The sequence below is a fragment of the Numida meleagris genome, chromosome 5 (genome assembly GCF_002078875.1).
Source record: "Numida meleagris isolate 19003 breed g44 Domestic line chromosome 5, NumMel1.0, whole genome shotgun sequence".
Taxonomy (NCBI): Eukaryota; Metazoa; Chordata; class Aves; order Galliformes; family Numididae; genus Numida; species Numida meleagris.
The window spans coordinates 22,985,433-23,057,521 of NC_034413.1; the positions used below are offsets into that span (position 1 = coordinate 22,985,433).

At 37.1% G+C, this 72,089-nt stretch overlaps 1 long non-coding RNA gene across 2 annotated transcripts; it reads left to right on the forward strand.

Moving 5' to 3' along the window:
• Positions 5,420–50,478, forward strand: LOC110400546. 2 transcript variants are annotated; one of them, XR_002439930.1, is made up of 3 exons: positions 5,420–5,548; positions 15,832–15,969; positions 50,308–50,478. It is a non-coding gene; the product is annotated as an uncharacterized LOC110400546 (long non-coding RNA). The 2 variants fall into 2 exon arrangements; XR_002439928.1 differs by lacking the exon at positions 50,308–50,478 and adding an exon at positions 30,648–31,537.

Below are 72,089 nucleotides of genomic sequence, written 5' to 3' on the forward strand. Positions count from 1 at the left end.
TGCATTACTTCAGTCCAAACTTTGTCTGTTACTTACAGTAATGTAAGTATTGTAGCTTTAATCTGCTAGTAGCATCCTCCCCCCCTCCCAGGAACACTTCACTTCCTCCTGTGGTGGAAGTGTGGTGGGATCTAAGCAGTAATTAGCAGTGCCACGTGTGCTTGCAGAGGTGATGTGAGGAGAAAACCATGAGACAGCTCTGATAGTTGTGCAAAGAAATCCTTGTTTTTCAGTACAAATGCAGGTTGTCCTTTTAACTTAGGGTGGGCTGTCTAGAACCTATTTGAAAGTCAAATTTCACTTAGAACAAATTATTATTTTTTTAATTATGACATCTTAAATAAAGTTTTAAAAAGATTTCTAAGCATCTTTATGCCAGTCTGTAATAAAACAAGTTACAAGAAGAGTGACAAAACCTCCTCTAGTGCTGATTATTAGGACAATGTACTGATAAAGCTGCTTGCTTAGGAGTTCCCCAAACTACTGAATTCCAGAAACAAAGAAACTTGATTTATGCATTGTTTTTTTTAAGCATTTTCTTTGTTGCTGACAACTGTTAGAGATGGTCCACTGAGCCCTAGTATTCTGAGATGGGTGGTCTGATCCACTGTACAGTTATTCTGTTTCCATGCTTAGCAGAGATAATATTATCCTCACCAAAATCCACAAGGATAAAATCAAATATATATTTTTTTATTTATAACATATCTAGAAAGGTAGAATTGGATATCTTACAGCAAGACTACTGGAAATCTCCGAAATAGAATATTCTCAAAAGCACATATGGCATATGTGGAGAAATAAATCTCCAAGGTATTGAAGTTTTCTTTGGTTTATTCTCTCCTGCAGAAGATATCCAATTTTCTTTTCCACAAGCCTTGCCATTTAGCTGTTGCATGAGACCCATGCTGAGGTTTGTAGACAGAACGGTTCTCTCGGCAGTTGCCAGGAAAATGGCATATTTGCACAGAGGGGGATAAAGGATTTGAAAAGAGCAGGGGTTGTGGTGGAATAGGATCTAAACTGGATAAGATAATGTTAGAAAATCTGAGACGAAGAGGTAGAAATGAAGATTTAAAAACAATAGTTACAGACTTGCCTATTCTCCTTGTTCTCTGATTAGAAGATTTTTTATTTTTCTGTAGTTTGTGTGTGTGTGTGTGTGTGTGTGTGTGTGTGTGTGTAGCACAAACTGATTAAGGTCAAATACATTTTATGTCTGCAGAACAGAGGGTTTCCCAGCCTATTCTTGGATGATGTCAGCTTACCTGATGTTAATAGTGGAGTACTGAAAGCTCAAAGTATGTAGTCTTTGAATTCACACTTTCAAAAAAACATCAGAATCAATGTAAATTTACCATGGCTCTTTTCTTTGAACACTTGTTATTTGTTTTTAATAAGTCCCTGAGTATCGTAAAAGAAATAAAACATGAAAAAGCCAGAGTGGTGGAGATACATGTGAATTCCTGTTTGTGCATGTGTGGGTTATGGTAGAGATGTTTGGTAGATCTTGATAACTTTGTTGAGATTTAAAAAGAAAAACCATAAACTGCAGAGCTCCCTAGAAGCTGTTCAGAATACTTCACAGCAAAACAAATAAGAGCATATAAACATATTCCTATTATAGCTTTTCCCTTTGTCTGGATAAAAATTATCATTTTGTGATGGTTGCTGTTCTATTATATGTTTTAGCAAAGCATTTTAGCTGTTTTATCAATTCTATCTCTTCTACAGGGATGTGTGTTCCTTGCCTGTGCTTTCATAGTGCACTTAGTCTCCCCATTTGTGCACTCTGAATTAAAAAAAATTCAGGATTTTACAAAAAATAGAGGTTTGCAACTGAGGTGGAACGAATATTAAATTGCACTGCACAGCAGCTTCCCTTGCCAAAGCCCTGTGATGTGTTTTCAGGTTACAAGTGATGATATGATAACCCTGTGTGTCTCTGCCGCTCCCAGAGAATAGCTTTTGTATTCACAGAATCACGGGATGCCTTAGGTTGGAAGGGACCTTTGACAGTCATCTCATCCATCCAACCCCCCTCCTCAGGCAGAGCCACCTATCTCCAAGGTTGTGTTACTTGTTCCAGGGCTCAGATGGTTAATGAAGATATTAAACAGGGTCAGACCCACTGTTGACCTGTGGGATACACTGATAGCTACTGGGCTCCAACTAGACTTTTTGCCAGTGATCATCCCCCCTATAAGCCTAGCTATCCAGCCAAATTTCAGTCCACCTCACTGTACTAAACTTTTAAAGTGACTATGGTATACATCTGTTAAGGCACTACAACTGGAATGTTTTCTTTAAACAAATGAATAATTAAATTACTGAATAGTCCATATGTAACTGTTTCCAGCAAATTTTTGATGTTGCCAAATGTTTCTACTTCTAACAGGAAAAATCAGTTTCAGTCAGGATTTTTCAGAGATAAAGTATGGAGTGATCCCCATGTTCTGTTTGTGAACTACACCTTGGGTTAAATTCAGCGTTCTAATTCAATTGTCTGGAATTATCATCATTTCATTGAGAAAACCTGCACTGATGTGCTGTGTTTCCTATACATTCTTCACTTCTTTTCTGGGAATATTTTTCTACTAGAGAAGATGGAAGAGTGATCGACAAAATCTCTAGGAAATCAAAGCAACTCTTCTCCCTCATTTCCCTACATCTGTCGTACAAAATATAATAGCTCTGATTTCCCACAGTTCCCTCTCTCCGTATTTACTGTCTTAAAACCTGAAGGAGGAGAAATAATCTCCATGATATACAGTGATTTCTTTTGTAGGGAATGGTCAGATACGCTGGTGGGAACTAAAAGAGAGTAGAATCTGATAGTACTGTGCCATCCATCATGTTCTTGCCCAAGTCATTAGGCTTCTCTGAGTGCATAAGGCCTGGATTACATAGCTGTAAAACACAATACTTTGTTATGTAGTTCAGGATTCATGTGCTACTTGTTCATAAAGAATCATTGCTGACTTGACAGAAGTCAATGATTTCTGTTCAGTTACATGTGCATTTCTAGTAGTTGCACAGATGTCATTCACTCAAGCAGCAGCATAATTTGCATTCTCAGAGCACAGTCCAAGGACTAAATGAATGTGTGAGACTGAAATCCTTTCTGCTAGAAATTGTTATTCCTAGCCAAGGTTAGACCTACAGCTGAGATAAAAAAGAAAGATCTCTTTGGTACTAATGCAGTGAGAAGGTATCTAATTAATGGGCTGCTGATGAAAATCATATCTCATTGTTAATATCAAATCATCTGTATTTCTTTGATACAGATCATTTCAGAAATTCCCTCTGCGCTACTTTCTGCATTGTGTCTTGTGGTAAATCACAGAAAGAAGCCAGCAGTGAAGATGCAGTGGACACCCTCAGAGTCTGCCAAATTTTGGCTTTGGTTATGTTAATGAGTATTTTTCTGGTGTACAAATGAAGCGATTATTATGGTAAAAGATGAGGAGAAAATAGTTATGGTATCTATTTTTTATCACAGCACCTTAAGAATAAATCTTTTGAACTCCTTGTCCACTGAACTGAGATTATGTGAGTGCTGAAGCTCAGAAAGAGGATTTGCCAAAACCTCAGCTGGTATACATTGATACTGTTCTCTTCAAGCCAGTGAAGTAGAATTTATTTATATCAGTCAACCATCTGGCCTTGTGTTTTAGGCATTGGATTTGATTTTTGAGGATCTGGAATTCAACCAGTCTTTGCATTACTTTTAATTTTATACTGATGGAATTCAAATACTTCGTTCTCCCTTCAAGGTCGCCTCTCAATTTCCTCACTCAACTCCTTTTCCTCTCCCTTTTCATTCCAAAAGCTACTTTTTGGGGAGGTACAGTTGGCGTCTTCTCCCTTCAGTTCTGCTAGAAAGCTGATTGTCGGGGACACTCTGCACAAAATTACTATGCATACAGTGCACAGCATGCAGCACCCCATTAGACGTGGTGGAGAATCATCCCCGAGGGATTCAGTGGCAACCTGGCAGTCAGCATTACGCTATCTCTCTGCTTTGTTTCTTGATGCTTAGCTTGATTAGATGTGGTGAATGTTACTGAACAATATCTGTTCCTGGTGTAGCAGCTGCACTTGCGAGAGAAAAACTGTTCCCCTTGCAGTGCATGATCTAAAGATGCACATGGGCATTTAGGGGGCATCCTGGCTCTCTCTGAAGAGGGAAAAATAACAGAAGAATGCCAAACTGTGGTCTGTTCTGCTCAGTTCTGTTTAGAAATGGCAACTACCTCCAAGATAATGAAACCGATTAAACTGTGTGTGTACTTTATTTGTTCATTTTACAAAGATAGAAATGTCATGGTTCTAGATCCTCCTTTGAATAGAATTATCTGAGACTCACTGGAAGCTCAGTGAGTTGAGCAGCAGAGAAATGTGACAGGAATTACATTCTTGGGAGTTTGGGCAAGAAGCCTTAATGTACATTTATAAAAGAAATGTGATCATTTTGTTTTTTTTTCTCCTTTCCACTGACACGAGATTAAGACCTCCAGAAATTTCTCGTGGTAAAACTTGGAAGAGTTTTCCTAGGCACTGAGGGGTACATACTTTAAAGATAGGAAATGTGAGATATATAGGTTTGTTTCCTCATTTTCCTTTTTTCAGTCTATTTCCCATAACACCAGTGAGTGCCCCATCATTCAGATGACATATCTTTCTTCTCTGACTAGTCCAAAAATTCCATCCTGAACCTAAGAAACTAGCTGACAGACTGAAATGGAAAATTGTTTCTCATAACTACTGATCAAGCTTAAGTTCGTACAGTATTGTATGGAACTGGAGAATATTGAGAACTTTGATTTCTAGACCAGCTTGGTTGCATGTGTGTTTGAGTAGACAAATTCAAATTTTCCAGTAAAAACTTTGAGAAGTGCTTCCTCTTTCTGTATTAAATCTTCAGTTACTTTAACCAAGAAATGACCAGAAGAATGGAAATACTAAAAGAACTCTTCCAACTTGTGGAAACTTTTAATTGGCTTTGGTTTTAAGTCTGGGAATAAGCCCTAACTTACTTTTGATTTTCTCCAAATACACATGCTTAACCTAATTATACATAAATTTCTTTTCAAAGACTGTTTTCCTTGATCTTTTCTCTGAAGTGTGTCTTTAACTGCTCATGCTCTTATTATATGGCATTAATTCCAAATCGTTGTGCTTACAGCTAAATTTTCTGTCTTTAAAACACACCATTCACCTGTTTTTCCTTAGTATGAGCTCAAATTACCTATTTTCTTTCTTTGCGTACGTGCTGCCATTTAGAAATGCAATATTTGGTTGCTTGCTGCTTTCATTTTAAATCCAAATCCTGACTGAAAATGAATTTATTTGTAATGCAGCAGAGGGAACACCTGCTCTTGACATGTGAGAATGTTCTGATGACATAACCAGCTACCAATAATAGAAGCTGCTCTTTGGGCCTTCATTGTGAGCTATGTGATGCTTCCACCACACTGCCAAGTCAAACATTGTAATTCCACTCACTGAGAACTATTCCTCAGAGAGGGAGCAAGTGAGCAAGACTGTGAGTACTGAATGACTTCTGAATATCCTTCTGTAATACAGCTGACTTCAGTGGTGGGTGTTTTTTTCTGTATTGTTGCTCAGACCCAAGACTAACAGGAAGAATTCTAATATGTTATTTTGGCAGTTGTTGTTTAAAAGAAAGCATTTTACATTTTGGTGTAGCATTTAGGAAGGGTTAGGTTAGCAAAAATTAAGGGAAAGCATTTACAAAGGAAATGGTTTCAGCTCTGTGTGGGCATTGCTTTATTTTAATTCAACATTTAGACTCAGTAGCAGTGAGACTGTTGATTCGCATAGGAACCACCACTGCAATTAATATCCCTCTAAAAGCCTCTGTGCCAAACTGACTCTTGCAGGGCCTGCAGTCATTTTGCAGTCTGGACTGTGAGATAACAGGTGTGCGGAGTATTACATTTCTCTAGGAGACAATGCTTTGCTGTCCTGGAATCTGCATTCAGACACCCTGGTGCACCAGTTCGTTATCTCTTGCTAACCTGATGCTGTCAGTGTCTGTGCCGTCTCTACATTTATGCCCTGTCTGTTGATAGTCCACAGTAAAGCTGTGAAGAACATCTTTGATTTTTCTTTTTTGCTCTTTTTTTTCCTCTTTGGGGTTATTTTTGTATCAGTTTGGACTATTTGGATTTTTGAAGATCTTCATTAAGATTAAACATAGTTTCTCTCCTTGGATAACAACGGCAAAGGTAATCTTCCAAGCTGCCATAAAGTCTTGTCAGACATTGGTTGTCTGAGTTACATTTGGGCTACAAGGTGTGTAAATTGCAATAGAATTTGTCCTGCTGTTTGGTATATCAGTGTTCTGGCAGATCTTCCTTTTTTTTCATAAAAAGAACAGAGTTACTATGTCACTTTCTGCAGGAATGATTTTCTCACCTAGGTGTAAAGTTACACAACTAACTTCATTTCCGTTTTTTTTTTGGAAAGTTTATGACATCCTGCACAGTATTGATGCACATACCAGGTGACAGATATGGAAAGTTTCTGCACTCCACAGCAGGGGAAGTTAAGAGCAAGGAGTTTACAAACTTACAGAGATGGATGGAGGTTGAGAAGATGATTCTTAGAGAAGATCCCTACCTGCTTTTTCTTATTTCTGCTATTTGCAAATTTGCTAATTTTAAGTAATTTGCTATTCTGAATTGCGCAGTGATGTTCCAAGTGAGTATAAGCCTCTGGACTGTATATAAATGATGTTCTCCTTATGTCTTTGCTATTTGTTGTTACTATCACTGTGTTACCATGGCAATATTTTTGTGCACTGACTGGTAAAGTGTGGCTAACAAAGAGCTGGGAGACTATGATCAATTTACTACGCTTTTGACACAGTGAGGTGAATTTAAAACAATTTTTCCCTCTGAAAAGAAGAAAGGTGATGGGTTTATGTGAGGTTGTGAAGAAGTCAGCTGCTGCCCCAAAACACAAATTTGCTTTCCTCAGGGAATGAATACAAGTGTGAGCCTCAAACGTTTGCCCCTCGCGGTCAGTTCCAAACAATTAGATGTTTTTCATACTGAGATAAATATATGCAAATTAAAACTGAATCAAAAATAAATTTGACTCACCTGATGGCTCTTGTTTGGTTTTGCCACCACTCATCTAGCTGTACACATTGTTATTCTCTAAAGTACGCTTTTGCCTACTCTGACAAACACTAAAAAGCAGTAAAAAAGTATTTAAGAGATCCCAATACCTTTTTTTTTTTTTTCCAGCAAAGAAAACTGCTGATCAAAAGGCTTAATGTTTCTGTTTTATATCCAGCAGTGGATTTCAGGTGGTACCTCTGTGTTTTCTCTTCATCGTCTCCTTCTATATGGGAAGCTTTGGTTCGTGTTTAGTAATTCACCTTTTTTTTTTTTTTTTTCAAGCTAGCATTCTTCTAAACACAGTAACAGTAGAAAGTAAAGTTAACATGTTTTGGAAAGGTAGAGTTCAATTCCACCTGTCATTGCAACTCATATCACAGAAATACCTGTCATGGGACCCTACTCTGCCAAGCTACCATAGGAAGCTCTAGGAAATACAAGCAAAACAGAATAATGTTCTCCAGGAACAAACAGCATCCCTGTGCCATGGCTTGTTTCCATGGAGGAATCATGCAAAGCTTAAATGATCAGTGCTATATGATCCCTAATGATTGATAATTTAATAATTCACAGAAATGACTTTTGAGAAAAGAATGTCACTTTTTAAAACACTTTCAGAAAGTTTTGAAACCATCATCCTTAATGATGATGTTCTTTTTGGAGGGGGATTCCAATTAGTTTCAGAAGCTTTCAATGTAAAACAGTGTTAATTCTGAAAACAATAATTATTTTTAGGATATACCATTTGTTTTTAAAAGGACCAGAGTACACATGCTTCTGACAGCAATGAATGGTAACTGTGAATGCTCAGCCCCAAGGAATTAAGAAATAACTAGATTTGGTGGCATCTAAATTTTGTGAATGACAGTCTATCTACCTTGGGTTTTTTTTTTTTTTTTTTTTTTTTTTTTGCTTTTGAGTGAAGGACCCTCTCACCAAAGCTGGTAAGCACAGCAACCTATGTATACCATCTTTGATTTTGTTCTAAAAGGGAAAGGATGAAAGATTAGCTTGCTACTTCTTTTGGTGAATTTTCAGCAATGTGAGTGAATACAGTGCCTCATATTGTAGCCTGTTGAGGTTAAGATTCAATTTATGAGTGCTTTCAGGTTCAGCTATTTATGATGGAGCCTGGTCAAGGTCAAGGTGGGAAACAATGTTTGAAGCTCCTTTACTAGTCTTATGATGATGCCAGCTTATCTTAAGTAGAGAAACTAGCACATAGCCCATTAAGGACAGCAGCGATACCTGATTTGTTAGTTACGTTTAGAAGCTGTGCTTAACAAGATCTGTGGACTCATTCAATTTGTAACAAAATAAGTTCAGCTTCCAATTACCCAGCACACTGTTTGTTTTTATTTAACTACATCATTTTTCATTGTGCTGCAGGGTATATTTTGCAAGTTATGTCACTTCTAGTTACTCTCTTGAGTCTGACTGATGTTAAAGCACTGACCTGAGATGGAAAGTCAAATACTGAAAAGCAAAATAACATTTGGTTCATCACTGCTAGTCTCGAAAAATATATCTGCAACTGTTCCATTAGTTCTGAGCCCAGAGGGCTTCAGTGAGATGTGGGATTATGCTGTATATTAGGCAGAACTACAGAAAGCTTAATGAATAGTTTTCCTGTTTGGTTGATTTTGTCATAGCTCTGCTAGAGTTCTTTTGAAAATCTGAATCTTTGCTTTGTAAGTGCCTAATGTCAATAAGTACCTTGCAGAGGAATATAAAGAGAACTTGAACTCTTTCCGTGTTTATTTCTTCCCCTGGAAGCATGCTCTTTTGAAAAACGAAGGGAAGATGAAGTACATGAGTAACTGCAGCAAAGCATGCACCTAGTCATGCATAAGGGTTGCCAGTGTGCTTGTTACTTGACCAGTAGGACAAGAAGAGAGATGCTTCTTCCTGCCTTTTGTCCTCATTCCTTTATTACAAAGCAACAATACTCCTAGGAGCCTAAATTTTTACCTACTTTAGAATAAGAGCTGAAAATATCCTAATTGACTGGAAATGTGAAGACAGCCAAAAGCAGACTTTGGCTGCTGCAGAGATCAGAAAGGAAATTTCACTTACTGTGTAAAAGCTTGAAGTGTTTGATGTGTTATAGGGTGTTTGGCCACTGCAGGAGACAAACTTCTGGACCTGACAGGCAAAAGAAAGGACAGTGAGACAGCTGCTGTGTTTGCATGATGTAGTGGGTTGCTGTGTAAGAAGGATTCATTTGTTTATGGAGAATACAGTAGTTCATAATTTCCTCACATCTCTGACTCATGTTGAATTCATAAAGCAGCAGATGTAGGTTAAACAGCTTAGTAACGGGGATCCTCACCAATTAGTCATAACTTTTCAAAATGGAAGCTCAGGGAGCCACCAAATGTAAATGAAAATCACAAAGAAAGAAAAATCTCACTGAATAATATTGTAAAGTCATTGTGAAATAGGAACATCCTAGAGATGGAAGATGCTGTGAGGCGTGGCATGACTGGGTAAGCCACCGTGGCAGAGACTGGAGATGCAAACCTGTATGTTTTCAATTTTGGGGGTTGGGGCTGTGTGGTTTACAAGGGGAAAGGGAGATCAAAGAAGAGTATGTCAGGTTGCCCCAGAGGGACTTTTAAATTATAGCAGGGACTGGAGTGATTTGTGAGATGCTTTTAATTTCCTGTGCTACCAGTAGAAGAGAGTTTTAGAATTCTGTTTGCCAGAATTGCCAAAGAGGTAGCTAATAGCTATTTCATGAAAAAAGAGAAGCTGGATGAGTGGCTAATTTTCAGAAGGTTTTTTTGAGCTGACGCACAAAACCATTTTGGTTGAGCTTTGTGAAAATATGTTTCAAGTGTATGTGCAAAGTGCTTCAGAATTCATCAGGATGAAAGAATATCTATGTAAATGCAAGATAATAATTAATGTGCTTCATGCATTTAATTTCTGAGAATATGCACAATTCCTAACAAATGACTTTGTTCAGTTCTTCATGCAACAATTTCTTTTGGATTTCTCCTACAGACTTAAGAAAACAGGCAGTTCCTTTTTTTTTTTTTTTTTGAGAGTTATATGTAAATGAAATCTGTTTTCATTCAACTCTAAATATATATTTCATATATTTTAAGTGTGTATTTTATATATAGATATATAAAGAATTTGAAGCTATCATACCCTATGCAAAAAACTACACTTGCTATAACCTGTTACAACCATTTGGCTTTAAAAATAGTAAATACAGCAGTATAAGTATTTTATAAAAGTTTTTTTGAATCATTTTGTTGAAGTGTTAAACTAGGTGTTGATGTGACTCCCCCCCATGTGAATATTTTCATTCTCTTTTTTGAGTTTCAGTTTTTTTAATTTGTTCCTTTGTTTTTGGTAGTTAATGACTAGTTCATTGAAAATTTTAAAAACAGTTGGGAGAACAAAAACAAACAAAAATTTTCCATCTTCCAATCTATATTTAGGAACTAGATGTGCAAAAATGAGATATACCGTTTCTAAAGTCCTTGAAGAATGGAAATAATAAGTTTAAATCATTTAATGCATAAAAGAACTTATTTTATAAACTAATTTTCAGTACCAATGCACTTGATACTTTGTATTTCTTAAGAACAAGGGATACTTAAAATAATTTTGTATAATATAATTTCAAAATTCTAATTTTAAGCAGTTTCCAATTCCCATGCTACTCTTATTGATATGCATCAACTGCAGTTGGTATGTATCAAAAGCCATTACCTAACACTGAGAAGTGAACTTTGTAAGTATTTTCTAACAGGAAAGCTAAGAATTAGAAATGAAATAAATAGAGTAGTCACATATAACTGCAAAGATAAATGTATACATAGGACTGCTTCAGTGCTGCGTAAAATACTTAATTTTATAAAAAAGGATGTAAACTTTCTTGGGACAAATGATTAATACATACAAGTGGAAATCAAATTGTAATCGGTTGTTTTGACTAAAGATTTTCCTGTGAATTTAATTACAATTAAAAATCAGTGAATGATGTAGTTTCTATTTCAGTCACTGCAGTAAATAAACGTCAAGGGCTGATTTGGTTTCTCAAAGGAAAATTGTCAACATTGTGTGGCTGGTATTGGAGTAAATATGTAGGGGAAAGCACTTACGCTTGTCAAATTTCAATATAAATTATTCTGTAGAACAGCAGATACACTATTATTGACAAGAATTTACTACCTTTAAAAATTGCATTTTGAAAGTAAGATCATTAAGAAATCATCCTCAGTCTTGGAAATTTACAGCTTGCAGTGTTTATTTAAATACTGTGCAAGAAAAAAGTCAGCTCTCTCGGCCTACCGTCAAGAAAACACAATCTATTGCTCTGAAGAGAATAGCTGCTAGGAGAATCAATGCAAATGTAGTTTCTTTTCTCAGTAGAAAGCTCCCAGACAGGGTTCAGCCTAAGTTCAAAGATTTTGTTGTGTTGAAATACAACATGGTTACACTATGCTACACTTGGAAGTAATAGATTCATTACCTTGGGTGGAAAATGTGTAACTTCTTGGCTGGCAGGTGTATGAACATGATGGCTGGGCTGTTTTTAACCAGCTTTCCTGAGTTTTGCGTTTCCTCATTCAAGACTGAACTTGAGCAGTCTTGGTTATGGCATCTCCACTTGTACCTTCATTGTTATGTCTCTTCTAGAAAGACAGGTATATTGAAATGTACCTCGATTAGAATATAAGACCTTTATTTATTCTGATCTAGTTAGATTCTCTTTGATACAGGAAGACTTTTTTCTCACAACATAATCTACAGCAAAGATGATGAGCAGTGATGCCATATTTTGGCCAGCGATATCAGAATCAAAGACAGGCAGATGTATAATCAGAGATCCTGATTCAATCCATAAATAAGCCAGCATTAAATATATTTTAGGTTTGTTTTCTGTAGAAAGAAGGTTTATTATCTAATCTGAAAAATGCATAAGTATTGCTAAGGTAAATATTGTCCTACAAATCTCGTAACTTGAGAGCTGGAGAGAGACCCTGGAGGTGCTCTGAGTGAAGGCAGAGCTGCAGGTTGGGGTCAGGAAACCTACTCCAGGGAAACCTAGTGAGGAGAGAGAGCTTGTAAAGTGCACCAGGTATAGGTGGATTAGCTGAAGCTTATACCTCTGCAAGCCTGTGAGTCCATCAAGATGTAGCTGAATGTACGACAGCATTTTTCATTAGCTTTAATGCTCAATCAACTATTCCTCTGGCAACTAAAATAAATATTCAGGAAGGTGATTGATGAGGCAGCATGGGAAGGTGGCAGAGCAAGCTTTGGAAATTCCTGCTCCAGGAGGACTGTTGCATCACCTCTCTAGGAGACTATTTTCCTGTTTGCATCAGTCTTTGAAGGGCTCATCAAAACTGGCTCAAAAATGTGAAGAACTTGATGTATAATTTTAATTTTTCACAAAATTTTGCATGAAGGGACAACTTACTTTCTGGCTAGCATATTTCATTTTATAATTAGTGATGAGGCAAAAACACTGATCTGATTTCTGTTACGAACAAGGAATATGATGCTCGCAGGTTCCAAAGGAGCCTGGGTGAAGAAGTGTTTTGTCCTTTATTGGTGCATTAATAGTCAGATAAAGAAAACCTCCCGAGAGGTATTGTGAATTCTTCCTCATGGCAAAAATCCCTGAATAAAAGGAAGCTGGTAACAGACCATTGGTCTGAAAATGCATAAGCTCTGCTGGATTCCAATCTCCGTGCCTTTAAATAAGGTTCTGTACAGTTTGATGGCAAAGTCATGTTCAGGGCTCTGCATGCAGAGATGCTGGCTGTTGGGTTGGGCTGCATCACATGCCCCTTGCAGCTGTTTTTGCTCCCTTGGTGCAGCAGGATGTGGCACCCTGTTACCTGCAGCATAACACACCTGTAGGAACGTATGCTATGTTGAGACAATTAAAAATGAATGTATAAAAGTATTAAATTTAAAGGAATGAATGGAACTATTGAGTAAATTTGAGTCTAAAAATTGCCAAAAATAAATAAACTTTTCAAGATTAATTATTTTGTAATTAGTTTGTTATTATGGGAAAAAAATGCCATGAAAGCAATTGGGCTGAATTAAAAATGATAACAGAGTTAGGCTGGAGTGAAAATGATCGTTAGAGGTAAAGCATGCCTTGTTATCATTTGTTTCAGTAGAGACAGTCTTCATATAAATTTCAAGAATTTTCTGAGAAAATTGATTGGTGTTTGAACATTTTGATATAAAGTGCTCCTCACAATTTTTGTAAATAAGAGGTATAAACACTTTGTTTAGGGAAGTTAAAATTAAACATTAAAAAAATTAAATATTATTTAACATACTTAAGTATTTTATTTTAGAAATTAATAGCATTAACAAGCAAAGAAAAATTAAGATCTATTTTGAAATGTATGGACCCTTACAGATTCAAGTTAGTGAAGTAAAATAAATGTAAGCATAAATGGAAGGAAGTGGCATAGTGCACGCTGACATTGCATGCTATCCAAATGGAAGGAGTGTTTTTTTGACATAAACAACAACAACATAATTATTAATAATTACCTTGCATTTTAGAGCAGGCCTAATGGATTATAATGGAGTGATTAAAAGGTATCTCTGAGACTGTTGAGAGAGGCACTGAAGACCATGGGTTTGTGCATTTTGACTAGTTTCGTGCTCTGGATAGCAGTGTCAAGATATCAGTGAAACACTCATAACTCCTCTGGACCTGCGGTAGTTGTGTTATTGGATGTTTTGTTCTACATTTGTACTAGAACAAGATAATTAATGTGAAAATGTAATTGTGTGTGTGTTAGCAAAATGAAAATTACTGTTTAGTCTAACGGAAGTGATGGCATTTTTATTCAATTTTCTACAGTGGCTGCTGCACCTGTTTTTAGTTATTTGTTGAGAAATGCTAATCGCGCCTTTTGGTAATTATTTGCCCTGTATTTGGTTTCAGGATTGTAGTGGATGAATAAATTGATACTTTTACAAATAAGGTTATCTAAACTTGTCCATAGATCAGGTGTCTACAATGTAAGCTCTATTTTTAAAAGCCATCTTTTCTGTTTCTTTGTGGCCATATATATTTTTTTGTTATGTATATCATATACACTGGATTAAAAAATCCCCAAAGTAACGGTTCTTCCAAAGCAGCTTAGTAAAAAAACAGATTTCTTACTAGCTTTTTTCTTTGCAGTAGTGTTTGAAAGTTAACTCTGAAATAGTTATCTTAAAAATAAACTTGCTGTATATCTGGCATTTCTGAAACATCCTTTGGTTTTCTAAGTGCTGCAAAGAACTATAATTCATAACCTCTCTGAAAAACTCACCAATTATTGCTGAGATCTTTCAAGATTTTTGCTTCAGATCAAACTGATTACTGCTGTAAGTAGTATTTTATGTTGGAAAGAGTTGGTCTTATTTCTTTTTAATTCTCGTCTTAGTTGTTGCATTCTTCAATATATGATTAGCCTGACTAGAAATCAGTATTTTACCCCAAATAAATATGAATACTTACCTAGAGGATCAGCATTTTGCCTGGTTAGAAGCAACATATTGATGTCATATCAGTTCTGTCTAGGAAGCCAGATTAGGCATTCCCACCTCTCCCTGCCCCTGGACTTGAATTTCTGTGCCTCTGTTCATTGCCTTTTCATTTCCATGGTACAACTGCTTTTGTAAATGAACCGGAAATTAGACAATTGCAAGGATCCTGATTTTTCAGTAATTAAAAAAGAGAAAAAATTCTCAGCATTCTCAAAAAAACCAGAGTCTAGTTTTAAATAAAGATTATTTGAACCTCATAGTGCAGCCAGAACTGTAATGCAACCAGCTCTTTAATGCAAAGAACAGTGTCGATAAAACAGAGGAGGCAACGACAAGGCTGATTAGTTGCCATTGGTAAGAGCACCATGGGCATTTTTGTTTTTGTTTTTCTTTTTTGTTTCACTGCCAGATTTGATGCATTATCAAAATCTGAGCATTTTCAGTATTAACCGGGAAAGGAATTGAAACTTCATACCAGTATAATTCTGAACTTTACATAAACAGAAATACTAATTATAAACATGCATAGCAATAAGGACAATGAAAGCAGTTCCTGATACAGAAATGAAAGAAAGGAAGTGCTATTGGATTAAGTGAAACTTGTACTAATATTTGTTTAGATGAGTCTGGGACATTAAAATAGCATTTTTCTTAATTATCTTTCCAAATTTTAACAGATTTGTATTAACTGTAAAGTTTAAGACTGCAAAATATAATATTTGTTAGGATACAGTAAAAAAAACATTTCCAAAATCTTTTGTCCAAAATGAGTCTAAATCCTCCTGATAGCAACTGAGGTTAAAAAGAAAAAAAAAAGAGGGGGAGGGGAATATTAATTAAACAACAAAACCATAATTTTATTAGTTGCACTTCACAGATGTCTTTGCAGAAAAGAAACGACTAGGACTTTCTGTTATTAGTGTGCTTCACTACTCTTATTGACTCTTTATTCCATGTTCTTTACAGTTCTGACTATAATTGACCCACTTGGCGTAGTAGTGGTTATTAGATCTGATCTTCTATTTTTTTCATAGAAAACAGAGTTTAACTCAGTGAAAATTAACAAATGGAAGATTTGTTTATAAAGTTTATAAACAAAACAACTTGGTGAGTTTTTCGTAATTCTTTTTGTTTCACACAGGTCCTGATACAACGTCAGCTAAGGCCAACGTAAGAGCAATATGATGGAAGTCACAGAGCAAATACCTCCTATTGTGAACGTATAGGATGCCAAAGTCCCACATTTGGCTTGTCTGCACGCATGCTACGTATGACTTGGGTAAGTCTCTTACCTTCTCTACTTAGTCACAATTCTCCCTAGCTCATCTTTAAGTAACCAAGAGGGAGATCAGAATATAATTGCATAGATAGAACTGTCTTTGATAGTGAGTTAACAGAGTCAATTTTTGTCACTGATCTTGTTATAATTTATTGTAAAAATGTTGTATTATGCTTTCACTGTTTTGGAGGTTATTTTGTGCTCTCACCTTATTCACTGTACCGTTTTCCACAAGTACCTCTCCCTCAAGTACTTATAATAAACAAAGTAGTCAATTGCCTGGAACAACAGACCACCTACTTGGTTTTCTATCCTGCTTATACAGCTGGTATGCTCCTATTCCTACTTGAAGAAAAGCCAAGATTTGTGTGGTGGCAGCTGATTCTGGGCAGGGAATTATCCCTGTTAGCCTACCCATTTCTCCACTGCACTCCTCCTCTGCATGTAGAGGAACCAGCACCAGGTCAAGATACCCCTTCTCTCTGTGTCCTCTTCAGAACATGAAGAAAGTAGGGCTGCTGCCATGTGGAAGAGGATTAGGGGGAGGAGGTAAGAAGGTACTTGGTGAAGAACAGGAATCATCAGCTAGCGAGGAAATTGTTTGGGGTTTTTTTGGAAATGGATTTGTTCCTGCTGGTGATGGGTGCAGAGGGTTCTTTTCAAGAACCCAATGTTTTGCCCAGACTTCACTGACCCTTATTGGTAGTTTGGTAGTACACGAAGGCTCTCATCTGATTATGACAAGTGTTGGGTAACAGTATTTTATTTTTTTTTTCTGATTATAGCTGCAATAGCAGTGATTTTCCATGTCCAACTTAATTTGAGATTTAATTCTTACTTTAAGTTCTGCCCAGTTGGGTTTATCCTTTACTAATAGTTTTAAATAGTGGTGCAGAAGTAAGTATATTGGGGATTAAAGATCAGTGCTGTGAAATTTTTAAATTCTGGTTGTAGATTTCTACTCAGAGGATGGCTTTTTGATTTTTTTTTTTTTTTAGTTATTGTTGTTTTATTCATCTCTATTTGTCTAAAAGACCAGTTGAAAAGCACTTCAGCTATTGTAAGTCATTCCAAAAGCTGCTATCATTTAACAGCTGCTTTTGTTGCTTTTATAGCTATAGGCCTTAAAGTTTATTTGATCTCCTTAAGAGACCTTATTGTGCACTCTTATGCAATCCTGTTTTAAGGAGATGTACGTGCCTATGGCTGGAAATAGGCTCAGACTGGGATTTTCAGAACTGTCTTACAGTCTGACTTGCACCAAAATCGATGGCTGTCAGGCTGCTAGTAAATCCCTCTAGATTCCTGTCTATCCTTTTAGAAATGGCCTTGAGGAGGAAGGCTTACAGGGCCCTGATATTAACCTGGTGAAAGCGAGAACTCCTACAGGGATACTTAGCGTCCGATGCTGGTGAAGTGGATGTGGTTGGGAAGGTGGAGTTCATAGCTTGGTGGAGAGATCAGCTGGAACAGAGAAGTGTTCAAATAGCTACTGAATCCTAGGAAAACAGTGGATGTGGATGTGAAGGTTGGTAGGTGCTTTACTCTTGCTTTATTTGCCTGCTGGGTCTACCTCAGCTCAGGCTTTAATAATAACATCATCCTCTGACTAGTTTTCCATATAGATATGGTGTGTCCTTGGCAAGTAGGAAGACTGTCAACAGTCTGCTCTGCAACTTAAAGCCTCTATGGGAATGCCAGAGTGGGTATTTCTTACACCTGTCATCTTTCTCATTTTGGAATGATGAATCATGGTTATTTCGAACAGAAAATTTGTGCACTCAAAGATGTTTTGAAAGTCCTGGCAGTTAAGCAGTTAATGTAAAGCCTGGCATTGGAAAGCAAGGATGGGGTTGTAGACAATAGCTCATGGCTAAAAGCCTGATGAGAATTGTTAAACTGGCAAGCTCTATAAAAGTAGCACTCATAGACTCATAGCTAAAAGTGAGCCTCTTGTGCAGGAGAATGAAATGCCCTGTAACAGAAGAGCAAGGATGTCCTGTAAATGGAGTAAAAAATGTCTGTGCTGTTCCTTTTGGTTATAGCCTGAAAGGTCTAAACACGAGGAACAAATTTATAGTAAGAAACACATGGACAGATTTTTGCTTCTTTGGGGCTGCTTTAGGCTACTTTGGTAAACTGTAGTTCACTCACATCATTTTGCTTTCCTGCAGCTTCACTCTCCAAGTTATTCCTTTCCCAGCCTTACGTTTCTTACACAACCTCATTCCTTTTTTTTTTTTTGATACTTCCCTTTCAAGCTCACTGTTGTAGTATTTCAGCAATTAAAAATAATTTTCCCCTATTGTTTTCATGGCACTAATCTGTGTTTTTGCCATGCACTTCAGATAAGTTTGAAAACCATAATTCAGAGGTCCAGATTCAAAATGGATTCTCATAACTCAGTCTTGGCCAAGCTAGGAGCCTAGGACCATTAGCAATTTGAATATAAACTATGCCTCATTGTTTTAGACTTGTTAATCCATAGGCACCTAGTTTTCCATCAGTACTATTGTTCTAGTATGTGCCCATGTGGTGCAGTGTAGCACCGTGCAGAACCCCATGTCCATATGAAGCAGCAGTACAGTACGTTGCAGGTGTACATAGCTTGTTCCAAAAGTAATGCCTCCTATTTATTTCCATGGAAACTACAACAGCTACAAATAGTACAATAGCACTATTTCATAGAGTAAATTCTAAGCTACAAAACACTGTTTTTCAGCATAGTCACCACCATTTCTGCCAGTGATGAACAAGAGCCTACATTCGACGTTCATAAAAACCTGCACCAATGGCGCTGACTGTGAAGCCATGGACCATCAGAATAAAATGAGGCATTACTTTCAGATCAGCCCTTGTACTTGGACAAATATGAGTCCTGAATTAGGTTAATGCTCGTTGTTAAGGCTCTGAGTTAAGATGTCATGTCTTCATTGAGTAGGATGAGATTAGAAGGGGCAAGGGAGGACTGGTATGCGAATGAACAATGCCAGGTAGCTAGGAACTGTTTCTTAATGCCCCCTCTTCTTTCTTCAGTTTTACTAAAATGAAGTGATAGCCAAGATCAGTACAGCTTCATATATTTGATATCACCAAAACACCTTGTACAGCTGTTCACCACTGTTTGGCCAGGCTTTGACACCTGTAAGGCGCCCTGGCACTCCTCTCTGAAGGAAGGGAATTCTCTGATTCCTAGTGTAATTATGAAATAAGAACAGTGTCATCTCTAAGCTGCAATAAAGTCTTAGAGAACAAGTAGGTAGGTATCCATGCTGATACTCTAGCCACAGCCAGGTAGTCACCTACTGTTACTTTATTTCAACAACAGAGGCTTTGCCAAGTTTCTTAGGAGATCTGACAGCAAAGGCTGAGTGAAACAGTTACAGTGAATTAACTAGAGCAATTCAGTGAAGCTGCAGAGAAAAATCTGGATTTTATAACCTTAAACTCTTTCTGAAAATTTAACTTGAAATAAGACTGGAAAACTCTTTGAACTTGGGGAGAAACTGAAGTTTTCAGGTCAGGCTTATTTGTTAACTAAGGTTTTTGATGAGTTAAATCTTTTAATGGAATGTGAGTTGTCATTGTCATCTTTCAAAAATTGATAGAAACAAATCTCCACCTCAAAGTATAACATGAATTTTCTTGAAATATATTTTAATAGTCTCTGAAAACAAATGTCTGTCAATGATGCACCTGTGTTGAGAACATTACTTAAAAAAGTAAGTAAACTTTAGCAAGTTATAAAGGTTTTTCAGTCTGAAATCTAAGCATTCTCAAGGCATAAGGTATTTGTGATGCATGAAAAGAATGAAATGAGAAAAATAATAGTAATAGGCTTGTGTCTTGTATGGAAGAACATACATAGTCTTGACTCTTCCTGACTTTGATGGCTGAATGATCATGAGAGTAATTGGAGTCATTTGGGTCATGTGATTTAAACGCTGTTGTAAAATATCTACGTCTGAAGAAATAGAAGAAGATGGAGACAAAGTTGTGCAAATTATTTAGAAGCAGAAGGGATTTAGAATTTCGGTTAAAATTTAAATAGTGAACTGAAGCCGTGTTTAAAAATTGCTATTCCAAGAGACAGGGGAGAGAACAGTGGTGGACAGTTTCTGGGTAGGTGTAGCTTGATTTGTCATCAACTGAGTAAAGTAATAGGCTTGATGCTTTAGAAAATGTGCAGCTTGCCCAGTGTATCAAGAATCAGCATGGTTGCTTCTGCTACAGAGCAGAAAGGAGGAGAGTATAAACAGTTAACCAGGATGTTTCTATTCTATGTATATCAGTTATTACAATCTCTGTGCAAAGAGTGTGTTTGTCTTTTTTGCCCATTTTTATTTTTATTTTATTTTATTTTTTAGTGTTTGGTTGAAGTAAACTGTCTGGACTTTTGGGTGCTATTCAACCTGCTGAGGTTGTTGCACATGTACTGTATTATGGCTGGTATTAATTTACAAGAGGGAAATTTATAGGCTTTGTATGGGATGCTTGTAAACCTGTACCACATCTGCAGGTGTGGCCATTATACTATTAACTCAATTCTGTTTTCAAGTTTCTCTGGGAACAAGAGATCCACAGACTGCAATAACATATAACGTTGTATTGAAATGAATGGTTTCTACATTGTAGCGATTCCCATTTTCTAGTCCCCGAGCACTGGTTCCTCTGCAAGCAAGATCTTGTACAGATATAAGCATCAGTTCATTGACAAACTTAAGAATATGCTTTATTTTAAACATCTGAATAGTTCCCTAGATACGTCATAAAAAGGGCACCAATAGCAGAACTTCACATTTCATACAGCATTTAACAAATACAGAGAAAGAACACAGGTGTACTGCAAGTCACATTTTTCTCCAAAGCGTCGTTTCTGGTTCAAAGTGTTATTAAAAGCAGCAGTGCAAGAATGAAAGTATGTACAAAGTGGGAACGGGATTAGCCTTAAAGTTTATAGCATTTGTAAGTATACGTGAGCTTCAAACACATTTTAAAGGACAGTCTCACACTACTGTGCATGTCTATATTTCATCACTTGATTATATTTTCAGAAAGGCAAAGCAGCAGTTGGTAAAATAGTTGTGGAAGCAAAAATACAGATTCACTAAAATATCTGCGTTTTACACTACTTAACTGTATTGAGTATCATGAGTTATAAATCCTTTTTCAACGAAGTCATTTAAAAGCCATAATTGTTAAATTGGAAGCTGACGTGAAATTCTTCAGTCTAGATCAAACACAGAGTAATGAAATTGTCATAGTCAAATATGTATTCAAAAAATACAAAATTCAAAACCTCTGGTACAATGAATTCCTTAACTTTAGATTATATTCACCTGTTAGCAGTCTCTAAAAAACAAACAAGAGAACAACCCTCCTGTGTTTTCTAATGAAAGTAAAAGTTATGTAAGCGTACAGACTTCACAATTTATTTAGGCTGTGTTCTTATCTAGCATTGAGCAAGGAATTATTAAAACATATTTCTAACAAAGCTGAAATTGTTTCTAGCTCACATCACAAACATTTCTTATCAGATAGGGATACAACCAACAGATGCATTCCACTGAAGCCTACTTAGACATTTGTGCTTTACGTTAAGAATGATATGATCATAAAAAATTCATGGCATAGTTTTCACTCCCACATTTTACAGTGGAGATTTGCGGAGATGATGGCACTTTGCTCTGGGAGAGGAAAACTAATACATAAGTCTAGAAGACTGTGAGATCATGAAGGGAGGCAGTGATATATACACACAAAAACTGGTAATACAGAAATATTCCTGTTGAGAAGTACTCAGAACATGAGAAAATTTCATGAATTCCTTAGGTTTGGTCAATCTATTCAGTATTTTTGTAGTTAAATAGTGGAATAGATCATGTTACCAGGACATCTGCCAAAAAAACTGAACCATCTGCTTAAAAACTGATGGCACAGTGTAGAACAGTGTTTATAATCTCTATGATTTCAGCACAACTAGTTTGTGATTTCTATCAAAATGTATTAAAAACAAGTGTGTTGCAGGTGCAAAGCCAAGTTTCCACCCTTCTGCTCTCTCAGCACTTCTGATGGAAAAGGAAACAGAGTTTATATTGCCCCTTGTTAGGTAGCCCTGTTGCTCAAGATTTAAGCAGAAGATGGTGAAGAAATAGGCCTGGAAAGAATGATTCTCCTGCCTCTCTGGCATGCAGCTCTGTCACTGGCCTAAGTTCTGCTGGGGGGGATTTTGAAGAAAATAATAACCCAGAGCTTACACGCAACATTATACTTGAGTAGGTGCTAGTTCTCTTATGCCTTCAGTAAATAGTCATGAAGGAGGTATAAGGAAATATTCAGTTGTTAAATTCACTATCAGGAAATTGATCTATTTTCTACTTTCCCCTAGTTAAAGCAAATTCACATTCAAAGAGAGTGCATATGGTGTAAGGTGAAAATGCATTTCAAGTTCCTGATTCTAGTGTGAACCAGATATTGTTCAACAGGAAAGTGAAAGATGGGTGGATATGTTTTGCCTTTTAAAAAATTGTTTGTTTGTTTGCTCATTTGTGTTTTGGTGGATTTTTTTTTTGGGGGGGGGGGGTGAGGTGTCGGTAGTTTTTTTGTTTGTTTAAAAGATTTTATTTATGTATTTGCTTGTTTGTTTCTGTTTTAAACTGCAATCTGATGTTAGGGGGAAATTGCATTTAGGTCTCAATCTGATTTTCTGCATGGACCCGATGTTGATGTGGTGACAAACAACATTCACTTGACATATGAACTTATTTTTGTCTTATGTTTACGGTAACAGCACAAAATTGGAGAGCTCTAGAGGGTTTCACTGAGAAGTGTTTAACCAAATATTGTTGTTATTCGTGTGAAAAATACAAATTGGCTTGGAATCCTGAGTAGCTATTCTTGAGTAGAGTTGGTCCAAGGTGAATTGTGTGTCTGTGTGGGTGGTATGCTATATATCTTAGGCCTACCTTTCTCGTTTTTACACCTGTAGTTTACACTAAATGGATCCCAGACCTATTCCATAGAAAATGTATAAATGTCTCCCTTGAGAATGATATTTAGGATAGGTGTTGCCAAAATGCAGATGACTCTTACAGAACCTTTGTAGTATATCCTGATTATGCCTTTGAGGAAAGCCTCATTGGAAATGAAACGTCTCTAGATAGCTGGGGGATTCCTCGTGTTTATGCTACTGTTAAGGCACGTGACCCTACAAATTAATGATACTTCCACGTCTTTGGCATTAGGTTTTGGTTATTTCCAGGGGCAAAATTACATAGGAAGAGACAGACACAGGTGGCAGTTTTCATGTACAATATTTCATTAGGATAACATGGACAGCAGATAAACATCAATGAAACATTTTTTTAATGATTTTGCAGAACACCTGTTACTTCAAAACACTCTTTAATACAGCCTCACCATACTCACTGTAAAATACTTTTTCCTTATATCTAACCTACATCTACCATCTTTGAGTTTGAAACCATTTCCCCGTGTTCTGTCCACCCTCAGGTCTTTTTTGGCAAGGCTGTGCTCAGTCCTTACTGTGAGATACTTTTCTACTCAGATTGCAAAATCATTTCAGAATGGTTCCAAAGAATGTTTATCAATCAGGTGATAGGCGCTTTAGATATATAAATATATATATAAAAAAAAACCCAAAGTAGTGTTCTATCATTTACACATCTAAAAATCATAAATAATCCTGCTGAGTGCAAACACACTGAGAAAATGACAGTTGCACTTTTGTGATTTCAACAGAAATTATGTTTTACAATTAGGCTGGAATCATTTCTAACTACAATTGTGAACACAATGTTTTCCTGACTTTCGAAAATGTAACTGTAATCTCAAATTCTTTGATCATTGATATTTTTCACCTTATTGTGTGGCTCAAAAATGTGACTGTTCTGTCTCTTAGATACAGAGATTTCTTGAGAGTTTTATTCTTTTTATTTATTTCTATTTGTGAACACTTTTGCCTGCCTAGGACTTCAAGAACCTAAAAAAAAATAAAAATAAAAAGCCCCTTGCACAGCCCAGATGTTACTGACTTGTGAATTCTGAAATTCCATGGGGAATCCTAAGCTTTTAAACAAGTGTCAATGTGGGCGATACATTGCTCTGCCTTCCAATGCTAGCCAAGCAGCTGGCATTTAGGCTGACAAAAGATATCACTTCTGATTTTGTGAAGTCTGCCAAGATTTAAACGTTTCTTTCAATCTGTCTCTGCCAGATCTCTTTCATGTTTTAGGCAGAGAAAACAGGCTCTGTAAAACCATCAGAACAATGGGGTGATTTTAAAATCTCCCCTGGGTTTAATAAAAGGTGGTAGTTTTGGTGAAATTTCTCTGATAGGCCTTTCTGTTAATGCTTATCTAGATAATGCATCTTCCAAATGTTCTGACCAGAGTGTTTGTGATATTTAGAAGACTTTGTTGTACAGCTCCACAGATGTTTTTTCTGCACCTTTTTTATTATGAGTTGGGGTTAGAATTTCACAGCTCTGTTCAAGGGTATTTTGAATTCTCTATGCAACTAGCTGTAGTCATACTAAATTCCCCAGGGGAACTGAGAGGGAGAGAATAGACTTTTAAAAGACAAGCTTGTTGAACTGAATGCAATTGTTACTGCCAAATGCCAGCTGAGTTACCATGGTTCAGCTGCTTCTTATCCTCTTTAATACAGTGTCTCATGAACATGTTTTCGAATGCCTGATGGTCAATGTGTTACAGAAGTTACCATCAAATGAAGCCATGTGCCAAAGTGCTCCAGATGCAAATGAAATATTTTTGTCTTTTTTTTTTTCACAATTGATTTGCATGTTTGACTTTGGTGGCAATTTAGAGGTTGCAGACATTTAGGACCCAGTATTGAAGTCAAAAACTAACTTCTAGTCCAAGTTGGTTCAAATTTGCTGCAAATTGGCTTTTTCCAATTGCTGATTTATCTGAGAAGAGCCAGGAGGGCCTTTTTTTTTTTTCTTTTCAGTGTAGCCTGAATTTAAGCTCCTATAGGTAATTCTGGTAGAATTAAAAGTCAAAGAAAAAGGAAGTAGGCAATTTTTTAATGAGCTTATATATTGTTTTAGTGAAAGATTTAGATTAGTGGACATCATCTCAGTGGAGAGTTCCTTTACAATTTTTTTCATATTAATATTTATTTCCTTATTTAAACTGTAATGAAATATTTCTTCTGATATATGTAAGCATTCTTTAAAAAAAATTGCTTTTCCTTCCAAGATCTTTCCTCTCCACTGGTCAAAAATATGTGACCCTTAAGGCAGACATCTGCCTTGCTACACAATTTGTGAGTTTGATTTCCTTTACTCAGGAAGCACTGCAAGTAGAGCTGCAGCTGAGTACTGCACGCTGTGGTCAGTGACCCAGGCAGCAGTGGCTGCACACACCATCTAGAGACTAGAAAAAGACATAGCCTTAACTGCTCTTGTCTTGTTACACAAAACACAGCCTAGCACTCTGCAGCTGCATTCAGCTAGCTGGTCACCTAGTCAGTATATCTATCTGATGTACAAATACATAGTCTTGGTATCCTCAGCTTGCGTTTTTGCTCTCGCCCTGTCCAGAACAAGTATTTCTTAGCTGGGTTCCATGTACGTGTTGTTCTTCAAACCCACCTCTTCCAACTTAGTTTGGTCCTGCTGACTTACAGTTATTGTTTTCATTCCTTCGACAAAATCAGCAATTTCTAGGCCAATATAGAGCCCTGCCAACGTTTTCATAACTTCCGAGCTCTCACATTTGTTTACAACTAAGTAGATGCAAGCCAAGAATCATAGTCAGTTGATGTTTTGGATGTATCATATGACTTGTGTTCTGCTGTATTTGCTCAGTAAGGCATTTGGAAGCACTTTCAGAGTACTGGTTGCATTTTAGTAAAGTGTGTCAAACAGACTTTACCTTTTGTTTCATGTACACTTACATGAACTGTAGTCTTCCCCATTTTTTGAGTGCAAAAGGAACTTAAGCAGGTATTACAGTGAAAAGCAGCACATACTAGGAAACCATTGGAAAGTACTGTATGCATGTATATATAAGCTTCCTATCAACAGGAAATAAAGCAAAACTTCCAACAGAGTAATGAAGTTTGACTCCAAAACACTTTTTTAACATTTCCATTACCCATATTTGACTTATGTGGCTGGTTAACTCTAGGAGTCACTGACAGTATCTGTTATACTAAAAACCTGTAAATCTGATCTGATTTGCTTTATGTTTATCACAGTTGTAGAGACATAATTTTCAGAAACATAGTTTAAATCTTAGCACATCAGATAATTTGTGCAAAAGAATGAAGAACACTTCTGTTGGTAGATATAGACCCACTTATGGGGCTGCAATAGAGCTGTGAGAGCTTTGAAAATTCCCATCTTTATTTAAGCTCTTGGAAGTTTTGAAGAGTGATCTGATTTCCAGCTGTTTCAACTTGTCATCAGATCACAACTTCATTTCCAACTCTGTGGGCTTTCATGTACCCAGAGGGCATCCCAAACAATCAGCCATCCCTATAGTTCTGTTCAGTATTCTTCCGATACGTTCTCTGCACTAGGCTGTTGCCATCTCTGCAGCAGTATGTATCTGTGCAGGTGCTATATAACACAGCTTCACTGGCTTCACTTTTTGCTGCCTCAAGATGAAGACGTAATGATCTACCAAAACTGTGCAAAACTTAGACTGCTCAGGAAAGATTTGGTGACTTTTTTGGAAAAAAAGCTGGAATTATCTGTGAGTGTTTGCAGAGAAAGAATTCTTGTTTGTACTTTCCAGTTCACAGTTAAGGGAATTCTCTTACCTTATGCATATCTTTTTTTCATTATATATGTATTGAACAAATGCTCATTTCAAGCTTTGGCCATCTTGCTGCAAACTGAAATTCCCTGATGAAATGTGCCTTTTCTGTTTATTCGTGCAAATATCCACAGTGATAAAATGCCCTCCATGGCAAATATTTGAATAGTGATGCTTCTCCTCCCCCCCCCCCTCAAAAAAAAAAGCCAAACAAAAAACCAAAACACTACAGCAACAAGAAATTACTTTTCAGTGCGTGTTTTTTGCTTAAAAAGAAAAAAGCTCGAGAGACTGGCACCCATAATGTACCATATTAGAAATGAACTTAGCTTTTACAATAATAATGTTTGCTGTCTTGCTATGTTCTGTAAAATGGTTCTTCCAAAGAACTGGCTTACAATTGTGTCTGTTCCCCCATCCCCTGTTGTCAAAATGATAACATGAAATACAGCTGAATGACCTGATTTCTTAGGACAAGCTGACCTGCTTCATTGTTCAATCTTTAGCAATAAGCTTCAAGTGCCAGTCCTCTGGGGATCTCTTTGGAAATATGTAGAAACCATATTCTGTGGATGCGGCCAATGTAAGGAGTGGAAACATCACTGAAACTCCAGTGTTATTAATTTAATACAAAGAATAAAAGGTTTCAGAGCTTTACAATATTCTTCATTATATTCAGTATAGGAAGGAAACTTCGCATTTATGAAAAAATTAAACTAGGCCAGATCTTCTGATGATATCGACTGCCTACTAGCTTATCATTTTGGCTCTGTGACATTTCTGATATAAATTTAAAAAAAAAAAAAAAGGAAAAAAAAAACCCAACAGAAATAGTTTAGTAATGACCTGAAAGCTCAAAATTGAAGATAATTTCATTTGTAGAAGTCTATGCCTCAATAAATAAAGAAAAAATAATAATTATTTACAATAAATTTCATTTACTCAGTGGGTAACTGCATTTTAAAGATTCAGTGGTATAAAGTGAATGCAGTATTCACTTTCAGAAGATGAATTTTATATAGGAAAATTTTGGACATTATCCTTGATTATAAGGGACTGAAAAGACACTAGAGAAATAATCATGAGAGTTTAAATGTGCTCTCAAATTGTTTACTTTAAATCTTTTCATCATTTTTTCCATCTTGATAGTCTAGGTTCTGCTATGTGAATATTCCTTATGCTGTCATCTTTCATAGAATCATACAGCAGCTTGATTTGGAAGGGGCCTTAAAGATCATTGAGCTTCAGTCCTCTGCCATGGGCAGGGTTGACCCAACTAGATAGCACTACTGGAAAACAAAATCAGCAATTTGTTGCCCACATGCTTCCCTCGGCCACCTGTATTGGCATGCTAGTAATATCTGGAATTGTTAGAGACGAACATGTATGACAGTACCCATGATTCTTTGAAGAACATGTTGAATATATGCTCAGTAAGGGCTATTCATGGCAGGGGTTCGGGAATCAGAAGTAGTGTTTAAAACCAGCAAGTGATCTTCTGATTTCATGTGCTTCCTCTATTCAAATTCTTCTTACATCTGTTGCCTTGCAGAACTTGGCTCACTCTCTCTAAGGAACACCTCTGACTTAATCATCTCAAATCTTTGTTTAAATTTAGTTTTTGCTCTCAAAAATGAAAATGGTGTGCATATTGTACTATACAGTGAAATTAGATCATGGCTGTAAGTCACAAACATAAGATTATTGTTTCAATATATATTTATAATAAGCTGCAGAGTTCAACATCAGGCAAACCACTTTGAGTCAATGAGCTTTGTTAATATTGTTTGAATTTTTGCTCGTGTAAATATCCTCAGTCTGTTTTGTGAACTTAGAGGCACAAGCAGCCCTTACACACAGAGCTAGATGAACTCATTTGGAAGGAGAAAAACCAACCCAGAAATTTCCTTCAACTTTTTTTTTTTCAGTAAAGGGCTGAAATACAAATGATCAGAACTACACATATTCTTTACTTTTCTTTGATTATATAATCATGTCGCTTCTGGAAAGCTGGGACAACGTTAGCAGGATATTGGTCATGGATGTGTTTTGACCAAATATTTTGCATTCTTTGGTCAGTTCTAATCCTGGACTCTTGACGTTCCTATTGAAATGTGTACCTGCTAGTCACTTCTGAAGGCCAGCTGTATTGACATGTTAGCCATAGTGGTGCCACAGTTTGCAACATTCCAATTTGAAAAGTCCTATCGTTTTTTCAGCCTTTTGGTGAGATACATGAGCAAGTTTGAACTAAGTTGTGGTATGTTTCATGGTAGCTAGCAATGCTGGTAGCTGTACCAACTGCTTGCTGGCCCTGCAGCAGTTGCAGCCCAACGCCTCACCAAGCCTGGAGCCTGTAGTGGTACTGCAAGGCTCCTTCAGGAGACTGATTCCCCTCTTACACGTATGTGTTTTACATGTTTTACTATTAGCTGAAAAGTTCAAGTACTTGCACTGGATGTCAATTCATTAAATGTAAAGTTACATCCAGACAATTAGTAAGCAACAAAGGTAAAACTGGTAATCTGGCTAGCAGAACCTAAATCGTTCCTAGCCTAGCCTAGATTAAGCTGTTACAATAAAAACCAATTGATGACACTCACTTAACAACTTTCAGCATAATATCTACCTGCACCTTGCACTATATCCATTCCTCTTAAAGTAGCTTTAAATATAGATATAATAAGGATTTCTGTCCTTGATAGACAAACCAGAAATGGGTGTAAAGTGGGTTTCAGATTGCCTGGGAATGAAGAAGAATGCAGAACGTGAAGCAGTGGGAGTGGAACAGGGGGCAGAGAAATGCAAGTTATTGGTGCAGCTCCTGAGCTAACTGCAGCATACGATGTTGGTCTGAAAGTGGGGATAGAGAAAGAGGTGTACAGAAAACAGAACTTGTCTTTGTGATGGGACAAATTGCTAATGCATTTCTCAATTAGTTCTGTATTTGAAGTGCAGAGTAACGGTATCTGTACGTATTTTGAAACACAGGTGAAGTACAGATCCTGATCCCAAGTAGAAAATAAAGTTTTCATGGGAGTGCTTGCAAAATTAAGATTGCTACCTGAGTGGAAAAGCTTTAATAAAACAAAAATAATGTTATATCATGAAAGCAGATATCCTACTTTCAGCAGGACTGTGTTCTGTATGGGTAAATATCAAATTTGACTCTCTCTCAGAATTAAGATGGTGTAATTCTATGGATTCGTAGTATCTAGAGGCTTTCTTTATTACTCAGAGTTCTGTCTAAAAATACGAAAGTCTTTAATTTACTGTATAGCTAAATTCCTAGATTTTTAATTCTTTCTTTACTTCTAATACTTGTTCACATCTTTTTTGAAGTTTTTTTTCTTTCAAAGTAAGCCTGCATGAAGCTATGCACTCCAAGATGTTAACCCCATTTTTTGAAGTACTACCAGTCTACTAAATTCAGCAAATGACTGAGTTTCCCATCTAGGAGTTATGTCAATCAACTTGAAATGCATATTTCAAATTAGTAAATGAATGCAAATTCATTCACTGCCAGATGATGTTTCTTGTCAGATTAACTTGTACACCTCCCCAGCTGCAGTGATTCGTGGTAGTTGCGTCTCTCATACTTTCTTTATTTTGTTATTAGCTCTTCTCCTGGTTCTGTAACATGCGTAAGATATCAATCTTTTGATATCTGAGTTCTGTACCTAGGTAATAAGTGAAGAAAATGTTGAATTCAGTGCATTTTCAAATAGATAATGATAGAAGCACTGCTCTGACTACTTTCTCTGTTTTAAAACATTACTTGGTGGCAAAATTGACAGATTGCTCTAATCTGAATGAGCCTGTAAGCAAATATTCGTCTTTAATCTTGCTAAGCAAGAACTGTTTTTCCAGGCTGAAGATGATGAGCACTTCAACCATTCAAGCTCCCACAGAAGAACTTCCAGTGCACACCAAGTTGTAATGAAGTTTTATGAAATTCTTAATGAAATCACGATGACAGAAGTAATAATGAGAGTATAATAATGTTTTCCAAATGAATTTAGTATAGATTGCTTTGTATCTTCCTATATATTTCTAAAACTTGCTTCTGAGCCCCATACTGTAACTTTTCCTTTATCATTTATCTAGATAAATATTTCATATAAGCAGGACAGTTTTAATCTGTTTTATCGTACTTCGAATATATATATTGAAAATTTAATGTAGCTGAGATCCACTTCAAATTGCTTGCTATCCAATGTAACAATTAGGTGCAACATCCTGTAAGCAGAGATGAGTGAATAGGTCATTCAGTATCAATCACTTGTGTTTTAAAGGAAACGTGTAACATTGAGTTAGAAAATCACTCCTTTTTAATGCATCTCCTTGACCCACCAGGTCATGTGATTTAATATTTTTCTTACATGATTGTCTGTGTGAACTAATTAATTACTGAATTGTTATGTGAGTTTTGTCTTTTATTTTTTTTTCTTCATTTTACATGTTCTAGATTCTGTGAGGGTGGTAATGCAACAGCATTAACCAAAACAGTAAGACATTGTATCTATTAGAGGTGGCCAATATCTTACACACTCAAAGCATACTGTATAGAAATAAAACAAACAAAAAAAACCCCACAATACTTCTAAAAAAATTAATTGAGAATTTCAGAAGTTTTTGTGTTGTACTTTCTACAGTCTTATCATTCAGTACTGCTCACATCTGCATAAGTCAATTATTTGTACAGAAAGGCTTTATTTCTTAATTTATGAAGTACCCAACTGAAAATTGATACTAATGAATTGCATTAAACTACCATACCTTTGCAAAGCATTTTCAGTGGAAGAATCACTTCTATTCTGTGTCATTTTTTAATACCTAGCATGATGGAATTATTCTCACAGCTCTCAGATCTGAAATTTCCTTCTTTGCTGACATCTGGCACCTCCCACTACATCCACATTTTAGCCATTTTAGCCCTTAATTATTTCTCCTCATGTCACCACCTCCTCCCACTTTTTTCCTGCTGGTCCTTATGTGCTCAGTTTTCTTTCGTTTTTGTATATTCTTAGACCCCATGACCTTCTCACCCTCCACCCATACATACATGGGACCCAGCAGTTGTTCAGATGGGGGGAAAGAAATCACAGGCCGAGTGTTGTGCCATCACTGCCTGCCCAACTCCAGCTGATGGGTTGGGTGTTCTTCCAGTTCAAGCTGTCAGCTTGCATTGCCACCAGCCAATGCTGAGAGATTGAAAGCCAGATGTGGCACATCTTTTAGTCTCACTGTGCCACTACTATGTGCAGAAACTTTGGGCATTCCACTAGTAGGAGTGTCTCTTGAGGTATCCATTGTCTGCAACATACATTAAGTTAATGAAAATTACATCTGCAACACAAGATTCTGAATCTGGGTTAAAATTATAACATATGAGGGTTTCTCCAAAAGCAATGTCTCCTATCTTATTATGTTGGCCCACGGCATCATAGACGGATGCTGGTGGTATGGCAGTAGAGGCTGAACATCCCCACGAATATCCCGTGACATTTTATTGTCATGTGACAGATGGCAGTAGAGGAGCAGTCTGAAAAATGGTGTCTGACATGGAAGCGTGTATGATGCAAAGGTGTGGAACAGAATTCCTTCATATGGAATAAATGACACCTGTTGACATGCATCAACACAGTTTATGAGCGCAGCATGCAGGATATTGTTCATAACTGGCAAAAATGCATAGCAAATGGTGGTGACTACACTGAAAAATAATGTTTTGTAGCTGAGAATTTGCTCTATCAAGTAGTGTTAGTGTGCTCTTCATATCTATTGTAATTTCCATGGAAATTAATAAGAGGCATTACATTCAGAGTGACCTGCATAGATCTCCTGCGCTTCTGCTTCTATTCTTTCTCCTGCCTTTCTACCAAAAGGCTTTTTCTGGTGGTATTTTAGGAATTTCCATGCTTGTCATTTCAAGGAAAGGTAAAAGGAAACAATCATTTGCAGATAGTTTTTAAGCCACAGAATACTTTTCATAGAAGCTTGGCTTTGAACATGATGCTTCCAAATAAAGTGGTAGGGTATGTTTCAAAGAAATATAAACCACGCTCTTGACTCATTTGTAGCACTTTCTTCTTGATGAGCTGACTGCAGCATGCTGCATTCCTTCACAGACAACATTCTCCAAACAATTCATTTTCAGATCGTTACTTTAAGTGAAAAAAGCAATGTTGTTCCAGTAGGAATAAACGTGCCAAAATATTTAAGCACCATTAGAATGAAAGAATGATCTGAATGTGTTTAAATGCAGATTAATTTTTATAATGAAGGCTCGCAGGATACAGGCCTTTCATTTGTACCACTTAGCTTTGAACAAATATAACATCAGTTAAGATAGAAGTGCTGAACTGTCACTGTAAGTCACATCACAGTGATCTATCTATGCTTAGTTTAGAATACAAAATTGTTGCATTTAGTGTTAGAGCCCAAATTATACATAGTTGCTGGTGGTTTTTTTGGTGGTGATGGCTGTTTGTTTGTTTATTCTTTTTACAAATGTTCAAATTCAAAAGGTGAATATCCATAATTTGATTTTCAGAGGTTGGTTTCAGGATACTGTATCCCTCTCTTAACCTCTTCTGTACCCAAGCTATGAATATTTAGGGAATTGCCATTTAAAGGTGAGTTCTTCTTTGTATTGTTACAGAACAATATGTTCCAGCTGTTTTCATACAAGAAACCTGTCCCCCTATTTGGATAACCTTTGCAAAAAGAAAATTGAAAGTGGCATTAAAAACAGTGTGCCATTATCCTGCTAATTTAATTGTTTTTTGACAGTACACAGAGCCACTGTAAAATAATCTTTGGTGTGTCTCTGCAGTACTTGTCTACTGGTGAGAGTTTAGAGAAGTTTTGATGTGTTTTAAAAAAAAAAAGCACAACTTTTGTTGTTATTTTAACCAGGATTTTTTCAATATCTACAGCTACATAAGTACAACCACTTATTTCTTGGGGTAGTGTAGGTTGGGGTAGTGTAGATCCTGCTTTGAGCTAAAAGGCCATTGCTGATTTTTGAAAATAAAGAGAAGGTAATCACTTGATCAAATAGGAAGTAGTCTGATGAAGCACTGTCTTGTCCTAGACAACCATACTCCAGTTGATCTAACATTAGGCCAGCTGTTAATAATTTTACAAGCAGAGCGTGAAATAGCAGCTTGATACCTGACTAAGGGGGAGCTACAACATTGTACAAGAACATTTAAATGTACTACCCTTAGTGAGCAGACATTAATGCTATTTCAAGGAGTGTCAGTGAAGAGTCTTTGATATTGTGATTGGAATACTTGCTATTACATCCATAGTGACAGCTCCAATTGACAGGATTAAAAAGGCAAAATTAAAAAAGGAATTATTTCATGCCCTCAAGTGCAGATAAGAACAGTTACATCTCTGCTACGTGTCTTGGCTTGACAGTGGATTTTTTTTCTTGAGGCTTTTCATATTCTGCACAATTCTTAAATTCTCTGTGTCATTTCACTTAGCCTCTTTTCATATTCTTTCCTTTCCTGCCACATCTTTTTATTCACCTTACCCTCCCCCCAAACCTCCATTCTTTGTAAGTTACGTTATTTGTGATTTTAACATCTTTTACCTTATGGATTTTTTAAAATTAATTTATTTTTCTGTACACTGTATTTCTTTCTGCAGTAGTATTTTTAAGCCTTGCCCAGCATTCACCTGTGAAATTATAGTAAAAATTGTTGGGATTCATAAAGGAAATAACTATGGCTAGACTACATTTTTCAGCAAAGGTTGTTTAAAATTCATGAACATATCTTGATTCTTAAAAAAAAAAAGACAGAGTGGGTATATATCAGAACCACGTTCTTGCAGTCAGGATGCACACAGGCAGGAACTAGCCTTGGAAGGTGGACGTCACAAGGGCAGGTTAGAGGTAGTTACTTCAGTCAATCACTAAGAGAGTCTCCTGCTAATGAGAGAACATATATTGTTTATTTGATCCAATTAAGGAGCAGGTTCAGTTGTTAACTAAGATTCATAACTTGAGCATGGACTCAGGTAGTGGGCTTGGTAGGGAGCTAGCACCTCAGCTTTTGCCTTGCCATCCCTGTACCTCACGTTCATTTCAAGTATGGCAATGGTTCGTATAACAAGACAAAAACAAATAGTAGAAGACATTGGGGCAAGCTGGAACTGTTCAGGTACTAATATGTATCAAGGTACAGATAAAAGTCTTTTTTAACCTGATGACTGTAAAAGTTTTGATCGAAGATTTGATTATGATGCACAAGTCCACGTGCAAGAGTCTAAAATTCTTCCATCCAAAATGAATTTTCTCTCTTCTAGTGCCTTGCAGTCACAGCTGTAATCACCACAGGAGTTTGGGATGGATTTTTGTTACAAGGAGGTTTCAGAGGGGACAGCTGTTTGGAACTGCTGGTGTGTTTTCCTACCAGCTGCTCATCTGTCCATGAGCAATCCATGGATCTGTGGCCCTCCTTATGGCACTGGGAGGGGCATTGGGGTGGACCAGAGAGGGACAGCCTGCTGCCTTTGCCACCTAAATGCATTCTCCTGTTCAAGTGCAGTACAGTCTTTTCATGAAGGAACTTGTACTGTTTTGGCTTTTCTGCAATTGCAGAGGGATTTCTAGCCATCAGAGCTGCAGTTCCAGCACCTTAGAGCAGTTCAGGTTTAATAGGAAAAGTGAAAGAGCAGAGCTAACCCCAGCAATCCTTGTGAACCAATTAACTGCATACATATGTATTGACTGAATGAAATCAACTGAGTAACAGTAGAGAGGATGAATTGTAGAGAGCTTGAGCTAGCAACGTAGACTGTGAGGAATCATGCTAATTTATTTACAGTAGGTTTACTATGATATATTGGTCTCCACTAGACTTCAGATTCTTTTGTCTGTTGATTTTTTTCTAAATGTAATTTGAATTGACTTTTTTCTTAATCTTATTTCATTAAATCATTTTCTTTTTCTATTCTTGGTTTATTTGGGGGGGGATTTTTTTTAGATACTATATTCTTTATGTTATCCTTGCTTTACACATTGCAATATTGCTCATTTGCAAGTATTATCTCTGCTGCATGTCTGTGTTTTACTTTATACATTATTAAGGATTTCAGTTCAAGAGCCTGTGTAATTGGTTTATTTATGCCAAGTCTTTTCTGATTTATACAGTTTTATTCATATTGCTTATTTGTTCCCAAACATACATATTCTCTTCAGTATAAATATTTCTCACTTCAGGAGGAGAGGAATACCATTTCTGGGAACAGCGATATTTTTATTAAGTCTGGGGGAAATTGGCTCATTCTTTAACGTGAAAGTTAAATTATAATTCCTTTTTCTTATAGCACGCAGCTAACTGTGCATAGCTGGAATTCTGTCAATACTTTAGGCATGATGGACCAGATAAACATGCCTGACATTTATTTGTGTATGCATATGAATGAGACTGTATTTATAAATTACAAAGTTAGATGCAAGTGCAAAGTTTTGCATGACAGAGTTAGAATGCTGGACTAGTAACAATTTTTGTTGCTAATCTTTGTGTAGGACAGCATTTATGCATCTCACCAACACTGAAAGAATAGCATTTTGATGGTCGGGTGATGATCAAATAAGAACATCGAGGCAGACCCTATCATAGTGGGAAGGCCAGTGACAACCCTCCCAGTTTCAAGTTTGTAATGGTGGACCACAAATAGTAATGAAAGAAATAGAAAAAACATATATATTTGTCCTTCATTTCCTATCATCTTTCAACTAGATGTGTTTCAATAAATTTATTGTTTAGAATTACTCAGCAAATATTCTTTATTAGTGTATTTTAGGCATTGAACTGCTGAGAAAACATTCTTTTGTTACCGGTCCTTTGAGTATTTGACATTCATCATTTATATTTGTGATTTGAATTTCTTTGACAGCATACATAGATGATATATATATTTATTTTCTGTCTGAAAAATAGTAATCCTTTGGAGCAGGTTTCCACATGTGCTGTGAAAATATTGTTAACTTCATTTATGATTCTCATTCTCTAAATTGAGAAAACTTTTCAGAAGAGTGAATTCAGAAGCAGATATATTTAAATACAACTTAGTATAGCTGAGGGGATTTTTTTGTTGTTTACTCAGCTCTTCTTTTTAGCTGCATGGACAAACAATTCCTATGAACTTTTATTGTTTCTTTCTTTTGAGAGGTTAAGATGTTATATCATTCTTTTTTTTTTCTTAACCAAAAAGTATTTACATTTTGATGTACTACAGAGGTTAATAATTGATTTTTTCTGATTTGGACTCTCTAACCCTACTCAGAATAAGACCTTCCATCTTTGTAAATAGAAATTTAGAAATCTTACACTAATCACTGAAGTTAGCAAGGATCAAATGCACTCTCTAAATGGATCTTTAAATATTCACTGTGTGAATGTACATACTTTATATCCAGTTAGTACTTGTTTGTGACAAATCCTTACATTCTCACGTTCACATGAGTGAATTCATTGAACTGACTGTCTTTTGAAAAATACTAATTACATTTAAAAAAAAACAGCAAACAAACTTTTTGATTACTGTTGTAATGAGTAAAAAACGAATCCTTCTACAGTTAATACAGTTTTGGCAAAATTATGCTTTCAAAAATTGTGAAGCTAGTGTATCAATATTTATGCATTCCTTTAAAATCTCACTGCTATAAAATTCTTAAGATAAATAATCTTTATTTGAAATAATTATTTAAACTCTCAGATTTGAATACACAGTCCACATTTTCAACATATTCTGTTTGAAACAGAGAGAAATGTTCTCATACTTCAGAGGAAAGGAAGATTCTCATGTAACTGCTTAGTATCAAATGATGGAAATTGCTGGAAACCCTTTACTTCTTGTGAGGTCCACAAGACCTCTCAGAGAGAACAGTCTCAAAATGTAGCACAGAAGAGTTTTCACAGGAAACTTTTTCACGCTTTTATCAGGCTTTCAACTGATAAATATCTAAAAGTGGTCTGATTTCTTTCCAGTTTCTTCTTTCCTAGCTGGATAAATCCACAGTCCTTCCCCTTCTATAATTAATAATTTAATTGAACTATAGTATCTCCTCCTTTTTCAATCTCCCAGATATATTTTCTGTTTATTTCTGCTTGCCATTCATCAAGATTTATTATTTATCACTTAAAGCGGTAAACCCTAGACTTCCTTGTGTCTGAATAGAAAAGAGGAGGAGCTCAGACATAGAGTTAGTGTCTGCCTTACAGGGGTTTTCATTTGTTTGTGGGTTTTTTGCTTGTTTGTTTGTTTTAAATCAAATTTAGTAGTTTGTGTTCACTTTCAGTTCAGAGACTTCTTGAAAAATATTGTTTGTATACTTAGGTATCATATTGGTAAACATCCATATCAACTCATCTGTGAAACAGCCATTGTTCTGAATTTACAAATATATTAATAGAATTTCTCAGATTTTTGGTTTTTTTTTGCTAACAGATAAACTTACTAAGTAAACAAATACTTTATTGAGTGGTGTCCTGTATCTGGAGAGAATATTAGAAATCGATAGCAATAAGAGTGAAAATGAAGTAATGTGGTTAAGCACCTCTGATTGATGCCATTTTAAAAGCTGGTTAGAAATAAATATGCCAATTCCCATGGAGCCTGTGTTTGAAATAAAATGATGATTATTCAGTTTATGTCTGCAGGAATAAGACTGTCTTCAGAGCCATAAAGTATTTTTACATGGCTGGTTAAAAGGGAAAAAAGACTGGACCATTATTGACACAGCAGCCGCAATAAGATACAGCACATGAACTCTAAGAGAAACAAGTTAAAAGGCTAAGAGGCTCAAGATCCCTATTGTTCAGATTAGCTGTGCTAGAGTTGAATAAGGAAAGACTACTAAGATGTAAAGTGGGTGCCCAGATAGGATTATTTGACTTTCTCAAGAGTAAGGTACTTAACCTACTAACCCAAGGTGATCAGCCAACAAAGAAATGAGGTAAGCACTGTAGACAGTCTAACACAGTTTTATTTGGGTTATGTAATTATCATAAACTTGCAGCAATATTTACAATATTGAACCAGCAGCATGTTCTGACTGACACGTAAAATAATTCCTAACTAGTAAGGATTTGGCATGGGTAAGAATGTTTTGTTCTTTTTAAAGGCTCAGTTCTCTAAAATTTACACCTACAACAGTCTTCCTTATACCAAGAGTCCTGATGAAGTCGACAGAATTATTTGTGATTCAAGAAAAATATTCAGAATAGAATAAAGTTATAATCCAGTACACCGATTACTGCTAATATTTAACATAAACACCTACTTTGACAGTGGTTTCAGACTAAAATCATCTTGGCTAGAGAACTGAACGTGCTTTTCTTTTTGCTGTACTGCCAGAGGTTTACTTTCAGGGAGTGCATGCCCTCCCTCATTCTTCCCTGATGGAAGGGTGGGCTTGTCAGATTAAGCCCTACTGCCATTTATGAATACAAAGTAGGCAAGGGAAGATATTCTCTTTTGCAGCTCCTGTTTACATCTACAGACATGAACAAAAGAGAGAAAACATCAATATGCCCATAAGGAAATTTGTCATCATTTTCATTGTATAATGATTTAATTAATTCTCTTCATGAGTCTAAATACACTGGAGTTCAATGAAAAGACCAATCCTAGAAATATGCCAAAACACCAATATAATCCCAGAACTAATAATTTGCCCCACTTCTATTTCTAGTTTGCTTAGAACTTTCCTATGACTTTGAAACAGAGAAAATCCTTAACTTTATTTACCTGCTAAGAAAAGGGTCATCTCCATTGAACTTTATAATATTTTTTAAGGTTCGGAAGCAAGCAAGCTTTTATTTGTCTCATCGCAAGCTTTTATTTGTCTCATTGCTTCCTTAGGGTCAGGTCTTGATGCAAATCAGTTCCACAGATACAGAAGGTTAGCATCACACACTTGAATTTCAGAGCTCGTCTTGTACTAACATGAATGTCTTTGTTTCTGTCTGAATTTCCAGTGAGTCATGCATATATTTCTGTAGCTGTTTTCTTTCTATGTCATTCAGTAGGCCTGTTAAATACCTATTTTGAGACAATATCTTTCAGTTGAAATAAGCTGTGCTTCTCTGGAATGGGACTCTTCACCACTGGAGATTTTGCTGCGTATTTCTGAAATTAAAAAAGTAAAAGGAAAGAATGCTAATTCTATTTTCTAATGTAACCTGAATTTTCAAATTTTGATTCAGTTCTACTGCTTCATTATTTTTCTGAAGCTTAAAAAAAATCTGAACGCTTACTATCTATGGGTGGCAACAAAACCTTTGAGAAGCTTTTCCAATAAAAGAACAGTAGCCTGTGAAATGTGCTGCTCTGTTGTGCAGTAAGTACAGTAGTTCACCTTGAACACTTCTTTTATTGAATACTTTTGGGCAAGGATGTTTGATTATGTGTAAAAGCTTCTCACGTTTGGTATGGAGACCTTGTGTGCCTCTTCCTTCGTGCCCTTTTCCTCCTCCTCTTTTTATTCAAGGATGTGGCTCCCAGACACAGAGCCGTGCTCCTGTACATTCTTCCCAGGAGGCCTTATGAAATCAAGTTGCTTGCTGTGTGCCAGCGTGGCTTTTGTTCCTTCGAAGACAGAGTGCTGTGAAAAAAAAAATAAATAAAATCCCTCTATTTAATTCACTGCACTGTTTCATCTTTTCAAGTAGCTGGCATCTGCAGTTGGTTGTGGCAGGCAAAACCTACAAACATCGCACTTGATGTTAATAAATGTGTTTGCCATTAACTGGCTGTTGTAATGCTTTGCTTGTTTGCCTTTCTGTGTGCACTTTCATCCTTCACTGTAACACTACTACTGCCTTGTAATTTGTCTCAGACACTTACATTGCTGGTTGCAGGTATACAAACCCCTTAGATCAAGTAACTGCACAAACACTTGATAAAAGGACCCGTTTAGGGTCTTTCCTATGCTGTCTGCCAAATTCAAGTACAGCCTTGATGCATGGAATACAAACTGCCTTATAGTCATAGACCACATTTCACTTCTCCTTGACTCATGACTGAATGGTACAAACCATTAAGGAGTTATGTGAGATCTTTAGTGCAGCTGCTGATTTTACTGGAGTCTAATGATGTCTCTTGTGACAGCTTTCTATCTCTCCAGAACAGCTGGAGCAGCTATTCCTAGAATTCTCTGAGTGAAGTCCATATTTCAAATAACTGAAAGAGGATCATATGCAGCATTCTCGGTGGGATGGCAGCCATTATCTCCTCCAGAACATGCCTACTGGAGAGAGAGAGAGAGAGAGAGGAGGCATCTCAAAACAACACATCTGCAGAGTGCTTTCGGCTGTTGGGGAGATGTTTTCATATATCCAAAAGGGACAGCTCTCCTTCCCTCTCAAAATTCCCTCTCTTTCTCCTCTGAGCAAACTGTGACAACTTGACAAAGTCAGACTTGTCTTAGAGACCGACTTAATGAAAGTGTTTCCTGCAATTGGACCCCTGTGGAATATAGAAGAGAATGCAGGCTGCTTTCTGAGGTTCTGCTTTAACAGCTTGTCTCTATTCAGCAAGGTATACAAACACATGTTTAACTCTCCAGGACGATGGAAGGACTTAAGCATATATTTGGTAAGATTCAGTGCTGCAGTGATCTGGGAGTGTGCAGGAACCTGAATATATAAGCAAGGCAAAGAGAGGGGAGGTAAGGGACAAGTCTCTCTCTTCTGCCTCTCTTCTGTTCTAAGCTGTGAATGAAGAAAGGGAAAGGTGGGAAGTTGTGGGTCCTTTAAAGATGCTCTTCCACGTGGACCCACAGATTTGGTCCTGCGTGTGGAGGAGGGTAACAGAGCAGGCAAGCCAAAGTGGAGGCCAATGTCCCTTCTTATAAAAGTAACCTCCTTTTATTTAACAAAGTACAAAACATTGTGTCACAGCAATTTCTTTTGCTGACACCAGCAATGGTAACCTGTGTTTTTCAGCCTTACTGCAGCTTACAGCAGCGTAGTTGTAGGAAATAAAAGTAATTTGATGGTTACAAAGAAACATAAGCAAAGTAAGTAACTGAAATTAACTTCCTTGCATTGTCAGCTGGACACTTTCTGGCATTCCAGCCTGTGAACTCTCTACCTTCCAGTGTTGTGATAACCTCACTGATGTATTCTGGACTGAAAGAAGATGTGATATTTGTAAATCAGCATGTTTGCATTGCCCCAGTGTGAATTCTGCTGTGGTAGTCTTTCTCCAGCTGAACTGATTTCTGTCAGGCCGTGCTCCAAGTGGGAGAGAGAGACTCTTTTCTGACTTACAATTCTGTAGCAGCCAAGAAACTTTTCAAAGTAGAACACATATTAGTTGTCTGCTAAAGAGTGAATGACTAGCTAAAATAACTCCCCAATAGTTACTTAAATTGAATTAATATCCTATGCATTAATAGTTAAGAAGTATAGGAATGTAACAAGCAGGAAATTATCAGAACCATGCAATACAGGACTAAAAAGAGAATAGTAATATGAGAAAATAACGCAGCGACTGCATCATATTCTAAGGGCCTGGGTGCAGATCTGCAGTCCAGCGGATAATCAAGATGCAATACAATGAGTGAAGAAAATCTAGCAAAATAACATGCTGTGGATCTATGATTGTCTTATATTCATTTTCCTTAGAAAGCAGGTGAAGACTAATTCCCCAAAACTGTTCATCTCCACTGCACCAGAGAACCAACCCAACTCCCTAGCAAGTTTTGAAATGGCTCAAAGAGACCTGTTTGTCTCTCCCTTTCTTTAGGATTCTCTGTAAAGTTTGCCTAGAATGAAACAGAAGGGGTCATGATAGGGACAGCTATCTCTAAGCTACAACAGTGTTAAAGGGCTAAAGAGAGCTGGCAACTAAGAATGAGTAAGAGTGAAAAGGCCAGCTTCTCTAGAAGAAGGAGATTATAACTTGATTCTGCACCAAGCAAACCTGATTCAAGCTCCCTGTTGCTATTGTTTTTGTTGCATTGATGTGTTCTTTCAGATGGTATAGACAGCTCTGCTTTAATAAGACCTGTCCTGTCTGGATGGCATGGCATGAAGATTTGTTTTTCCTTGAGATTTTCCAGAGAAATGTAGATTTCAGCTAAACAAATATAATGAACCTTGAATAATCTGCGAAAAGGGAAAGAAGAACCTTGAACAGTGTCCTCAGCTCTTCTCTGCACTTTAACCAGTCTTTGCCATCTGAGATTTTCAGACTGAGAATTTTCACTGTTCTAATTCAGTGTTTCAAGAGATGTGAGTGGTAGGAAGGATATGTTTTGTAAGGTGTAATTACCTCTTTTTAGCAGTGAGCTGCTGAATGCTGCTTTGATTGTGATACCTCCACATCGTCTGATTAAATCAAAGCCAGGTTAGAGCATTAGGAGTAAGGACGTAAATTAATTGTAATTACATCAGAGCCAGCCAAATTAGCAAGTCATCAGTAATATAAGCAATGCTAAATGGCGTCTAATTCTGTACAATAATTAATTGGGTTCTTCTACTAAATAAGACCCGACACGTTGGTCCTTTATCAATCCACTAAGGGCTGGTTAGCCTTGGGCACTTCTGACATGAGACAATTATAAAGGTTCTAAAAAACAACAAATTTTTCCCCATTTTCATTTTAAGCTCTGATACCCTGCATTTACCAGCTTCTCCCAGTTTTCTGTTAATTAGGTACTTCTACTCTTGAATTTCTCTTAGTCTTTGTGCTTGTCATCCAGGACAGTTAATAGCTAGAATTATGCTGCCCACAGAACTCAGTGAAATAGGAGTCTAACAAGCTGGAAGATGGTGATATCTGAGACAATATCAAACCTGGGTGAATAAAGGCGATGTAACCTTCCTGTAGGGGGTTAACCATCAAAAAACCAAGAAATTATTTTTTAAAAAATTAAAAATTTAAGCTGGTTGTCAAGCAAACCCCCACCAGTAGCACTCTTGACAGAGAGATCTGTGAAAACTGGAATAAAATATCAAGGGAAGTGGTGGGATCATCAATATTTTGTCTTTTGAAACCAGTCTAGAAAAAAAGCAGTAGGAGACATCCTGTAAAGTTTTAAATGTGCAGGTGGCTGGGCTAGCAGATCAGTAGGTCTTTATCACTTCTAACAGCAGCAGGTCTGTTCCATATCTATTCTAGAGATGCTGCTGTTGGCTTCTTACCATTAGAACTGATTTGTTTCTTGTTGCTGTGACAGATGAAATTTGCTAGCTAGTCTCTCAGAACTGCATGATTGCTCTCCCACTGCTCCAGAAGCTTTCAAATTACTGATCCAGCACAAAGAAAAGCACATTAGCTGTTCTGAGACCTTAGAAGTATCTGGCTAACCTTTGCTCAGGGCAGGACTTCAAAAGAAGCCCAAAACCACCTTTGTATTCCTCAGGTCCATTGAGCTGTCCGGAGATAGCTTGGCATTGCTCCTAATAGACAATACGTGAACAGTGTTTATCATCATTCTAGGTGCTGTGTATTCAGTTGGCACTGTATTTACAGTGCCAGTGCTATCACAGGTCTTTCTAAATTATTTACCAGTTATATTATTGGTAAATTGAATTAATTAGTTGCATTTTAAATTGACTCTTTTAGTGTCAGTGCCCTTCTGTTCTAGAAAAGTGCTTTTGGATATTATCCCCAGAATCCCATCCTCTCTAGGTATTTCTGTGCAGAAGGTTATCAGAGAATTAAAAACTGAGAAACAGAACTGTTACCTGCTTATTTTTTAAAAAACTTAATTCATCATTAGTCTTGTCCAAATAACAGCAGGAATCATGTGAATTCTAGTTTGTTTATTGTGAGACCTCTGAACAATGCATCAGTTTTCTCTGAGGTTGTGTCTGGGTTTGGAGATGACTGGTGGTGTCACTGATGAGCTCAGAACTCCCAAAAGAGCTTCTTGTCCCACAGCTGTTCCATGGGGTACAGTGACACTCGCTGTTTCCTCTGCCTGACAGCAGCACTCATGATGGAGATGGTACTTAAAGGGAAACTAGACCTGGGTTGCAGAGATTCAAGGAAAGTAGAGAGAAGGTTCCAGAAAGGTATAGCCTGTAGACGGCTGTGTCTAGAAACCCCTTTTAGAATCAGCAAGTTGGTACTTACAGGAGAAGGGGACTGAGGAGCTTTGTGACAAGTGCTGCTGAGTGTATCACATTCTGAAATGACTGTGTCTGACTGCAGTGGAGCAGACTGGGGAGTGCTCACACATTTTTCCTTCAGCTAGCAACAGGAGAAAGGGAGGAAAAACCCCAATTTTTGCTGAGAAATAGTCAAGAAGGCAAATTCAGCTCCAGAAAAGGACACATGTATGTGCATTTGTGAGCATTTTTGAATGAGATGCTAATAGGCTTAACACAGTGTGCAAAGTTAACTGTCAAAATGACTTTGTGGGTCAGGAATTTTGTGTTTTGCAGATGTAAAACTAGAGGCTAACATGCTTCTGCAAGGCTCTTTATTGCCATATGTGCCTAACAGTGCCATCTCTAAAGGTAAAAATCCTGCCTCTTTTAATGTGAGTTATACAGCTGATTTTCACTGTGTATCATTCTGCTTCTCCACAGAATTTTTCTATTTACCTTTTAAAACACCTAACCAAGATTTGATGGAAAAAGTAAACAGTATTGGGAAAAAAAGGAAAAATCCTATAATAATCCTTGCCAAGAATCTGATACTCTGTATTCAAAGCTACATTTGAAACTAAAATTCAACTCTTTGTATTTTTAAATATTCGTGATAGTGGATTATACTTTTTCTCCTAAATAACCGTTGACATAGCTCAATGCTCTGATTTTCTTGTAACACTCCCTATGGAGAAGTCTTCTTCATGTTCACTCATGGTATAGCAAGACAGGATATCTATGTAACACATTTGCCTAATTGTCAGAGACCATGAATCCAGAAGAAATGGTACCTGGGGTAAGACCTGCTCCTATTTATTCTATTTGATTTGCTCCAAAGATTGCTTGCTCTTGCATTCACCTAAGAGCATCCTACTTTTTAAAGCTGCCAGTGCTAATTCTGCATGAAGCAGAGCCAGTTTTATGGGATTTTTATAAGTAAAATCCAGTGAAATTCATAGCCTTGTAATCAATTATTTGGCCCCTTGGCCAAAGATCTGTTGTACTATAAATGTTTATATACTCAGAGCACCTCAAGGCCTGCATAGTCATTCAGCATACACCACTTGGTTCACAAGTGTAGTGTGGCCTTGCTTAAAAAAAATGTATTCATGATGGCAATTAGTAATAGCATCTCAGCAGAAATGCTAAGTCACGGCCTGACAGTGATTGAGCACCTGGTGGGAAGGCAGGGCCAACCCAAGGAACTCAGGTGCATGCAATGCAATGCACCTGAGTGACCGGAAAGGGTGGAGCCAGGATCCACCCCTTCCCAGACCTCATTTAAGGCTTAGCAGTGGAGACAAGGGTATCTTAGTGGAGAGCTCAGCTTACCTGAGGTCTTTTGAAAGTAAGCAGCTTCTTTACTTTGTTGCTGTGTCTATGGCTGTTGTGTTTAGGCTTGTCCTCATTTGCTGCAGCTAAAGACCTTGCCACCCCACTATTATTGCTATACTTTCCATTGCATTAGAGCGTTACAAGCATACTGTAATGTTTATGGAGCAATGGAAATAGTAAACTTAGTCCTGGATACGAGACAACAGGTGAAGAATCTGAGATCCTTTTAAACGTAATTTTTTCTACTAAAATATATTTTTCTGTGAAAAAAATATGTAAATGGATAAATATGAAAACGTGTATGGAAAACTGTCTTTCTATGCATTTTGTTAATAATATTGATCACTACATTTCATATTTACTAAAACACTCAATTCCCTGTGATGTCTTTGCCCTTTCATTTAGTCCTGGAAAAAGTGGATAAAGGCTACTGGGTGAAATCCATGAAGAATTCGCATCCTTCCCCATTATGTGTTCTGCGTTGGTGAAAGGAATATTGGAAAGCATCTGACTTGTGGAATTTTCTGGGGCTTAGGGGGGGAGAACAGGTAGCTTACCTGACAGTAGCTATGGCTTTTAACAGTACTGCCGAGAATTACGTTTCTCTGCTTATCTAGGGTTTACAGGCATTCTTTTTTTGCTTTTGAAATGTATTTGTTATGAGAGTTAGTTTGGAATTGAGATTTACTTTCTTTTTTTTTTTTTTACATTTGGATCCAGCAGAAGCAATTAAGTAACTTCCTGTAAGTGGGGTTTTATGCACTTCAGTGCTTTTTTTTTTTTTTTTTTTTTAGGCAGTAGGCACGTATGCACTTGCAACCTTTGAAAAACTCACTTGAAACTTCTAAAAATCTATCCTTCAGAGTGTCTAAATCTCTTTGGTAGAGAGGATTGCCATTTCTGATCAAGTAAATAAATATAATCTCTGAGATTATATATGTGAATACAAGTGAATAAATATAATCTCTGAGACACAAAAACAAGTTCTTTACATCTGCTAAATGCTTTATTCCTTCATTGGTCTGTTCTTTTAGTACTGTGCCAAGCAATGTGTTTTCATCTTGGATACTTTTGTTGTATGAGTCAAAGAATACTCACTTGTCATTAGTTACGAAGCCTAAAGAAATGATCTTTAACTTGATAACAATTCTGTAAATAATGTAGAGCCACTTTATATTGGTTAAAAAAAAAAAAAAAGAGATAACATTTCTGGCAAAACACATATATATAAAGTACAGAGTATATCCATACCAGTATAGATACAGCAAATACAGAAGTAGAGCATCGACGCTGCACTTTACTGTTGCCCAGTGTATTTTATTTCAGTGTTAAATACCTGTCCTCCTGGCAGTAGTAGCCTTTTTTTTTTGACATCAAACTGTGCCTAGACTAGCACAAACAACTACTATTGGGAGGAATAACAGTAGTGTCTTCTGATGCCTCCTTAGGAGGCCTGGGCAAATTGCCAGAGATTACCTTTCAGCAAGCCAGGTAATAAAAAAAAAAAAAATTGTTTTTTCAGGTCTGCTGTATCTGAACTTCAGCGGTTTTTGTCTTGCTTTTAACAAAGATGTGGAAAAGGCTTGTTATTCTAGCACATTCATTTCAGGTGCTTGTCTTTTCATTACCATGGAAATTATAGCAACAAGCTGTACTATTTAAAAAAAAGGAAATGCATTTTTTTGAGCTTCAAATGGCTCCTTAAATTACACCTCTTCAACAAATTTCCCACTTTGGCACAAGGCCGTTTTATGTAAGTAAAAGGATATACTATGTTAATGTAAATAATTATGTGTATCTAAGACAACCATGCAATTATCATCACTTTAGATCTTCATCCATCTGGTTATCTTTAAATGTTTTATAAGCCAAAGTACATTTCACATCACCTGAGATGTTTAGGACGCACTTTACAGAAGCTTAGGTGAGGTGACTTGCTCAGATTTATATAGGAGGCCAACAGCAAAATAAAGACGCTTTTAGCCCTCATGCTGAGATGTCTGCTGTAGGCATTATTTATTTATTCATTTTATTTTGCAGCAATTTTATTTCACGAGACAGTATATATGTGAAATCTTGAAATCCCAAGTTTTCCAAATAAATGAATAAAATGATACTTCATAGTTGTAGTGTTGGGAGGGATGAATCATGGTATGCAGACACTGTATTGCTGTTTTTTCCCCTCATTACTAACATTCTCTTGGAAAAGGTTTGCCTCATACATATTCAGATGTGGGACATCCCTCGTGGTCCTTCAATTTAAACCACATTTTGCTTCTTTCTGCACCGTTCTTATTTTGTATGTAATTGTGTAAAATAGCAATTTTTAGAATTGTACCTGGCAAATTTAAATGAGGATTATTAGGATCTAAGTGAAAGCTGCAGGGACGTGCCTCATATATTTCTTCAGTCTTTTGCTTTCTAGAGAGAGTATCTCTCCTAAAAGTTGGTAGAACCTAGTCTATTGGGAGTCTTTGGTTCTGTGATACAAAAAGAATGCGAACTATTATTTGTTATTCAGTGCTATATGACTGTTGCAAGATGAAATTTAAGAAAGAGGGAATCCCACAGAAAAAAAACCTCTTGGATGCATTTTTGTTTTGTGAACTGTTGAAGCAAATTAGGTAGGAAGAAAGGCTTACAGATTGCAAGGAAGATGTTCATGTCCTGAAAGAGCTGGGATAGTTCTCAGGAAATTTGCTGTCTGTTCCTGCTTCCTGTTATTGTAAACTTGGGCAAGTGACTTCATCTATACAATCCTCTGCTGTTAGTGTGTAAAATGGAGACAAGCACTTCTTTTCTTTTTGTCTTGCTCATTTAATTTCTAAGATTACTGGGCATGGGACATGTTTGCTACAAGTTTTCTGACAAGAAACTCCTCAGTGGGGTCCTAATAGGAGTTCTCTGAGTATTTCTAGTGGTGAAACAAATGATAAAATTGGTCCAAATTTTTGCAATGCTACACTTTGTTTCGTAGCTGACTGTGTTGTCCTGTTGTAAGAATTGAAATAGACAGTGAAGTTACATACAAGGCATTAGTGGTGCTTAAATTATTTCCCTTGTGATCAACAACTTGTCTTGAAAATACCATACTTGCATATTTCCCCATCTTCACATTGTTTATGAAAATTAGATGGAATGTGTCCTGTGTATGTGCACACAAAACGGTTGAGCTCCCCAGCCAGGTTTTCCCCAGGTTGGGTAATTCTAGGAATCCTCCTGCTACTCGATGCTCAGAAGATATGTAGCTGCCATTAACATTAATGAGACTCGTGTGCTCTCTTGGAGGAGAGAATAGCTCCGTGCCTCTGGGCATATTTAATTGCTATCACACCAAGGCTGCTTCCACATACCATAAGCTGTGCACAGAACTTGATAATAAAATTGAGGGGTAAAGGATTTGTTTAGGAAGGTGTGTATGTTGCTCTGTGGGGAACCTCTACAGAACTTGTAAAGCTCTGCCAGCATGGAGAGAAACATGCATGGAAGACAGGCGGAAATGTCCTATTTGGGGAGCACATAGGATATAGTATGTCTGTAACTAATAGTTTGGATTTCCTTTGTAGTGTACAATCAAGACACGCTGCTGAGAACAATTAGCTGCAGAAGCAAGATGCTAACTTCTTTCTTTAAATCTTTTCCTTCCTGCATGAGGCTTGGAAGTGCTGCCTCTTACTCTGATTTTCCAGTGACCTTGTATTTGGTTGTAGTGAAGAGAAATAAACTGAGTGAAGGCAAGATTATAAAGCAAGTCATTGTTTTTGAGGGAGTGGAAATTGAGTGCTGGGAAAGTGCAGAGGGTTCTAGTGCTAGTGCTTCAACCTTGACTCTGTCTTCCTTTGTTGCTAGTTTGATTCACACTAAATTCCATTCTTCAGAATAAAGCGGAGTTATTTGGGGGTTTTTTGTTTGTTTTTATCCCACAAAGTACTTTTTCCCAAATGAGGACTGAATGTAAGCGTACGAAAAAACACAAGTTCAAACAGTTTATCAACTTCATAAATTGAGAGCATTCACTTATTTGGGAATAATCATTTGTTTAAAATATTTTTCTGCATCAGACAGACAGACCTCATGAATATGTACATTATGGGACCCGTGTTCTGAGAGATGACTGCACCTTGAGGTACAGTGCCATCCCAAGTTTCTCCTGAAGCCAACTGGAGTTAAGGACTTCACTAGATGAAAAGATTGAACCTCACCCAGTAAAGGTGAATGCAGAGAAATAAATATGACTTGATCCAAAATCCATTAAAGGCTTCTTTCTCTGTCATTAGAAAAGGTTGATCCACATTTTCCTGAATGTTATGTGTAGGCACTAGCGCTGATGCTAACAGCAGTGTACATACCTATGAAGAGAAATCAGGGTGAGGCTTTTCAGCCACACAGTGTTTTAGTGCCAGGATCCTGCCCTTGAGGTCTCGGTGTACAAGTAGGAAAAGAAAGGCACAATTGTAGCTTCTCTGTACAACTGTGTCTTCCATCCACTCTGACAGCCATAGGGCCACTGGCCATCAGTACAAGATAGGAAAAACGTTTTGGAAGCTGTAATTTATACCATTTACATTCCCTGCGCAGTTAATCTATGAAATGAAGGAAAACGAAGGCAATTTAGATCCATCCGTCCATAAAATAGGTCACCAAATATCTGGTTAAATATGGTACTAGTAAGAGCATAGTCATGATGAGATAATGCTGGAATGTGATCAAATGAATGTATATAATTTCATGTCAACAATGGAAGGAGCTTTTACTGGGATTTTGTAAAGAACAACATAGGACCAACAGAGAGTCTTTTTCTAGACCATTTAATGAAAACGTTCCTTTTAATATTGGGAATGGAAGTCTGCATATGCCTGTAGCAGATTTCTAATTAAAGAGTGGAAAGTTCAGAAGAAGAGCAGAACGAAGAAGCGTGCATTTGAAGCATTAGGAATAGGCTGCTCACTTAGTGATGCATTATTATCCTTCTTTCTCTTGGATATCTCTTTAGTTTTCTGAAGTTAAATGTGGTACGTATGGGAAATAGATTGAAGTACATTAATTGCCTTATTCATCACATCATTAAAATTATAGGTCTTGCTGCAGACTAGCTGCAATATCTTATTGTGTTTCTGGTACACATCATTAATAAAAGCGCTCCTGCTAGTGGTATGCAAAATGTACTTCCTAAATAACTGTACAGTGATTTGGGGCTCACTTATGCAACATATTACTAAAAACTCCTGTAATACCCCCAGCACTTACTGTATGCGCTGGGCTGTGCAGGAATTAATGAGACTGGGGCTGCTGCAGCATGCTGCGCACGCTCACTCCCGCACGGTGCTTTGTCTGTGCGCAGCGCTCACCTTCCTGAGCTGGCTCCAGGGCTGAGCCTGGCATCAGATAATGAACGCCTATCAGTGCGATGGAGGGGGTAGGGGCGAGGAGAGAAGACTTATTATTCCTTCACCCTCAAACAAAACAAAATCATTGAACTGTCAGGGTCATTAAGGACCCTGGGGTTGTCATGGAAACGACCTTTGGGGGTTTATGGTTGTTAATGCATGAGTGACTGTCTGTATTATATGTGTGTGGAAGGGGTCACAGTTTTCTTGGTGGCTTCTAAAAAAAAGCTGGATTGGATGGCTGATGTGTAGAAAGGAATCTCTGTGCTCCACGGTGTGACTAACTGCTTTGAATGGAGCAGGCTTCCAAGGGGGAGGGGAGAATGAAAAGCTTTACTGACAAATATTTAGACAGAAATGTAATTACTTCTGAATTTTGTTTCAGTAGCGATGCAACTTTATTTCAAAGTTCCAGGAAATAAAATCAGATTCTCTCATCTTTTTATGACATTTAAGAGAACCCCGAAAGCAAATAATTTTGCTTTGGATAGATTATTGCAGGGTAGCAATGCAGAGCACTACCTAGAGACTGGCAATAAATTGTAGAGCTGCCACAGACAGAGAGAAAAAATGTTAATGTACACAGCTAATAAAATCTCCCTTGTCCTCGCACAGACTTCCTGTACAACCTTAGGCAAGTCATTTAAGTGGTTGTCCTGTTCAAGTCAATGCAAAACACCAACTGACTTCCAAACTGCAGTAAAAACATTTGTTGAAAATGACGGATATTTGATTTTAAGCATATGATTTTAAAGCTAAAAGTACCCAGAAAAATAAGTTTCAGAAAAAGAATATGAAAGATCAACTATTCCTAATTTTTCACAGTCTCATCTGAAAGCCATCCTTCTATTTTGTGTTATCAGCCCCCTCTTTGCTGGCTGATTAACAATTAGCCTGTTATACTTCAGCCTTCACTAGGAACTGCAGCACTTCTCTCTGTGTGAAGAGAGAAAAGAAGGGGGAAGGGGAGACAAAGAGGCAGCAAAGCAGGGATTATATTAATGATTTCTTTTACAGGCAGTGAGGAAATGCAACTACCCAGAGGCCAGATTATTAAAGATGAGGAATCTCATCAAACGTTTTTTTAAAGTCACATTTTTTTAATTACCTGGCACTTAATATCTATTTAGTTGTACTTGTTAGATCTCTACTCCTGCAAAAAGTTATGTTTTCAGAATATTGACAAAGGAGCTGTATTCTTGCCCCCCGAAACTTGTTAGATAAATGAGAGAATTGCTAGGTTAAAACTGGAGGTACGATTTTACTTCGTCTGTGTTGTACAGGAAGAGCTTCAATCTAGCCATTCTGAATTCAGTACCCTTGACTTTGCAGATTTCTTTCCAATCACCAAAACCAATATCATCTCATCTTTCTTGACTCTCACCTATCTTGTGTAAAGTAGGAATATTCATGCTTTTGTGTTTTATATATGCTTTGTATTAAAGATCATAAGTTACCCTGGTAATACTTCAGAACATCTGCATAAATATCCCTGACAGAGCAGTCAATAGTGGGATGCTAAACGCAGGAGCTTCGTGGCCATACAGCCCGTATTTCATCTTGTGTAGCCTAGGAAATTTTGTAGAGTAGTTATGCACAGCAAATACAATGACAAAGTTGATGAAGATCATAATGTTATTGGTTGTATTGTTTGGTGTGCTTGTTTCAGAAATTCTGCTTTCTTTCAATTGCACCAGTTATAGCACATCCCTTTTAAGTATTTTAAGAAAGTAAAATAATATCATTGAAGCACTGAATGTGTTTGGGTTACTGTAGAACTATGTAATTCAAAAAGGAATTATTTTTATTTATGTTGAACGTTGTGTTCAAAACATTTCATTAAACTTACTGGAAAACATGTTTGAAGAGTGTCTTATTAGACTTTCTTTCCATAGACTTTTTAGGAATCTCTATATGTTTCTCACTAGAGTGAGAATTGAGCCTTTCTGGCTAAAATTCTCTACTGTGTTGCCTTGCAATGTTGTATGTTCTTGTACTGAAGGAAAAGTAAACTGTCAGTCTCAACATCAACTTGTTTCAGTGCAAAGTCCTGTACCTTGAACTGGGGCCAGTACACTGAAAGTGGGTAGGCTTTAAGAATTTTTCATTTGACATGCCTGTGATACTGGTTGTATTTTGTTCTTTAAATCTCTCTTTATTCCTTGCATTTTGTCTTCTCTGTCTCTGCTGATTATCCTGCCCCTCCTTGTATCTGCTTCCACAAGATCTCCTCTCTCCACGCTCCCCACTCTCCATGAGGGTCCCGCAGGCTCTGCCACTGTCTCCCTGATTTCCTCCCTCTGCATCTCTGGCAGCTGCAAATGGTATTATCTCACTTTGCTTCTATGTCAGTGCTGGAGGCTCATAGATGTACACCTGTAATTCCAGTCATTTTCTTCTGTCTAAACTAATATCCTGGTCTGTTTCTCTCTGATACCTGTGTGCACATTTAGCTCTCAGTATAATCCTAACCACTTTAAATCAGAGCTCTTAATCCCTTTCACTTCTCCTACTTCAACCTTTTATTGATAACTGTGGATAAAACTGCCATCCTTTCTGTAATTTTGGGATCATCTTTGTTTTCTGGATTCTCTAGTAGGTTCTCAAATACAGAATGAATGTAAGTTATGTAGAAACTTTATAGAGAGCATCCAAAATACAATTTTTCCTAATTGCCTACAGAGCTGAGAATCGTCCAGGTTCTCTTAATTGGACATGTTAATTATTATAAGATCCTTCCCCGAGACTTGCAAACACAGACTCCTTTCTAGGTTACTTTGCTCCTTTCTAAACTGAAAATATCACATTAGCTTACAAATGTTTATAAAATTTCATCTTGATCTCCTTAACAAAATTCATTTGTTTTCTGTCTTGATTTGTATTAAGCCAAATTTCCCATGGATAGCTTTGATATAAAGGATAGCAATATAATTTTTTTTCCTTTAAGATCTGGAAGAAATTGTAAATATCTAGATGTTTGATGATCAAATATATTCCCAGCCTAAAACTGGTCTCTGAAATAATTTTTTTGGTGCTAGGTAGATTGGAAAATGTTTGATTTACAAAGTTCTTATCTAATAAGTATTTACTAAGGTATCAAAGACACATTAGTATCTTAGATCTTTAGTACTCTGAGATTATCAGAAATCACTGAGAATCTATACTCCTTCCTAATATATTTTATTAATTATGAATATATGCATGGTTGCAGAAACAAATATGGAGTTAGATTCCTTTGTCTACTGTTCTACAAGTTGACATATTTTAATGCACTCATCTTCTGCAGATACTTTACATAATTTCAGTACCTCTCAACATTTAAATAATAAAGAACATAGTATATTGTAACGCTGGTTTTACTTTTGTTAGTAGCATTTTCTGTTCAGACTTCAGTAGGAGAGTTTCAGTAAAACACTTATGAAGGAAAAAATCTGAATCAGGAAAATTGCTTATAGGCGCAGCTACTGCTGGTGTGAATTGAGGAAACTCCATTGATTTCTCCTAAACTATGCTCATTTACACCAGTATTGGGATGTCCATTGCTATTGCACTTTCACAGCAGCCCAAAGGGATCTTAGTGCAGGAGTATCATACAAATCAACCACGATCAAAAAAAATAGATGATACTCATTTTCTTCCTCAATCTACAGCACATTTATAATTATACCAGGTTCTGAAATGGCCTTAGATTTGTTCAGTGCTAAGGAACCTGAATTTGCATCAAGTGCTGCATAATTCATATGGCATGGACAGCAATTATGAGTTAATTGAGAAGTGTAATGTTTAAAAAAAGACATGAAGAACATCAGGGATGTCAGAATGAAAAAAAGGCTCTTCAGCCATTTGAGACTCGTTTCTTTTAATATTGTTTTATTTAAATGGCACTTATTGTCTTTTGAAGAATATGAGAGTACCCTTGGTTCCTAGCTTCTGCAACATTTCTTGGTCAGTCAGCATCTGAGACACTGTTCTTTCTGGGACAAGTAATTCAGTATCAGATAACAAATTATTCCTCTCCATTTTACTCACTGTCTTCAAATGCATGCTTCATTATGGTTGTTGCTGAGAGATCATCTTTAAATCAGATATATTTCAATTAATACAGTCCTCTTGATGCTTTCTCACCTTTCAAACTATAGGAATTAAGTACTATATACCATCTATACTGTACTGTCTCTGTTCCTACAGTCAACTGAGTTGTCACTTTTTGCTGCGCCTTCTCACAGGTTATAAGATTTATTTTAGTACAGCTGGCTTGAGTGGTTCACTAGTAATATGAACGGTTTCTGGCCTGTTTCCATGTCTTTGAATAATGAGGACATCTAACACTGTTAAGAAAATGTTTCTGTTTTGCATTTCAAGTGTTAGTATGATGACGCACACTGCAGGGGATATCTACCTCACCCACACAAAGCCAATATCATCAGGCCTTCAAACAGACGCTAAATAGAGGTAGGGAGATGAAAGTCAAGCATCCCAATCTACACCCAGGTCACAACATGCTCTTCACACCTCTTATTTCATTCCCCAGGCTGGAAAGAAGGTTGGGACCACTCTGTGCTATTGAGCCGATTCAAGGATTTCTCTAGGTTGCTTCCCCTTTGCCTCTGCCATGGGTCTGAAACAAAGTTCCTGTTTGTAGCATGCAGGATGTATGAATTAACATAGTTTGCCAGACCATAATATCATATGCTGCTCTACTCTCTGAACAGGTTGATAGGAACGGCCTTGGTTTTTATATGGACTCTATTAGCCTATCATTTGTGAAAAAGAAAATAAATGCATACTTCCTTCTAAAACTCAAGTATGAGGTGGCGAGTCAATTTTTGTTCAAAAAAACCCAACAATTAGATGGATTGAGACATTTCAAAAATTCTCCATCACATTTCAAATGGAACTTTGATTATTTTATTTTAATGTGGAGTGAAAATATTTGTTGAAAAGAACGTGCTCTAAAAATTTACTGTAATTCAAGTGTTCTGATTTTTTTTAACAAAAAATCATTTAGACTTGTAGCAAGTCACATTTTTATGAAGTAATGAATGAAACATGATATCATAATGTTTCATACCATCACAGGGAATTTATGCATTCAACAATGGGGAATATACCACTGGAGATATTTGCTATGGTATTTTGAAAGATTGTTTTTATCTAAAATATGTCAGATCAAAAAGTTTGCACTGAAAGCCAGGGGGGATTTCTTAATTTATGTGAGAATAAATCAGTAGCAGGAAAAATAAAGCAGCTGAGTTACCCGTATGAGTCATCTGCTACAAACTAGTCACTCTCTTGTAGATAGGTACTGTGCATGGATGCAGTGTGGCATGTCACAGCTGGCAGATGCACTTGGAAGACTCAGAAGTTGGAGAGTAAGAGAGATAGGATGCACCTCAGTTAACTAATTTGGTATTCTAACCACATCACACGGAAGGGTAATTAGTTAATCTCTGTTAGTGATCCAAAAATGCCAGTGATTGCTGCTTGAAACACAAGTGAGTCAAGTCTCACATATCATCATACTCCACAGTGTAATTGCCGAGAAGTCTTCATGGGAATTTCTCTTTTAGCTAATATCTTTACTTCTCACAATCCTCTTTGTTCTTATTATCCTGAAAAAAAAATAAATTAGGAGCCAATGGTATGCTGTACTCTTCCTCCTTCAACTCATTCATAGAAATGCTAAAAGCTGCCTGTTTTAGTTGGAAGACCCAAAGCATCCTAGTGCCTACCTTTTTCTCTTCTTAACTTGAGTGTTATCTTCCCTGCTATCCCCTCCAGTACAGTATCTATTTCATTCTGAGATTGTTATCTAAATGGAGCCCTTGGTTCCCACATTTCTCTAACAGCTTGCTTGAAGACAAGGTAAATGTGGTAGTTCTAATCTTTCTGGCCTTCCGTAAAACATTTGATATGGTACCACATAGGAAATTATTGGCAAAGCCAGGCAAGATGGAGATTAGTACAACAACTGTAAAGTGGATAAGGCATTGGCTGAAAGGAGCTGACTGAGGGTTGTGCTGAAAGAGGAAGTGAGGCTGCAGGCAGGTAACTCCTCATGGACCGCTCTTAGGACTAATCTTCATTAATGTTTTTGTGAGTGACCTGGGCAGTGAAAATAGATATTGCCTGATGGAATTTGAAAAGAAGTGGATAAGAGAGACAACGCCTACAAGCAGGGGAATAAGAATGTCCCGGAAGAGCTGGATGCTGGTCTGTGTCAATAGCTGCGGGGTTTCATTTAGTCTTAAAATTGTATAGGAATATTTCTGATTTTTTTTTTTAGTTGATCACAATAGAAATATTAGTCACGAGTGAAATATAGTTGTGAAAAGGGCATAATTTGAGGTAATAATTTGAGAGAGTGCTTGTGAAATAATTCATACAGAAAAGCACTGAGAACAGTGCAGCTCTTTCAAAATAGTGAATACATTGGTCTATTAAACAAGAAAGATGATTTCAATCTATAAAAGAAAAAGTTTACTGGAATGAACAAGAAAATTCTATAAGTGAAGGAAAAAAAGATCACTTTTTTTTCCACCCAAAGAAAATGATTGCTCTTTCACCTACAAGGAAAGAACAGAAAGAGGACTTTGTCTTTCAAGATAACGCATATATAAATACAACTAGACATTGTATGTTTTAGACTTCAGCTGAACTGTTCTGAAACAATTGTCCTATCATAGTAAAAGGGTTAAGAAACTTTGGTGGCTTTTAGGCAGAGCTGGATAGCTGTATTGCTTTATTTTTGTGTAGAGACTCATCGCTGAAACAAGGACAAAAAGCACCAGGACATCATCCTTCTAACACAGATCAATTGTATGGAGTCATCAGGAAGATTTTCCAATCAAAATTTGAATGTCACTGTAGTTGTAGTCTCACCTCCTTTACTAGGTAGGACTTCAGTTCAATGGAAATGAGTTAGAGACATAATTTACACTTATAGCTAAGGTATGGCTTGAATAGAATTGCGGGTGGAAAAGAACACTAAGATAATCTTGTCCAACCATTAACCCATCATATGCTATATCATACTGATGAGAAAGTGAAGAGGAATGAGAGAAGGAATGAAGGTTAGATTGTGAGAAGTTGTTTAGAATAATTCAATTAGTATGCTAAATTAGTATTATTTGTTCATATTACATGTTTTTGTTGTTATGCAACTTAGAATATTAGTAATAATATCATGCAAGTGGAAAAAGTACAGAACTAAATATTCAGGGAAAGTATTCAGTATGTAAGAAAAAGTGGGAGTTGTTTTCGTATAATGTAGCAGAGAGGTAATAAAGTTTGTAAAATGGTGTACATTCTGTTTTAAATACAAGATTACTTGTATCTATAGTTTTCAGCCCTTGTCAGGTCCTCTCTGGTGCTGACATGATGCCTTCAATCCTGTCTAGTACTGAAGGCCTGATAAGTCTGGCTGTCCTGACTTCTTTAATAATCATGTGTCCAGCACCAGGCCATAGTTCCTGCATCACAGATCTTTTCTTTTTTTCAGTTAATTTCACTGAGGGAGTTTGAACATTTTTATTTTCTATTTACAGATTTTAATGAAGACTGAAAATCATAGAATCATAGAATCATAGAATTAGCTAGGTTGGAAAAGACCTACAAGATCACCTAGTCCAACCATCCACCTACCACCACCAACACCACTAAACCATGTCTCCCAACGCTATATCTAAATGTTTCTTGAACATCTTCAGGGCCGGTGACTCAACCACCTCCCTGGGCAGCCCGTTCCAGCGCCTGACCACTCTTTCAGAAAAGTAGTATTTCCTAATGTCCAGCCTAAATCTCCCCTGGCGCAACTTGAAGCCATTCCCCCTCCACCACCCAAATGGTGGTGAGGAGGCAAATGTAGGATTAATGACAAAAAGTAGCTAATTGTCTATCCTAGCTCAGTGGCTATAATAATGGTTTGTGAGATGTTGAAGTGTCTGGTAAAGAATCTGTGAGCCTCAAATGTCTCTAGTGAGGAAAGTGTGGTAGGAAGCAGTGATTTCAATGCAGCCTGATACAGAACTATCAGAGCAGCAATTTTTTAAGGGCTTGTGTATGTTGTTTGCTCTTATGCAGTATGTATTCCTGACGCTTCCTCTCCTCCTCAAAGACTGTACAAATCATAGCTTCTCTCAACTTTGGCTTGCAGAGACACTAAGAAAATGCCTGCCGGAATTCTGATAAAGTAAGTTTGAATTGGTATAATTATCTAAAAATCTGCTCCTACTGAGACGTACTTTTTCCTCTGTTGTGAAGAACACGAGAGGGATTGTACATGACAATAGGGGCAAAGGTTGAGTTTTGTGTATTAAAACCCACCCTGATCTCCACAAGACATCAGATGAACTCTTCTCTCTGGGCTGGCTTGCTGTTGCAAAGCCAGGCAGTGGGCTTACATGGCTGGTGGCTACCCTATCAGCAGTTGCAGGCTGGCTGCTGGGGGGGAATTGGGGCATGCTCCCTTGCAGCAAGTGGGCTGCAGTACTCAGGCTCTGTACAGCACTGCTCAGCAACAACTAAAACATCAGTGCATCATCAACACTGTTTTTCTCCCAAAGCTAAAACATAGCATCATACCAAACACTATGAAGGAAAAAGCAGCTCTGTCCCAACTGAAACCAGGGCACTAATAGAAGAAGCAATAATCTGACTGCATGGCACTTCCACCAAAATTATTTTGGCTGGTATGTTAGTTTAGAAAAAATGTGTAGATCAGGACGTCATACTTAAGTAGACTAGCATGTTAATATATGGCTGTTTCCTTTCCTGGTACCCAGAGCTAGTTCAGATTATTGGCACAGCACTGCTTGATAATATACTGTAGCATCTTAAGGATCAGAACAGTATTGAACTATATAGATGGTGATTCTAATGTGTGTAAAATTCAGTAACAAATTCCTATTCGTATGACATTACTCATTGAATCATGTGGAAGACATGCCTTTGAGCCAGAGCAGGTGTCTTTTAGTTCTGCAGCAACATGCCATCAATATAAAACACAGCATGATGAAGTCAAAACTTCCCTGAGGATGATAACCACCATCAGTGTTTCGTTAACTCAGGCCTCATACTGGATTGGAATAGATTAATACAGTAAGAACGATGCTGCCAGATGTATTGTTTCTTGGACATGTTTTGAAATCTAAGCATTAAAGGCCAGAGTTAAAGGTGAAGTTTCATCTTAATTCCTTAAGTCTGAGGAAAAGATTTCTGACTAGTTTCTTTTATGTATGGCTTTATTAGAATGGATGTATATAATTAAAAGTATTTCACATAAAACAATTTATACAACTATTTTATGAGAACTTGTTTTATGAGAACTATGTTTTCCTCTCGGTGCAAATAAAATAGGTCTCAAGCCTGTAGGAGAGAAGGCACATGCTTACCTTCTGAGTACTGAGCAAACATTGAAAACAAATGGAAACATCCAACTAGTGAATCCATTTCTTCAGGGCAGAAGCTGGCACATTGCTCTCATGTTGAGGATGACAAAGTTCCTGTTCTGAGAGAAAAAGCTGAGCTTTCGGTTAGATGTGGAACCATGGCCTGCGTACTTTATTAATGTAGTTCCTACGGAAGGTAGTTTGTGGTTAGTGGAAAATTTGCACACAAGGTAAGTGATCAGGTTCTGCCTGCCTAGCTACAAAATTAAACTCTGCTATGAAGACTGTTTTCAAGAACATTACTTCCTATTTTCAATGTAGGAGTTCAATATGATGTAAAACAAGCCATCTCTGTAAGCATTCATTTTCTAGCATAAATATACTGCAGAATGTAAACGAAAATATGGTTGCTCTCCACAGATTGGAGAAATACAGACATTCATATGTTCTGATCCAACTTGGGCTTGTCTGATGACATGTCCCCTTGCTAAAGAAAAGCAGTGATCTGTGGTGGCTGTCATATTAATGCCATGCACTGCAGCTAGCATGTTCCAGCAGAGGAGTGCTGTTGTATATTAAGTGAGAAAATAGGACTTTTAGAACTAACATTGAGATACCTGAAACAAAATATTTGCTGTTCCTAGATGGTCGGAATTTGCCAAAACCCCATAATTTTCACTTGGAAAAGAGTTACCTTAAATTATCAAACTGAATTTATCTAGCATCATCTCTGTACCTTAGTGAGAGTAAAGAAGCATTGCAGAAGAGTGGGGCTGATTCAGTGAAAACAGACAAATTTCGTGAAATAGTCATACCCATAATTGGACTAAGGAAACTGGTCCAAACTAAGTAACTGTCCAAAATCCTAGATTATATGGTAGTCTGTGGCAAAGCTGTACTGATTTTTAACTTGAGAATTTTGTGCATTTATGAGTTTTTTTTGTTTGTTTTCATTAATTCTCAGGAATCAGAAAAGTGTCAAATATCAGGGAAATCATTTATGAGTCAGAATAATGTAAGTGGTTTGATACAAATAGTGCTATAATTCATCATGTAGTAAATAAGTAACTAAACTGTGATTGTTTTTATTTCTTGGCTTTGAGAAGAATTTTAAAAGATGGTGGCTGAATGGCTGGTTCTATTGGAGTCAGGTGCTTTGTTGTGTCACTGTTAGTGGAGCTGTAGGGGACAAGTGCTCCTAGGTGTGCTGGCTGCTATTTCCCCAGGCAAGTAGCAGCCTGCTCCAGAGGTAGCACAAAATCACGGCAGCCTGCTCACAGGAGCATTAGCAAGGGACTGAAGACTTGCATGAACAGATGTGCTTTATTGCATCCAGTACTTCTAGGCTGGCTCTGGTGCCTGTCTGTCACCAGCAGCAAATTAGTCTTTTCCACATAGTTCCTAAGAAGAGACGCTACAAGTGACTTGTTTTTCAAGTTCCTGAAAATAAGTTCGATTAGACTTGCCACTTACTATTTGTTCATTTCACAGCTTGATTTTAAAATGTTTTAAGTGATAAAATGAGAAATGATTTGAAAAAAAAAAAGACCAAAAAACTGAAGCTATTATGTAGTAGAAATAAACAGTAATTATTTTTCTTTGGATACTGTTTCCTTTAATTTCATAAAGTATACTGGAATGCATGTTAATGTAACCAGATATTCGCTGTGTTCCAGATATTGTTGTTATAATCTAAATGATTTATCTTGATAATTTGCCCTGGTATATAAGAGTGCTTACTTATATGGGTGGGTTAGAGTTAATTGCTACAGAGTTCTTTTTATTAGGGTGACTGACGTTAGTGGCCCACACAAGTTTATGGAAAAAAAAATACACATTTACAAGCATGTTCATCTGATTAAGGCTGAGAACAGTCACTCTGAATATAAACACATGAAAATCTGTAAATAAATGCATGTAACATAGGAAAAGAGTACTTTTTAAAAAACATCTCGCTGCAGTGCCCAGCTAGAGCTGTGGGCCCTGTGCAGTGCTGCCCTGCTGCTGGCAAATGCACACAGGCGCCAGGACAGCCTGGAACATGTTGGGCATCTGCTTGGCTCTCCCAGCAGCCCCTCTCTACTAAAGCTTAAACCCACCTTGGCTATGTTTCCCAGGCACCACAAGCTATGAGTTTTCCACTGGAACAGTTGTGTTTCTTACACTGCAGTGTGTGACTGTCCCTGGAGCTGAGTATGTGTACCTGAAGCACTGTGTAGTTTCAAAATGTTTCTGTTATTTTAAGTATCTTGATTCAATTGCAGAATTATTTCATTTTTTTCTCTCTGGAGAAAGTACTCAAACAATTGCTGTTGCTATTAATATTATTAGGACAACTCTTCAGAAATGCAGAACACCTGCATTTTTCTTAGGGGAACACCTGAACCTACAGGTGTTCAGCACATTAAAGGCTTCTGGATAACTTGCACTGCATCCTGGACTTAAATTATCAGGACTCAAAGATGTGTTTTTCCCATGAGTTCCATCTCATGTTTGGAGAGAATGGTTTATAACATGGGGTGTGTTTGCACTTAGATTCCCAGGAAAATACGCTGAGCATATTTAAACTACTTACTAGTTACAGCATCAGCAAGTGTCTTTCAGGTCCCTCAGCCACCAGGTAAGGACTTGATCCTGAGAAAATCCTCACATTCAGATACCTTTGTTTTTCATAGGAGGACATTTAAAGATAGTCGAAAGAGCTTAACCTGAGAAAGCACAGTGGCATGGAACAGGACTGCTTGATTGGTCATATTAGGTATTTAACATTAAATAGAGGCAGCCTATGGTTTTTATTAATGCTTTGAAAAGCTGCACTCTGAGAAGTACTAGCCAGTAATTGGGCATGTGTGCAAACAAAATATATATTCAGCTTGAGTTATGTGTTTGAGAGCAGTAGGAAGATCATCATCGTGTTAGCATCATAACATCCTTCACAGAGTATTTCATATTAGGCGGCTTTCCACAGCTGTAGTTCTCCGTCTTTATTGGTTCTATTATGCAAACACAGAAGGCTTCTTGAGTCAGCATAAACTCAGCAAGCTGGTATGTGTTGTTCGTGCTGCCTAGCAAATCACTTCCCCAAATCACCTAAGAGTTGATTAAAGTGGAGGTTGATTGGTTAATTTGCTCTCAACCTTGGAGAACCCATGAAATTGATTATTATAGCAGTTATTTAAAAATATGTGGTATGTCATTCTTTCTTAGAGTACAGCTGATTCCTAAAGACAAACAAGAATTTATGGATTGTTGGGGGGGGGGAAGAGGAAGTAGGAAAATGAGCTCCCTTGCTACACGTTTGTCTATGTTGCTTTTAAATCAAACAATTTTTCAGTGATATCTGTACTTATACACTGCTTGACAGAGTTCCTCTCACTAATTCACAGTCATGGAAAGTATAGACAGAAAGAGAACACAGAAAATAATTATGTGTATATATATTGTACCTGAGTTTACTTTTCTAAGATTCTTCTCTACAAAGAGTTAAAAGGAATGGAGACTATTGCAAAAACCTCCCTCCTCCTCCACATACAGTAATAGGAAAGATAATCTAGAAAATACCTTGTGTCCTGAGGGAAACGATGGGAAAGCTATTAATGGGGCGGAGTACTGCTGTCCTGGTTCCAACTTTCTAGAAAAATTTTACAGTTCACAGCCCTGCCCTGGTGATGAAAAGGGGGAAAAGGGGCTGAGTAGTTTCCCAGCACTGCCTTGGAAATGTCTGAGTGCTGAGACAGGGCTTCATGGTCTCACACAATATACCATATGTTTTTCCTAGCCAAAGATGGGAGTAACTGTAATGAAAAGAAGGTAATAATGCTTGAAAGATCAAGAATTTGTAAAGGAAAAATATTATTTATAGTCCTGTGCATTGCTTTATCCTTTTGCTCTAAGTGCTTTGATTAAATGCATAGATAATGTTTTGTTTATAAGTAAGCTCATTTTGAATCATTTTAATAAAGTACTGACAGTCTCCCAGAGCAAAAGCTTCACAAGTGCTAACACAGATGAGCTTGGGAGGCAGAGATGCATCATAAAGTTCTGCTCCTGAAGAGATGGGACAAAGCAGCAGAACCCGTCAGGGTCAAGGTGTAGCCAACAGGGACAAGGAGAGTACTGAAAGCACAGGTTGCCATATCACATCTGCTTCTTTCTCACTCTTTGCAGAAAAGAAAGCATAATGTATATATATATAATATTAGTCTCCATGTCTAAAATTCTCTGGTTACCTCTTGGCCAAGGCATCTTAGTGTAATTTAGTATAAATTGCACTCATTTCACAGGCAGGAATAATCAGACTTCAGTATGTATGCAGAGTAGGCCTAGTAAGTAGTGTGGACAGCTAGCTTTCTCCCTGGTGTTTCATCAGTTCCTCTTTGAATTGGTCATGAGCAAGGCCAGAAGTTTGGGGTTTGCCACACAGTTTCCCAGATCACATCTGAGTGAAGGTAAGTAAGTAGGATCTCGTCCGCTTCTCTGCTTTTTCACAAGACACATGTGGTCTAATTACAGCTGATTTTTGTTTTGTTTTGTTTTGTTTTCATCAGCTATATGTGTAGGGTTGTTCCCTGCTAACTGCTGCAGCATCTTATGCACAGTTTGACTTACCTTTGCAGGTTTCCTACGTGCATTTATTAAGACAGCCTCTGCTATCTGGTCCCATTCACTGCAGTTGCTAAAAAACGTATGAATGTAAGAACTGCATGTGCACAACTTCTTGTTAGTTGCTGTCTGCATCTTTCTTCATACAGTTGATTAATTCTTCAGTACAATGCCTTGAGGAATTAGTGTGTGAAGTATCCCATCTCATAGACCTGCTAAGCGCATTTATAAAGATATCTTCTGGCAACTGTATGGTCATACACTACATCTATAAAGGATATGTGTCGGGCCCGTCCCTACTGGTAAAGTCTTGTCTGTGCGTTTCCTAGTCACTAATTTATGTCTGAGAAGAGATGTTTGTGGGAGACTAACAACCGTTGAAAATGTTTGCGCTTTACATTGGTCCTTTCTTTGTCAGGTAAATAGGGTGCCATTCAGAACTGTGCATTTTTACTTGTCATGAATTATTCAAAAGAGTAAGAAAAGAGAGAAAAAATTGACTGTTCTATACAAATGCTTGGTCATTTTAGTCAACTTCTTGCAAATGTTGACACTTTCCACAGATTCTCAGAACCCCGGTTTTCTAAAGCTCAAATCCAAACTGGAAATGTGCAAGGGGAGGTGACTTGCTACCTGTAGCTTTAGCAAGTCCAGAACATTTTCATTCTGAACAGGTTTCAACCTCACGACTGTGTACAGCATTTTCCAGCTGGAGTCCTCACTGCCAGTTGATTAGAGGCTTTTCATGCTGTTAAAGGACAGTGAATTGCTGTACATCAAATGCTAGCAGTAAAGGCAGATGACCTCCTCTACTTACTGGGAGGAATTTGGAAGAGGGAAAGCATACGCATTCCATAAGCTGCTCAACTGTCAGAGAAGAAGTACAAATTTGTAATCGTCTTTCAAATGGATATTTCTAAGCAGTTTTTTTTAATCACCTATTTTTACAGATGGCCCTCTTTATTTGATAACACACTAACACAGTCCAGATTTTGTGTTTGTACTCTGGCACATTAAGTCACAATTAGAATAGACAGGTCTTTAAATACCTACATCCTGGCACAGACTGAGCCTTATGCTTTCTAGACTTGAGTTTACTTTCTGTTATCCTTGTCCAAATATGGAAGCAGACTGATATTGCAATGTTTTTTGATATCTTCCAGTTTACATTTTTTTCCAATTGAGGTATGACATGTGTGCTGAGGGCTGAAACTTGACAAAAAATGCATCTTTTCTTTATATTCCTTTAGTAGATTCCCTAGATCAATGTATTGACCAGGGACTGAAACTCCCGGTGACCCCAGTTTTGCCTGGATTTGGGTTCTGGAAGCAGTGCTTCTGCAAAAGCTCACAGCATTTGTGAGGCTATGCAGGGGCTGCAGGATAAGGGCTCCCCACAGAAGGTGTATTTTTAAGAAATGGTTTCCATCTGTTTAAGAGTGTTTATGCTATCAAAATGTTATTACCATAACTGAGGAGCAGACCAATAGTCTATAAGTGCCCACTAACTCATAAATAAGTTCATGTTTTTAAGAAATATAAAAGAGTGAATACCAAAGTCGTACCATTTTGCTTTATTTCTTAACTTGCCACAGCAGTTTTGCCTTCTAAAATTGTAATGGAGCCACAGATTCATTAAAAGATTTTCATTGTTCCTCGTAGAGAGTGAGGCCTAGTGGTGCTGGCGCTGCACAGAGCAGAGCAGACAGACTCAGCTGTCACACGTGAAATAAATAAATAAAAACATGCTGAGAGAAGATACATAACCAGCAAGCAGTACATAGGAGAGTGCAAGCAAATCTCAGGTAAGATCCATGGTCTGGGGCTCAGTTTGATTTTTGAGAAGTAGTTACACAAAACAAAAGTGAATAGAGGGCTTAAAAAGAGAGATCACTCTGGGTACTGCATCATTGTGCGTGATGGAGAGTGTGAAACAGAAACACATGGAATGTAATTCAGTGATGTTTCAGTCTTTCCTATCTGTACAGAGTGACTTCTTCTGCGTCTGAACAGAATGTGTGAGCATTCCTCATCTGTTCTCCCCCAGTGCAAAGTCAAGCAACTGCGGACCATACTAACTAACCCTGCGCTAGCTGTTTATAAATATTAATTACTTTTAATCACCGTTCTAAAAAGGATGTAGGTTAAATCATCAGATGGTAGCAATCACAAGAAACTTAACTCGTTCTTCTTCATTTTTACTCACATATGAAACAGAAGATGCTTATTTAGTTATTTACAGTTATTCCATCAGTGTTGTTTGTATCATGCTCAGAGGACAGAAGATGGATGAATTGTGTTCACAGTACTTTAGTGTTCTATTACTGTATTGAACCAGAAAGCAGAATTAGCAGAAATGAGTTCATCTTACAGATCAGAATTTCCTTGCCGTCAAGATTCAGAAATTCTTAGCTTGGAACTGGTATGGTATTTAGAAACCACTTGAGTGCCACCAGCTTTCTGCTTTGTGTGGGGAGTGCTCTCCACTTGCAGCTCTTAGAAAAACATTTATGTGCTACCATCAGAGCATTTATTAGAGTTTGCATTTTTAATTATATTTTTACTCATTTAATAACACCTTGTGTGATGAGAGATCCTCTCCTGTGAGAAAGTGAAGTTTTATCAGAATTATCAGAACAGTCTGCAGTGAGCGACTGTTACAGTGACATTTTCTGGTTTTTGTGCACGGATTATTTGTAGCATATCATCACAATAGTTAATAACTGATGAGATTCAACTGTCTTTAAACTCCCTAATCTGTTTATGTGAAATACACTTCTATCTCCGCTGGAGATATGATCCTCTGCATTTTACAGAGAGGTCAGCTCCTCATGGTTACCAACCTTTGAGATTTTCTTACTGCATAATATTTTCTCAAATAAATACTCAGAACAAAATTATCCTTGATATCACACACAGAGTAGACGGTCAAACATTATTTGACATAATACAATTTTACAGGAAAATGTCAGTTCATTTTAACATTTTGCTGATGCACTTCAATTTTGATGACATTTCTTAAAAGCTGGCAAATGCAGTGTAAAAGTATATCACTTAGTCTTTTTTTAGAAGTATATATCACTTTGAAATCAGTATTTCAATCATTTATGTATAGCCTATAATAATATATATATAATTCTATCAAGTCAAAATGAGAATGAAATTTGAGTTTCTCAACGCATCTCAAAGTGCTTTTCCTAAGTTTGTTATATTTCTAAAGTATGTTGGTATTTCCTATGAATTAAGGCACTAACAAATTTTTATAGGAAATTTCAGCAAAAAATTTTCATAAATGAAAATGGTGAAGTTCACAGGTATCTCTGTGGTCATATGAGTTTACACATAATAATCAACTTTATGGAACAGATCACTGGAGAAAAATTTGTTGTGGCAATTTTGTAGAAAAGGGTTGATGCCTTTTAATAGATCTCAAGTGAACATAAATCAGCATTATGCCTATTTCCTACATCAGAAAAATGTGGATTTTATGGTGGAATGTGTAAGAGGAGTATCTTCAGTAAAATAATCCTTGCATTTCACTCCATGCCATTTCACACAGCATCACACCTCTAGGAAGTTGCGGTTCACTTTGAGTAGATGCAGGTAAAAGCAAGGAGGAAAGTCCTGAGGAAAGAGTGAAGAATTAGATTGTGATGCCTGAAGAAGACTGAATAAAGACATGGGTACAGTCTTCTGGTATGCAAATCTTATTTTAAAAGAGAACGAGAATAATCTGTTTTTCAGAGGCTCATTTGTTTTACTGTCTAAGAGGAGAAATAATGGGCCTAAACTATGTTAGCAGGTAATCAGGCACAACAGGGGCTTAGTAGTAGATCTGAACAGTTGGCATTAACACCTTTATGCCTGCACCTTGCTGTTTTTCTCTGGACTAAATTTAGTCTGGTCCCTTAGAATGAACAGCTGCACCATCCACCAGCTTTGAAACTGCATGAAGTACTGATCATTGTTTCTAGCCCATTTGTTCCCCACTGGTTTTGGTGAATATTTGATGTGCACCTGTAGCAGAGCTTTCAGTTTAGTTTCTTCCAAACTGATGCTAGCTTATGAGCATCAAAAATTCTCTAAGAATAATGAAATAATGCCTGATATTGACTTGAAAACTGTACTCCTGCTCAGAACCAAGCCACTAATGTAAACAACTTACATTATGTGACATACATAATGCTGACATCTTTCTAGAGGCTTTGAGTCAATGAGTTTGACTCATGCCTTATAAGAAGTTATATATATTTGTCATGTACTGCATGAGTACAGCTCTTTTTCTCAAAGTCCTTCCCGTGGCTGTTTTCTGTGCTTCCATTGTATAGATAACATGTTTTCTGTCCAGAAAGACTGGGGTAGATAAACACTGTAATCAAACTGTGTAAGGGATCACTGGCCTGAGTATAAAAGAAGATATATTTAACTCTTGGATACATGAATAAATTAACCCTACAGTAAATTATACAGTGCTCTTGTACTCTTAGTATTTGTAATCTGCGCTTGTGACTTCCTCTTGGCAAAATATTGACATTTTTAAAGTTTAACTCAGCTGCCAGTTTAGACAGCACTATTTTTTCTGTTTTATTCTTTAGATCAAAAAGAAAAGCAGACTTCTTGCAGTTATTAAAAAAAAAAAAAGCTAAAAATTGTCAAAAAAGAAAATTGAACCTACGGCAAACATTTTTGATAGTTTTATAAACCTACGAAAATGGTATACTGATTTCTAAACTCAATCCTTAATTGAGTGACATGAACTTTAATTAATTAAATGGTTGCTTTAATTCTTAAGTGAATTAGGATATTAAGTCTGTGTTCCCTTTTTCAAGAAAATGAAACTAAATGGAGCACTTTACTGTGGTCAGTGTATTATTATATTCACATTGCTTTTAATTTTTTGAAAGTTTCTAATTACTATTAAGTGCTCAAAAAGTAGTTACTTCCAAACAGTCTGTGATAACAGGTGCACTACAACCCAAATGATACATAGCTTACATAAATCCTTGTGTTTACACTAGCCAATCCCAAAATAATATTGTTTTCAAGTGCAAGATGGGAAAATTCTCTGGAATTTGCATGGTACAATATTCCCATTTTAAAACATTAATTCCCTCATATTTTAGTTGCTTTTGCTTCTCAGGCTTCAGTGGCTTCCTTAAAAAAGGGGAAGCTGAGGTTAAAACACTGAGCTGTTTTAACCTCAGCTTCCCCTTCTAACCTTGCCCCATTTCCCACTTAGACGTAGGTAGACCAAGTTCCTTTCTAAATCAAGTTATAATTCTGTAAAAATGTATAGATATATTTTAATCAATTAGACATGATTAAGTTAATTCTGTTAACCATTAGTTCATCCAATTTAATGGTACTGTGACTGATAATCAAGTTGTATGAAGATTTTCTGAGTTTGAGTACGTTTCCATCCAAAACAGTTGAATTATTCCTAGTGATGCCGGGATATCATTTCGAACTTTGGGAAATTACTGGATATGGACTTTTGGTAGTGATTGTCTGAGGTAAAGGCAGGCAGAGAAGGAAAATGACATTAAATTCAGTGGCTGGCTTTGTTTGCCTTTCTCAAAGCCCTTCTAGAGGGAGGAAGCTACTCTTGCTTCTCCACGTTGACATTGCTTTTAGCATTTCTTGGTTTCTGATCACTTGCAATCTGCTCTTCTTGGATGAGGAACTACAGTTCTGTGCACCACTTCTTTTCATTCTCCTTTCCAGCTGAATTAAGCATGTTCATATTCTAGACTCCTATGGATTATGTGGATTCAAGTTAATGTCTACTTATAATATAAAAGTCAGTAATATATGCATCTATGCTGACCTAACATGACCTCGCTACAGTAAGAACAGTTTTTTAATGGCCAAAGGGACCTTCCAGGTTATGTTTCTGGCTGCACTGGTATGTAAAAGAAAGCCTTCCATGTTTTTTCATTGCCGTGCAGCTGATTATATTTTTCAGCAAAACCTGTCATTTGGGGTAAGTAATATTAATTACACACCCAGTGGCATACCATAAAGACTTATTTCTCAGGCAGGCATGAAATTTTTTTAATTGATCCTGTGCAGAGGCCTCTAGAAGTATGAAAGAAATATTACTGATCAAATTTATAGGATATTAGAATAATAATCTGATGTGTTAGAGTTAAAATATTATGAGATCTTAGCATGTAATGCAAAGATGACAGTGGAAACTCAGTCTCTGTTGAATACTGCATTCTCATTTTGCATGAATAATGAGAGTAAAACCGAACCCCGATAGTTTTGTTTATCTAAACAACTCTCAATTTAGAGAGAGGTATGCCACACGAGGACAAAGCTGACTTGTATGTCACTTTACGCCACTGTTCTTCCCTAATTTTCCCCCAAATCTTTACATAATCTCCATAACCTTAATGCCACCTCAGCTTTTTCTTTATGACTGAATTTATTCATGGCTTTTTGTTTGTGATTATGTTTTTT